The sequence below is a fragment of the Periplaneta americana genome, chromosome 9, assembly GCF_040183065.1.
Source record: "Periplaneta americana isolate PAMFEO1 chromosome 9, P.americana_PAMFEO1_priV1, whole genome shotgun sequence".
In the NCBI taxonomy this organism is placed as follows: domain Eukaryota; kingdom Metazoa; phylum Arthropoda; class Insecta; order Blattodea; family Blattidae; genus Periplaneta; species Periplaneta americana.
Window position 1 is genome coordinate 122,585,509 of NC_091125.1, and position 72,089 is coordinate 122,657,597.

General features: G+C 34.9%; 3 protein-coding genes across 3 annotated transcripts in view; all 3 read left to right on the forward strand.

Annotated features, from left to right (window-relative positions):
- Nucleotides 1-7,005: 7,005 nt before the first annotated feature.
- Nucleotides 7,006-17,123, forward strand: LOC138705690 (trypsin-1-like). Its single transcript, XM_069834270.1, has 7 exons — nucleotides 7,006-7,117; nucleotides 9,568-9,659; nucleotides 10,308-10,396; nucleotides 12,789-12,930; nucleotides 15,300-15,413; nucleotides 16,449-16,592; nucleotides 16,915-17,123. Exons 1-7 carry the CDS (start codon nucleotides 7,045-7,047, stop codon nucleotides 17,056-17,058), a joined length of 798 nt encoding a protein of 265 aa, XP_069690371.1. The 5' UTR covers nucleotides 7,006-7,044; the 3' UTR covers nucleotides 17,059-17,123.
- Nucleotides 17,124-34,953: 17,830 nt separating this feature from the next.
- LOC138706453 (trypsin-1-like) lies at nucleotides 34,954-46,680 on the forward strand. The gene is made up of 7 exons (XM_069835770.1): nucleotides 34,954-35,078; nucleotides 37,160-37,251; nucleotides 38,744-38,832; nucleotides 40,536-40,677; nucleotides 42,576-42,689; nucleotides 43,943-44,086; nucleotides 46,471-46,680. Exons 1-7 carry the CDS (start codon nucleotides 35,006-35,008, stop codon nucleotides 46,612-46,614), a joined length of 798 nt encoding a protein of 265 aa, XP_069691871.1. The 5' UTR covers nucleotides 34,954-35,005; the 3' UTR covers nucleotides 46,615-46,680.
- A 12,910-nt stretch (nucleotides 46,681-59,590) lies between these two features.
- Nucleotides 59,591-72,089, forward strand: part of LOC138706452 (trypsin-like) — a 22,881-nt gene continuing 10,382 nt past the window's right edge. Inside the window, exons 1-5 of the mRNA XM_069835769.1 lie at nucleotides 59,591-59,745; nucleotides 61,549-61,634; nucleotides 65,849-65,952; nucleotides 67,942-68,086; nucleotides 69,205-69,309. Coding sequence (XP_069691870.1) covers nucleotides 59,694-59,745; nucleotides 61,549-61,634; nucleotides 65,849-65,952; nucleotides 67,942-68,086; nucleotides 69,205-69,309 — 492 coding nt within the window. The 5' untranslated portion in view covers nucleotides 59,591-59,693. The remainder of the gene's footprint in view (nucleotides 59,746-61,548; nucleotides 61,635-65,848; nucleotides 65,953-67,941; nucleotides 68,087-69,204; nucleotides 69,310-72,089) is intronic.

Here is a 72,089-nt window from a genome sequence, read left to right on the forward strand (position 1 = left end):
ACGATCTTAGTAATCAATTTTCTTTAACAAAACCTATTTACATTTCAATTTATAAAATCATATTTTTGTAAAAGGCAAGGGTCCAAGAGACCTGGTACTTTTAATAAAAACATCTTAAAACTCAAATCCTATTATATATTCATCCATGGTTCGGGCATTCTTCCGACTAGGTAACCTGGTCAGGCTACCAACTACCAACCAGGCTCCGTCTTGCACGTACCCGAAGTCCAATTTATGAAATTCTACAAATATTTTTGAACCAAAGATCAGCTTCAAAGATTCTATTGATGTTACTTAGTACGATTATTTCTCCAATTTTGGTACAATCAATGTTATATCTTTGCTTAAGGATTTATTTTTCCTGATGTTTGCGCTTGTAATTTAAAGCTGATAAGTAATAATGCTGTAAATAAGGTTTAGGTTACTTACAACAGTCGGATTTATCCGCTCTGCTATCTGATCTTTTCGTTATTGAAGCACGTATACTGGATTTTTCCTTGACAATTTCAGGCCTGACGATTAATTTCCTGTTGGAACAAGATCATCGGTAATGAAGCTGTTAAAACACTAATGAATATATACCTAAACATTTCTAAAGAAAACCACTATTGATGAAGTGGAAGTGTCTCTACAACATTACAGCGGAAGAAATGCCCTCGTATCTTATTACTCTACATAGTTCAACATTCGTATGACTTTTAAATTATGATTTTGCAAATTGAAAAAATAGAAACTATTTATACACAAATACAGCTATTTCATGTTAATTTACATAACATTAAATCGAAGCGATCAGTGCAAGAAGGATAGATCTTCTGGTTTTTTACATACGAACATGTTCCTTTTCTGAATTGTATGCTTCAATTACATATTAAGTTAAATGTCCACCGCTGTGGAGTAAGGGTTAGCATGCCTGACCGTGAACGAGCAGGCCCGGGTTCGAATCCTGGTTGGGAGATGTTACCTGGTTGAGGTTTCTTCCGGGGTTTTCCCTTAACCCATTAAGAGCAAATGTTGGGTAACTTTCGGCGCAGGTGGACTGATTTCTCTGGCATTACCACCATCACATTCAGACTCTATATAGTCATAGTATTTGATAAAGCGTCATAAATAACCAATTAAGAAAAGTAAAATGTATGGTTTTTCAATATTTGTTACTTTATTCTCATCGTCCTTTCTTTCTTCCTCCTGCGTTTTCTTCTTTATTCCTTTCTCATATGAATATCTATTTCATGTGAATTTTCGGATCTGTGCATCCGTGCGAGGGTGTGTGTGTATGTGCCTGCCAAACGACGTTCTGTAGATCCAATGTAAACGACGCATAAAATTAACTAATCATTTTATTATGTAACGTACACTGGGAAGTATAACTGAAAAATAATATACCGGTAGTGAAATGCTTCCCAATTGCACAAATGTATATAGTAAAGACAAATTACAAGATGAAGCATTGAAATACGAACCAGAGTGCTATCGTCGAGCACACAGCTTCTTCTCCAACTATGATCATGCAGTCGAGGTCACGTCAGTAAGCCTAGTAGAACAGTTAGCTTATTATAAGTTGAGTATTTATTATACAGGGCATATCAAAAGTCCGTTAACACTTTCAATATTTTATTACACAAAAACTACAAGTGATAGCACTTCAAACACACGTCAGTTTAAAGTCAAACTCTCAAAATTCTGTTTACACATTACAGAGATTCAATGTGTGAACCACGAGTGACTCGAAAGATGTCCAAACGATAATCAAACTCTTCCCATACCCTTTTCAACATATCCTCTGTGACCGTGGCGGCAGCTTCTCGAATTCTGGTTTTTAGTTCTTCTAAATCACGTGGCAAAGGCGGTACAAATACACGGTCCTTTAGATATCCCCATAGAAAAAAGTCACATGCAGTCATATCGGGTGACCTAGGTGGCCATGTCATGAAACATCTGTCCCTTACTCTAGCACACAGAAACCTCACAGAATCATTGAACATGGGTGTTATTCACCAAAGGTGAATGTTTTCTGCGCGTTGTCACAACGAAAACTGTACGGACCTTTCTTCTTCATTGAGGCTACTGTGACTGGACATTCATATCTGGACAAGTTGGAGCAATGGTTGGTGCCTCAACTTAGACAAGATCTCGATGACGATTTCATGTTTCAGCAAGATGGGGCTCCGCCACATTTCCACAATGCAGTTCGTGCTTACCTGAATACGGAGATGTCTGATCGTTGGATAGGACGTGCTGGAGTAAGGGACAGATGTTTCATGACATGGCCACCAAGGTCACCCGATATGAATGCATGTGACTTTTTTCTATGGGGGCACGTAAAGGACCGTGTGTTTGTACCGCCTTTGCCACGTGATTTAGAGGAACTAAAAACCAGAATTCGAGAAGTTGCCGCCACGGTCACAGAGGATATGTTGAAAAGGGTATGGGAAGAGTTTAATTATCGTTTGGACATCTACCGGGTCACTCGTGGTTCACACATTGAAGAATCTCTATAAGGTGTAAACAGAACTTTGAGAGTTTGACTTTAAACTGATGTGTGTTTGAAAGTGCTATCATTAGTAGTTTTTGTGTAATAAAATATTGAAAATGTTACCGGACTTTTGATATACCCTGTATAAATGTAACCTAACGTGTCTACTCTTTCAGGGGCGAGCTAAAGTTTTTCTGTATATATTATATTTTATGTTACAATTATTAGCAAAATAATAAATAAATAAAATAAATTATATTATGGCTATAAGTTTGTTCATATTGAACAATAATTGTATTTTTGATTACACTGAACAACACGACTTTTGCTCCGACTTAAAATAATGTGTCCCTTATGGTTTGATGTGCGCTGAATCCGAAAATGCATCTCTTTTTTCTTATCACATAAGGTTTTTAAGATATACTATGATTTCACTTTTCGATAAGCGCTGCCCCAGGAAACATCTGGAGCGGGTTGGGGGTATAAACCAAAACAAAAGCTAATGGATTTTGTGAGTATATGACTTATTTCCGGTTTTTATGGTTGTTGGCATGTTCTCTTGTACTTCCAATAAATAAACAGATATTGGTCCCTTCTATTAAGTAAATTTCATAACAGTTCAAAGTGAGGTCTATGCAATGAACAAACAAGGGTGTGGTTTTTCAGTATTTAAAGAAAACATTTACCAGTTTGAGTGAAGGCAAATTAAAAGAGGGAATTTCTCCAGTCCACATATTCACAAAGTTATGGCTGACCCATTGTTTGAGGAAAAACTTTCCGTTACAGAAAGAATGATGGCATGGAGAGCTTTCAAAGACGTTTGCTCAAATTTCCTTGGAAATTCTAGGGCAGAGAACTACATAGAACTTGTTGTGGAAACCACGTTAAGTGCATATGACAAAATGGAGTATAATATATCTCTCAAAATGCACTTTTTACATTCTCATTTGGATTTCTTTCCTCCTAACTTTTGGAGCGATATGCGACGAGCATGGGAAAAGATTTCATCAAGAAATATCTGAAATGGAAAGGCGATATAAAGGAAGATCGCCGTCCAGCATGCTTTTAGACTATTGTTGGTTCCTTGTAAAATACAGTCCCAGGTCTAATTATAAACAGAAGTCGTCCAGAAAGTTATTTTAAATGTAAGTTCAAATTCCGAGATTTTTCTCATTATACGCATGAAATATTTTTATTGTTGTTGTGTTTTAAACTATGTAGCATCATTTTTGTAACCAGTACGCATTTTTCAAGTATTATGAGAAATTTTGAATCCCTAGTGTGTTGTAATTTTATCAGTAGCAGTGAAAATTAAAAACAAAAAAAGTTTGTCATAAAAAATTCAATTCATTTTTCCCAGAAAATGGTACGTGATGGGACAATTTGGATTTTAAATTCTGATTTAGGGCACACATATTAGTAATATTCACCTATTTTTATTTCGGAGCAAGACAAAAGGTAAAAATTTGTTGTTCAGTGATTATTAATGTATGTTCACAAAATAGGCCTCCAAATCCAAGTTAGTTTGAAGAACGATTTCCGAGTGTAGTAGTTTCAGATCGTTCAGCAACTCATCCATGCTCTTTATATAATAAATTTGAGGAGACGTGAAATGTTCAGGCTAAGAAATAGATCATGTTTCTGTGCTTTTAATTTCTTGTACTTTCGCAATATATCTTCAAGTTGGAAATAGTATCTGAGGTACTCGTAGTAAGGGCTAGCTTCAAATTGTCGGCAGTCAACAAATGTAGATGGCCATTCTTCAAAAGCTGGCATACTTCTTACTTTATATAGTGTCCCAAAAGTCCGGTCTTATGGAGAAAATCGGATAATTGAAGTAATAATAAATTTGTTGCAAAATGTAGATCAAATATTGAACCATAGATACCAGTTGAGGGCTAGGGATGGAACGTGCAATATGGAAAATAAAGATGAAATTGTGATTTTGCATGTCTCAGTTATCTCTCATTGACAAACATGTGATGAATTTCACCGTCGTCATCTAAACAAAAAGAGACCAGGCAATGATCCATGGATCGAATCTTCGGAGATTTGTTCTGTAGCAGACAGACCACGTACATAGTGCCCCACAAACATTCACTGACGATGACAGTTCCGTTGCGGTACTTGTGGTCATGGTAACAGCAAGTCCATCTATCATTGCGAAAAATTGAACAATTCTGCGTCATAAATTTCACTCTTATAAATCTCAGCTTGCGCTGGGACTGTATGGTGATGATACTGGCCGTGTGAAGAATTTTATAATTTATTGGATTACTACCAATGAAATAAATAGTGTAGGTATCATGGTCATGTGAACCGGCACAACAGGGTGTACTGAGCGCAAGAGAATCCTCACAAACCATAATGTGTTGATGCTAGAGTCGTGCAAAACCGATTACGAAAAATGGAAATGATATATTGTTACTGAACGCCTGGCGCTATAGACAATATGCGAAGCTCTTCCGTCTCCAATGGTCCATTGTTCGGTTTAACGAATGTCCGAGTCTTTCCCGGGTGGACGGCTCTGGGTCATGAAAGATAATATTGAGCCATCCAGGAGTTCCAAGAATCGTTGCAAGGACGCGATTATCATCGTGTACCTTTCGATTGATATTTTCTTCTCTCTCCCCATTGGCTGGCTGGCTGGCTGACTGACTGACTGACTGATTGACTGACTCATTCATTCGTTCAGCAGTTCAGGTATTGCAACAGCACGCATCATGAAGCTACAATAATTATTAGAGCTTGAGAATGCTTTTATTTTTGTTAATAACTTTTTACCGCCTTAAAAATTATTTATTAGTGAAATAATAACACAGCCACTTAGAATAATCAAAAGACAAAGGCTATATTAACAACTACTCTTTCAGAGATAGCCTATGCATTTTAAGTTTAAATTATGAACGTTACAATAGTAAGGGTGTACTCATTTGATTTTCTATTTTGTAAGTAATTCCTCTTTATTTTATTCTTGTATTTGTTACATGTGAGATTTCATCTACGCATTACGCTTATTTCCTTTGTTGTTACGTGTCCATTAGTTGATTCATATATTAGTTATTAGGATAAATGTACCAAAGTGCCCAATCAGTTATAATCCTATTTCAAGCTAACTCTTTTTTAATTAGGAAAAGTAAATGTTCTTCAATTGTTACTTCATTTTTGTAGTTAGAAAATGTCATCAGAGTTACTGTATGGTGAAGTGTGCTTGGCGTTCTGTCCTATATATTTGTACTTCTGTCTAGCCAGCAATACGTCAGGCGCAACCGCTTAAAAGTCGGATATTCGGTTGGATGTTCAACCTCGCCGGCTGTTTTGCGATCGGTCGAATACAAACCGTTTCTAAGCGCTGTTCTGCAGCTCTCTGGTTGATACCCAAGCAGATCCTGCAGTCATTTTAGAGTTATATCTCTTTTGAGTTCATTGAAAAACTGTTAATTATAGAACTGAATAGAACTCTTTCGTTAGGGATAAAAACTTATTTTCAAATTATATATATTTGAAAAAAGAAACTAACGCACAATGTATATCTTTTTTTAAATAAATGTTGCGAAAGCAACGGAAACAGAACAACAGAAGGAAAAAGTATTGTGACAAATCCTATTCACATTTTAAGGAAATCATATTTTTATTATCATGTCAACCTTACTGGTAAGGAAGGCCTTCAAAAGAGTCCAGATATTTTCTTGGTGTTATGGTTAGCTTCTGTGATTAAACACCAAAAGGTCCAGAGCTCGATTCTCAGTTATATATAAATGTTTGAATTATAGCCTATAGGGTCTTGATAGGAGCAAACCCAAAGTCGTAATTATTCTTCTGTAGCTCATATAGGAATTGTTATTGGAGGGTTAATAATTTTGAATTATTCGGCATTTTGTGGATCTCATATTTTAATAATTGCTCATGGTTTATGTTCTTCAGATTTATTTTATTTGGCTAATATTTCTTATGAGCGTTTAGGTAGACTGGGGAACAGCAATAGGTGGCGAACTGAAGTTAAAAATAAAAAAAAAAACAAAACCTTTGACAACTCACAGCACAAACCATGCAGCGTTCCTATTCCGTCAGGTAGTTACGCAATTGACCATTAGGCGACAGGTACTTGACTCGGTTCTGGCCCATGTCTTGCTATAGCGCCATGAAGTTTCATATTTTCGTGAATAGGCCTATATAAACATCACTCACAGACGAATCATAAGTACATTTTATGTACAGTAACATACAAATTTACTGATCTGCGAGATATGTGTCCATATGATAACACATCCTCCGTAAAGACAGAAACAGTGACGAAATAAAATTTCCCACACCTCATGACAATATCAAGTTTAACATCAAGAGAAGTTGTAATTCTTGATACACGCTGTAAACTTCTTCACATATAAAAATTTCCCACTCTGTGATTACGCAGGGATTTTCCAGATTGTGAACTTATTGCAAAATCCATCCCATGTTCCCAAATTTAATTTATAAAAATATACTTTTATCTTCAAGGTTAAATACGTAACTTGTAATGATATAAGGAAGGACCACTAATTATTTACTATAAAAGCAAGCTGAACTTTATGTCTCCATCAGTTAACCTCAATATGAAGTTCACCATTGCAGTTCTGCCTATGCTAGTGCTTGGATGCCTTGGTAAGTTTCCTTAAAGTACTCTAAAATCACATATATTTACTTCATTGACAGCATTTGCTGTAAGAATATTTCTTCTATCTTTCTTTCGTACAACCTTTCACAAAAAAAAATTGTTGAATCAATATTACCACCACCATAAATTTATACATTCATTCTTAATGTTATTTTCTGACCCATGTTTGCTTCATTGGATTTAGAGACATCTGTTGCAACTTGATTATTTTAACATAAAATAGTTATTTTGTCCTCCTGTATTCTGTAATTGATAGCATACTTTCTTCTTCCTTCTTCCGAAATTTATCATCAGATCATGGATGGATAAAAGCTATAACCGAAGCTAACTTTGGGCAAAGTACTGTATAATTTCATCAATTGTATCTCTTTAACAATCGGGAAAATGGTCTTAAAACGTTTATGTTTTAAGAAAGAGCGAAGTGTCATCATAATTAATACAGAGTATAAACTGGCATTTCTGGATGTTTATAGCAACAATAGCGCAGTAAGTGAATTCAATGAAATTCCACACAAGAAAATGTCATCAATAGCCTATTAAAATGTGTAATCCATTACACGCTACCACATGGGTCCAACTTAACAGTGCTTCAAAGCGTATGATATTCTCGTTGTAGTAAGTAAAGACAGGTGTGATCAATTGTCACTCAGTCAGCGTCTTATTAAAGTTCATGCAATGCTGAAACATAAGAACATTAAGAACTGCTATTTCAGCGAATTCCAGTGTTCGCTTGTTGGTAGAGCGTTCCTTCCGATGATTTCGCAACGTGTTTTAATATTCCTAAAATATTTCCTAACATCATCAGAGACCATAGTATACCAACATATATAAAAGTGATATTGGATATGGATTTAGGGGAGAGTCGGGTAGTATCGGACATCGCGTAATATCGGACAGTGAGTTTCTTTCATCTACCACACGATGATAGTACCTGATTGATATGGTTACGTTTCTGTGATGTCGCATAGAGAAACGTAACCATGTCATTAAGATACTACCATATGGAGGTAGATGAAAGAAACGCACTGTCCGATACTACCGACTCTCCCCTATACTGTAGTTATGTTCCGAGGTACAATATTTCATTTATTTCTTCGACATCTATGCAGCTCTTGATAGCTTTAAAGTAAGGTTGCAAATGGAGTATAGGTTTTTGTTGTATATGTTTGTCTTTCATTTTTCTCTTAGAAACAGGGTGTCAAAGTTCTTCTTCACAATTCACTTATAAAGTTTGTACTTTGGAAATTATATTTCGAACCTTGCATTTCAAGTGAAATATTTTACAATTCAACAAGAAGAAAACCGTAATACATATACTAGTGCAACAAAATTAATATTGGATAATCAATATATTAGATTACGGATTTTTTAAAAATGTATACACATGCATTTTTGGAATCAGTGTACAACAACAATTATAACATGCATCCCTTAGAGTCTCAACAATTTTTCATCTTCCAAATCAAAACAGACACCTAATTGCTTTATTCATTAAGTAGTTGGATTCTAACATTTTAAATATATAACAGTAAGACAATTTAAAGGGTAAAGGTTTCCCTTTTATAGGTCATATACGAGTAGTCTCTGAGACTAGATGGAGTTTAGGACTACTACATTTTCTAGGCAATTGACATTAGTACCAATAGGCATGTTAGTCCTACGTGCATTCTACCTTTATCCCCAATGGACATACACCTGGTAGAGCCCGAGCGCAAATTCGTGGCACCTGCGCAAAAGAGGAATCAATTGGCATCCACTTACATGAACTCGCCCAAGAGTCTTGCTGAAGGGGTGTTTCAACAGTACGCTCTATGAGAAAGCAGCAGCTCGCACACACAGAACTTCCCCCACTCCGAAACCTCAGAAAGAAGGTCGCGCATGTTGGTGCCACGAGTTTGCGATCAGGCTCTACTCATTTCTGTTAGAGGCTGAGTAAATTCCAATGCCACAGTACGGAAGGAGGTTTAAATGAACGAAATAAAACCATGATCAGATCGGTAACCGAACACGCATCCTTCCGGCATGGAAGGTAACTTCTGTCTACAACAGTACCCGTTGCAAAGAACAACACACATTCAATTAAAATAAGCACAATTACTCATGCGATTATCTAGTTTCGGTAGTGGGCATCATGGAACAGATTTTGGGAACCAAATGTATAGGTCTAAAAAGGAATTAGCTATGTCATTGTCAAAGAAAAACGAAGTACTTTGAGGAAAGCGGACAGAAGTTTGATTTCTCAAATGTATGATATATCTTACAAGATTTATCATAGATAGAACTCCGCTCCTTTAGGAGAAACATCGTTAAATCACTGAAACACATTCTAATGTGCCTCATTATTGTTTTCCTTGAATTATAATTAATAGGAATTCATTTTTTTAAAAAGCTTGAACCTACAAATGAATCTATATTAAGTGGATGTTTATCTTTTCAGGGGCACAAGTCAGTTACCAAGGAGTGGATGTTGCTCGTAATATCAGGATTGTGAATGGCGAAGAAGCTGAAGATGGAGAGTTCCCATTCCAGGTCAGAAACCAATTAGCCTACCAGTTTAACTTATTTCGAATATGGCAATCCGAAATGCCTTTCAACATAACAAACGTCTGTATAAGCAGACAATATTAAAATCAATACATCTAAAAAGAAACGCTTATTATTAACCACATCACCCTCAAAAAGTGAAAAATATTACCTTCGTCAGGAATAAAATAGATCAAATTAGAATATCAGCAAAGTTTTATTTGCTAAGTATCGCTTTCCACATTTCAAATCAAAGAATTGACTCCAACTGTCCATTTATAAATTCTTGAAAGTGGTAATGAAATACTACGTCTAATCTTACATATCAAAGACAAAGATAAAAGAGTTGCAAACAAAATGTCTAGTAAGAATAGAAATATTAATCTATAGCAAAATTATTGGACAAGTTTTACATCTGACAACGAAGTTTAATTTAGGTAAGTGATCTTGATTACATACAATGCAACAGAGTTGATACGAAGTAATACTGCAATATAATAAAACAACATAAATAAAATAGTCATTTCATTCATTCGGAACATATTTTCTAGACACTCTTTGATATAATAAAAATGTATTAAATCACGATGAAATCAAATTACTTATAAGACGGTGTGCTTATTGTTTATTCAATTTGATTGTTTATGCCTACAGGTATCTCTTCAGAACGGCGGAAGTCATTTCTGTGGAGCTACAGTCTTGAACACCGAATGGATCCTCACAGCTGCTCATTGCATTTATGAGTAAGAACCTCTCATTTCGCATAAGAAAACCACTACCGGTATTCAATTAAATAGAATATTACAAAAACAAATACTATTAGCATTAGAAATTTCATTACATTTCATTCCTAGCGTCACATCATAATCGTGATACACGTTCACAGCACAATCTGTTGCTATCAATACCACGTCATCAGACATCTCTGTACTCACGTTCATTCTCAATAGCCATGGCCCGCTCATGGAATTCGCTGCCGCTGGAAATCAGGGGTAGTCTTAGTCCTCAGTTGTTTAAAATTAGGTTATTTAGAAATATTTTAAATGCACAGAACGATTTTTTAGGTATAATTTTTATTATTACTATTATTATTATTATTATTATTATTATTATTATTATTATTATTATTATTATTGTTATTATTATTACTATTTTACAGTCATTATTTTATTTTTCCATTAACACTAATATCTAGGTAATTGTCACTGTCTCAATATAACATGTGCTGTGCTGATCATACTAATTCTACTATGCCTTTAGTTGTGAGATTATATTCATATGTATTAATTCTTTTTTTTTAAGTTAATATTTGTATACTAGAATGTATTTTCCTGTTTGTGATTATGTATTCAGTCTCTTTTTTATTATATATATTTTTTATTATTGTTATTTAAAGTTAATACTGATTGTGTATGTGTATTCAATCTCTCTTTTTTACTTAATTATGTTTATTATTATTTTTAAGTTAATATTTGTATACCGGTATGTATTTTTCCGTATGTGATTTGATCCTGGTTGAGTGGAAGAGAAGGCCTGATTGCCTTAACTCTGCCACGGAAAATAAAATTATTATTATTATTATTATTATTATTATTATTATTATTATTATTATTATTATTATTGGGCGGCCGAGTAGCTCAGTTGGCCTGATGGCCTTAACTCTGCCACGGAAAATAAAATTATTATTATTATTATTATTATTATTATTATTATTATTATTATCATCATTATTATTATTATTATTATTATTATTATTATTATTATTATTATTATTATTATTATTATTATTATTGGGCGGCCGAGTAGCTCAGTTGGTAGAGCAGCTGGCTACGGACTGGAAGGTCCGGGGTTCGATCCCAGGTGGTGACAGGATTTTTTCTCGTTGCCAAACTTTCAGAACGGCACCCAGGTTCACTCACCCTTCTATAAAATTGAGTGCCGGGTCTTTCCCGGGGGTAAAAGGCGGTCAGAGCGTGGTGCTAGTGCCAAGGTCATGGAAAGCATGGGGCTCTACCTCCATGCCCCCCAAGTGCCTTCATGGCATGTTACGGGGATACCTTTACCTTTTTATTATTATTATTATTATTATTATTATTATTATTATTATTATTATTATTATGTTACAATAGTAAGAATTTGCATCAAAACTAATTGTGTCAAAGATACTTTTACTTTTAAAATAACTATATTCTCACTTTTTATGATCCACTGAAACCATTGAAAATTTCTATTATATTGGTACATTCCGGGATTTGAATCCGGGAGCTCCTGAAAGATATCTAGTATTAACAAATGAGCTACCTAGGTGAATTAATAACTAAAAATATAGCTATTTTCCGTTACGAATTTTCTAAATCGCAATTTATTTCGCCTCTGTAGTCAAAGTAAGACTGTGTGGTAAGTGATGCAATATTATGAATTATCGTCTCTTGTTGTTAACACATTTGTTTCGCGTTAAGTGAACTTTGAAAAAGTATATAAAATACTCTGATCAATCTTAAATATTGATTTTTAATACAACTGGGTTATAAATTAGTTCTCGAATATACGTATTTATAATTGATATTAATAGTAATATTAATAATGGTTTTATTTAACTAGGGATAGTTCAGGGCATTGGGTCATCTCTAATGCTCACAAGAGTAAAAAATTAATACAAAGAACCATTTTACGTACACTTGCAAAAAAATAACTACTAGTACATATATCTGCTTGAATCATACGCTTATAAAAATTAAATGTCTTAGTATTTGAGGTCATAAAGAACGCATGTGTGTCCAATTCACATAACGAAATTCATCTACCTATTACATTGCAATTACACAATTTAATTTAATCAAGTCTTCTAATTTATAGTTCAAAGAAATGAAATACAAAATTTATCAAATAACTCAATAGTTACAACAAGGCTGAAATACGTAATATGTCAGTCATTATTGTGACATTAATTTCTTGTTTAGTTACATGAATATTCAACAAAAGGATTCTGATAATAATTGTTACAAGACGACAGAAAATTGAAATCACAATCACACTACATTTTATCTATATTACATATCGTCACAAATAGTGTGCATTTATACGAGTCTAAATAAAATTATTTGCTTATTGACGTATGTTTTCATTTTATTGTAGTTATGACATCAACCAATACACAGTTCGAGCTGGGTCAAACAATTACAATACTGGCGGAACTGTGCACAAAGTCGTCCAGTGGGAGTACCATGCTCAATACCAGAATTACGCCTATTGGAACAACGATGTGGCAGTGGTCAAGGTGGTTAATTGCAAATGTTACATATTAGATTTAAAATTCTTCCTTAGTAATATAATTTAGTAACCAACTGGATTGTTCCGAAACGCGAACAACATATACTAAGAAATTACGTGTAAACTTCAGCAAGGGTCAACGGGTTTTCGTCACTAACTTTTCGTCAACGTAATCATTTGTCACAATTTGTTTGTCACAGAGCTTTTCTTCACCTAAGTACGATAAGTCAGAACACCAGATACATCACAAACATATCTATTTTTCGCCGTTTAAAGTTTCGATATGCCTATCAGCAATAATTTCCAGTTCATCCAGAAAAAATAAATGTTTTGCGATATTACAAAAATAAAAAACCTGTGGAAACGTTTTGCTATACTATAAACATATAGATTATTAAAACGTTTTCTGATACTATGAATATAAAAACCATGGAAATGGTTTCAATGCTATAAAAATGAAAACCATGAAAATATTTTGCATTACAAGAAAATAAAACCCACGAAAACGTTCCGCGATACTATAAAAATAAAAACCATGGAAATGTTTTGCGATACTACCAAAATAAAAAAAAAAATTGAAATTTTCTGAAAAACAATTAAAATAAAAACCATGGAAATCTTTGGCAATCCTATAAAAATATCAACCATGCAAATGTTTTGCGATGCTATAAAAGAAAAAACCATTGAAATATTTTGCGAAACTATAAAAATAAGAACGACGGAAATGCTTTCTGATATTACAAAAATAAAAACCATGGAAATGCTTTGCAATATCATAAAAATAAAAACCATGGAAACGTTTTGCGATACAATAAAAAAAAAACAATACAAATGTTTTGCGATATTATGAAACCACAGAAACGTTACGAACGAGTATCGTATGACATACAATCCTGAGACAAACGTATATTATGAAACCATAAGTTCTGTGACGAAAATGTTATGTGCGACGACTCACATGTATGGCGAGTAAATTATGACGAATTTACACACCTGTTTTGCGGAGTGTTTATGCCTCATCTGCCTCACCTGAGATCTTGTGATAAATTCTTTCTAAAGAATTTTTCAACACAAGGGTAGAGTAATCAACGCTTACTGGCATAGGTCTGCCTACTAGATATATTCTCCTGAAACAGTTGTCAAACGGTACAATGGAAGAAGCGCAGAACATGCGACGCGATTTTTTAAAAAGGCACGGTAAAGAGCATACTATAACCTTTCTCATTTCTTATCGTTCTTGGAAAATCTATAGGAACGAATCTCTAGAGTTGTGTTTTAACCTAGATCATATATGTAACATATTGCTCTTCTCTATGTTAAAATCGGCAGCACTTTGAAGAGAACAACCACCAGGATCGGCACCCGTCCGCCGTAAACGAACACGAGATGGCAGTACAGTCGCTAATGCAATTCAAACGGGAGTTATGACGTGACTCCTTATGTAACAACTAGATGGCAGCATAGTAAACCTGACAAAAGTTGTTCCGTCAAAGCCTATAAGACCGAGCAATCTGGGTACATATGGTCTAGGGTTTTAAGCATGCCTAGATGTTTTAAAGTAGCAGTCCCACCACTGGAATCACTCTGTCTTCAAAATATAGTTGTTTATGGTTACAACAATACGTAACAATAGGTACACAGAAGTTCGCAGTGAACATAATTACTCAGAATAACTTTACATTACGGAAATGCCGCAAGTTACAAAATAAAATAATGCAACCTCATATGCACAAATATTTTAGTCACAAAATGCGAATCAGATTTGCAAGGAAATGTGTAGAGTAAAGAGAATGAAATGCTTTATTGGGTATAACATAAGATGATACGTTAAGTTAGAGAACTCAATTCTATAAACATTTAGACAATAATAACGGTACGGTGATACTAAAGAAAATGGGAAATAAAGGAAGAAATGAAGGAAATAATATATAAAAGATAGTTGAAGAAAATACAAAGAAAAATAGAATGCAACAAAGAGAAAAAGAAAAATCATGAGGTTAAAACTGATAGAAGCAAACAAGAAAGAAAGAAATGTACACGACAATAAATGAGAAATATAGAATGAAATATGAAATAAATGTAGGAATTAATAAATTTACAACTAGTGCAGTTCCAATATATATATATCGATGGATTTCACTTTTATTATCCAGCTTAAGAACAAAATTATTTACTGAAGATAAAGGTTAAGGTAAAATGTATGATCCAATACTGAGCAAATTTTAAGACATGGTGATTCGCTGTAAAGATTAATAATACGGTTTCAAAAAAATATATCATTTTCCTTAGCACCCAGATGTTTTATTGGCAATGTCTCTTGTTTGAAAAGATGACCAGAACCTATGTTGAAATTCGTAATTAAAATCATTTTTACAGGTTAGTCCACCTCTCACATACAGTGCCAAAGTGCAACCAACTGTGCTGCCTGCAGACGGTGCTGAACCAGCGGGTGGAGCTACAAGTACTGCCATTGGATGGGGAAATGCTTGCGTAAGTACCCTATATTAACTATTCGTTGATAGTGTTTGTAATTTTCCTTATTGAAATATTGACGATATTCCAATGTCATTAATAAACGAAATTATTCTGTGGAAACTTTCTACACAGCTGCGTTACCACTGTAAATTTCATAAGATATTTCTAGGACCGAACCCTTCAGGTCTGTATCGTGTAGATATTCTCACTTACAGCATTTCCGTATGTGAACGGAAGGCCATTGTCCATTCCTTTCGTCATAGAGTGAGCTGTTTGTTTGATAGCAGTCTATTGGCCTTAATCTCCATTAAACACTTTCGGTAAAATGTGCAATGCGTTCCCTTGGCAGTATTGTCTGATGGTAATTCTTACACAAAACGTATAATTTTCGTCTTGTGGTGATGGAATTCAACAAACTACTTTGACTTTCACTTTCTTCTGCTTGGTAGATTTGTTCAACATTTCACTGGCTAGGCGTCTTTCTAATCATTAGTGACTTACTATCCCACAAAAACATTTCAACTGACATAGCTACAACTAGGCCAAAACAATTACGGTCTTACTAATAAATCTTTGTAATTTTTATAAGACAATTATGCAGAGTTAGGACAGAAAATGGTACTAATAAACCATGCATAAGCGCTGGATTTATAAGCAATGTGTAACTATATATGGGAAATGCTTTGCTGTAGTTATATACACGAAATCACCTGTTTGAGAGTTGTATACAAAGAAAAAATGGCCGCCAAACTAACAACTGTCCGTATAGATTGTCATTAAATAAAGAGCATAAAATAATTAAAATAATATTGCAGCAGCTGTACTCTTTGATCAAAATATAGCGTGGTAATCGATCATGCCCAGTTGTACTGTCGATACTTAGCGCTGCACATTAGAGCACACTACCGGATGAAATAAAGAATCTCAGTTATTCTATTACTTTTCGTAATAAAATATTGAACAGTACATATTTATCGTGTTCTAGGAAGATACTTTTAAACACCAACTTATTCCAAATAACTTAATTACTTATTTAATGTAATCTTTCAGTATCAATGTCCTGGAATTCCTGACTTGCAAAAGGTCAGCCTCGTAGTATATTCACTTCAAGACTGTTTGTCCTACTATGGAGAAGGTCCCACTAATGACATGGTCTGCTCTGGAAAGCCAGAAAACCAACAAGGAATCTGTCAGGTAAGTGAACATATAATAATTCAGTTTTTAATATACAACTCGTTAACAATCTCTGTTATGGTCGACTAAGGCCCTCTGACCAGCTAAGTAAAATCGATTACTTAGTTAAAATGGTTGGCAATGGAAACAAACAAACACACATACACACACATACAAACACGCATACATACACCCATACATACGTACAATGACAAAGATTTCCACAAATCTCTGAATTCTGCGTTTACGCCTGTGTTTACATAACAGTACAGACAATGTCAAATTTTTCAGATTCCCAGCAAAAAACATTAATCATTTTAATGATCTTTTCGTATTTTTCCAGGGTGATTCTGGAGGTGCTCTCATAGTCGACGGTGTCCAGATCGGTATCACGTCTTGGTCAGGACTTCCTTGTGCTTCAGCTCCAGGCGTTTGGACAAAGATTTCTCATTATAGAGACTGGATCAGGCAGAGAAGTGGTGTGTAATATGGAAAGCATGTACTGCGATATACTGTTACATAAGCTATAATAAATGCAATTCAAATGATTAATTTGAAGTATACTTATTCAATATTACAGCACACAACCTCACAAAAACCCAATTATCCAATTGTTTCCAGTTTCCAGATCGATTTAATTTCGGATTGACTGAAAAAACCAGTTGTACAACTTATGTTTCTTAGGCTACTGAAAGAATGCCACATAGGAACGAAAACCAAATCAGAAAATAAAATAAATAACCATAGCATCAATGATGATCTCCAGATATCGATCAAATTCCAGAAGAATTAATACAAGAGGGTGGAAGCGTATTATCTAGCGAAATTTATAATCTTGCACTTGCTATTTGGGAAAAGGAAATTGTGACAGAACAATGCGTCCGCTGGCGATCAAATCCTCGTAACTCCAAAATTGAAAATTTTACAGGAGAAAGAAATAATGTTACTGTGACTGTGTTTTTGAAACAAAATCGATGTGGTTTTGAATATAGCAACCGAAATGTGATACATTAAATGTACGATAGCAGTATATACTGCAAATTATATACATTTGTGTGTGGTGGAGTTACGGGTTTTTGTTACTGGTTAGGACTTTGGATTTACGTGGTTTCTACTAAATGAACACACTTCTTTCGTATATTTTATGTTCTTTTAAGTGATCTCAATAGTTGTTCACAACTACATGGATGCCAAATTAGTAAGTGACTACACTTAAGTGGAATACAGGCATGTTTGTATATTTTATGACAAATTTAACGTCGATAAAAATGAATACAAACTTTACAGATAACCATTATACAAACTGTTAAAAAAAATTGACATAAACGATGTAAAGACAACTTTAATTTTTAATTTCTCAATTTTATAAATATTTCTGTTGTTCGTTGTGTTGGGATTTATACAAAATTTTATACTTTCCACTAAACTGGAAGAAAATGTCTGCTGAGGTTTTGTAGGAAGTCGTAGAATACATTGAAATCATGGGGCATAATTTTATTTATTTACTGCAAGTAGGTGAGAATTTGTATAAAGCTGTGGTACAGACATATTTTCTCTGTTCTTTGGCATCCTTTTAGAAATAATGCTCCATGCACAATTCAAATTAAATTTATATTCAATAATTATTCCCGAATTGTCGGCGACAGTTGGGTCTCCTGGTTTTGAAATAAGTCCAATGGAACTTCGAAACTTTACTACATACTTTGAAGAAGTCATGGTGAAGATATTACATTATGTATGGCTAATTTTTTGTCTGGCAGTTTTGCATGCTTCAACATACACTGCAGGTGTAAATTTAGCTGTTGCTTAATTTTCTTTCTATTGTAGAGTGAACAGAATCACACTTCATTTGATTGTAACCTATCTCAAGAAACTCCTGAACAATTCTCATGGTTAAGGCTATTAAATCATTTGCCAAAATACTATTTCTGTTTTGGTAAGTACATTCATCACTATACAAAATTACTTCATCTTCAGGTACTTTTTTGTAAATAAAACTCACTATTATACTGGTAAATTAATTAGAATTTAGTCTATCTTCAACCTCATGCCATCGATAACAAAATACATCTTTTCATTGTGAATCAAACAGTGTAAAGTTATGCAGTTTCAGTTTCGTCTTAATGGTACAGAGCTGAGTCATGGAGAGATACGCACAGAAGTACAGCCTGCAAGTCAATAGTCAGTACTTTTTTAATGTCTTTTTTGTCTGCTTCCTTAGACTTTCTTGCTTCATATTTTCTAAGAATATGATAGTAATATTTTTCATCATCAACATTTCCTGCATCACGAGAGCAGCACAAATGACAGTGTTTTTTTATGTGAAAATAGACTTAAATTTTGTTCCTCAAACACATACATAAATATATTTATTGAAGTCTGTGATTTTTTTCTGTATAGAATGTCTCGTCTCATGTTCTTTGTAGAGGGCAGCTTTACTCTGCCAATTTGGTTCAAAATATAGCCTATTTTTCTGGAAGTAGTTTGGCAATGACAGAACTCCAATTTTGGCAGCTCAGATAAAGTTGAGAAGTATTCATTCTTAAGTTATTACCTTTTTTTTTCTTTTACTATTAACAGCTTCTTTGGTTTGATGGTAGATTTAGAATTAGCTTAGGTCCCATTTCTTACAGAGCATTCCTCTATGGAAAATATGTTAAGAAACATGATCTTGCAGACTTTTTGTATTTTACTGTCAATGAAAAATAATTGTGCATAGTATAAAATCGATTTGATTATTTTGAATTTCCCCTTCGACGCTGAAGTGGAATACAATCTACAAGCCCTATTACAAACACCTTTTTTTCTCCCATGGCAGATTAGTCCAAAAATTATCGAAAATTGTCTTTTGTTGATTTTCTGAAATTATTTTACAAATCCTACTTTTTGCATTACAAGAATATTTCTTTCTACTTCATATCTCCATTTTCTGCCTCATCTTCCTTCCATGTGATTTAGTTCTTTCATTCGTTGTTTCTTGTTGACTGTCAGTTTCCATTAGCCGTATCCTGATTTCTTATATAAGTATTAAGTTCTGCCACTTTATTGCTAATAGTAAATGAAAAAAAAAATATTGTTTCATTACCATTTCAACAAACCATAACAAAATAATGTATACCAATGCAGCAACAATTAATTTCAAGTGTCACTCACTTGTCTCTCCATTTGCGTTTCCTGATTCACTTTCGTTCTAAAAGCTATTATTTTTGACATATAGTGTTCATCACAACTACTGTCAGTGGATTCCTCTTCACTGCTGTAAGTCATATCAGCCTTAGTATTACTACTGAGTTTAACGGAGATATTAGATATTGTGATACCTTTAACAGGATTTTTTGCAATATCTCCACAGAGTGCAGACTAATTGCTAAAGTGTTGTGATCTGTAACACCGAAGTTTACAGAGGAACCATAATAATGGTGTTTAATATTTATCTTGTTCTAAATAAAAATAATGTAATTAAAGCATTTAACTATTTACTTATTCATTCATTCATTTATTATTTAATTATGTATTTATTTATTCATCTCTTAGGCCTAATAAAAGCGCCATTTCAGTTCCCTTTATTACATCACATTAAAATAATCCTACTAACCTGAAATGACTTCGAAATTCTGCGTATTATTTCCATATAGTGCAGGAACAATTTCTGAACTGTTGTATTCTGTAACACCGAAGTTAACAGCAGATTATTCTCATACTGATCATTTGACATAGCATATTTTTAACGTAGCATCAGTCACAATGCCTCTTATGTCAGTTTCAGTCTGCCAATAATCAATCAGCATGGGTATTTAAAACCTCGTAATATCCCACCCAATGGAGTTCCGAGCTTTTGAGTCTGAGATTAAAAGCAGTGGAAACCTCGTGATTCCAGTCTGCTGGAGATCCGAGGTTTTGAGTCTGAGATTAAAGGCTAAGGAGATACGAGGTCTTTGTAATTGGTCAGTAGATGGCTTCTGTAAGATTTGGAGTCACAATTCTTTAATAGAACATGGGAAATATTATTTGTTGCCAGGTAATGGCAAAAAACCGATTTTACTTGTAAATGGTGTTACGAGGTTTTGATCGCCGACCGACGAATGGAAGGAGTCCATAATCGTACCTATCTTTAAGAAGGGGGACAAGACTAACTGTAGTAACTTTCGAGGAATATCACTTTTGTTGACGTCGTACAAAATTTTGTCCAATATTCTTTTGAGAAGATTAAATCCATATGTAGATGAAATTATTGGGGATCATCAGTGTGGTCTTAGGCGTAATAGATCAACTATTGATCAGATATTTTTTATTCGACAGATAATGGAGAAAAAATGGGAGTATAAGGGTACAGTGCATCAGTTATTCATAGATTTCAAAAAGGCATATCACTCGGTTAAGAGAGAAGTTTTATATGATATTCTTATTGAATTTGATATTTCCAAGAAACTAGTTCGATTAATTAAAATGTGTCTCAGTGAAACGTACAGCAGAGTCCGTATAGGTCAGTTTCTGTCAGATGCGTTCTAATTTACTGTGGGCTAAACCAAGGAGATGCACTATCACCTTTACTTTTTAACTTTGCTATAGATTATGCCATTATGAAAGTTCAGGATAACAGAGAGGGTTGGAATTGAACGGGTTACATCAGCTGCTTGTCTATGCGGATGACGTGAATATGTTAGGAGAAAATCCACTAACGATTAGGGAAAATATGGGAATTTTACTTGAAGCAGGTAAAGAGATAGGTTTGGACGTAAATCCCGAAAAGATAAAGTATATGATTACGTCTCGTGACGAGAATATTGTACCAAATGGAAATATAAAAATTGGAAATTTATCCCTTGAAGAGGTGGAAAAATTCAAATACCTGGGAGCAACAAATGTAAATGATGCAAATCAAGCTTTCAGGCAGTGGCGGCTCGTGAACTTGTGGACTGGGGGAGCTGCAGTAGATTTTGGTACATACAAATTTCACTTCTTGATATCATTACTAATAAGTGTAGGACAAAAATAAATGCACTACATATCGAAAAATCAAAACTTCCTGACTTAGTTGGGAGATGTCTGTGGCATCATTTGCCATAATCGCTAAAAAAATTAATACTATCGATTTCAGTCTGAATTTCAGATCGGCAGGCACTCAACATGCAATCTACCAGTTCATTCTGAATTGTTTTAGAACTACCTTTAAACAGTGGCATGTTCCAAATGATTTTTGAGAGGCTCGTTTAGATTACTCACGAACTGTAGCAACCCACGAAATACACAGGGTTCTTCGAATAGTTTTTTCATCATGTTCCCTAAGGGGAGTTCATACTGGCCACAAAATTTGATAAATCAATACTTTTTTAAATAATTTCACGATTTTTTCACACTTCTTGATTACGTTTGAGAATGTTTGTTCTGTTCTCTTCACATAACTGCGCAAAATATTACTTTTGCCTAACATAGCCAATGAAACAACATTTTTCAGGTGAGACTGCGAAGATTCGTGCTTTTCAATTTTTAAGGGCAAATGTCCTAAATCTGTCACACCACTCCTAGTCTAGCAGCATCACCACCGAAGAGGAGCCAAGGAAAACAAAATACTGAATTTTTTTGTCCATATCCACGTAACCACAAATGCTTAGCGTAAATTTAATTGTTATTCTTCCTTACATAAATGCACTATTTCGGCTGGATGAAGCTTGAGTAAGATTTAAGTCGGGTAACGGACGACTCTTTAATTTCATTTCATTACATCAATCTTCTCTGCAAAGGAAAGTTGAGAAAAATAAAATTAATATTCTGTAATTCACACACACTCATGCTTGCACATTTGCACTGGTTAAGTTACGATACTAAGACGTCACACCAAAGCAACACTCAAATATAATGATGGCCAACAATATTCTAAAACTGGAAAAGAAGTATCTTTCATATTTTACGTGCTATGTTAAAAGGATTCTACTCGTGTAATCATTTTGAGTTAAGGCAAATATTAAGTTCTGCTGGAGACTGGATATATACGTAATAATAAGGCAAAAGAGAATATTAATTTCGTTATATTAACTCGATAAGATTCTACAAGAATAAGTATGTCAAGAGAAAATAAAAATGTTGTCATTAAGTTTCAAGCGAATAGAGAATCCATTTGACGCAGCATTACAATAGCGGTGTGGGAGGGGAGGAAAGATCTTCCCTTGTCGCCTGGCTCTGCAAGCCACTGCATCGAAATATGGGTTTTAAACGGCGGCCGTTTCCCTCTGCTTCCCTTCACCTCTCTACCCCTTGACCGAGCAAGACACTCTCTATGAGCTGTCTCACCCTGCAGATCCCAGGACGACTTTGAATGCAGTGTCAATTCCAGTACAGTCGACGCGCAAAAAGATTATGCGTAAGGTAATAGTACATTTTCCCGGCCAGATGAAATATAAAGCAATTTACCAATAAAAGCTGTAAAAATTCTTCTACAAGTTAAAATAAATATTATTTTTATTTTCCTGTTAAATCAGGTGTGCTGCAGGTCCGCAGCGCTTATGGACGAGCCGCCCCTACTTTCAGGTATAACTCCCTGTAAAGTTTATTTGAATAAATTCGAGGGAAAAATTCTTCCGGGCCAAACCGGGGACATTTGGTCGAACGTGCCAAGCTCTACCAACTGAGCTACCCGGGAACTCTACCAGACACCGATCCAATTTTTCCCTCTATATCCACAGACCTCAAAGTGGGCTGACAACCGTCAAGCAACCAACATTGAGTGCACACTAACTCTGTGTGACTTAACAGGAAAAACCGAGTGGTGAATAAATTTTCAGTAATAAGCCTAAATATCATGTGATCATTTGCAACTAAAACTGACTCATAGATTCTGTACATGTGATTGATCTTCTGGCTGATATGTACAGTTGTCAAAAGAAAAAGTGGCCGCTCTCCTGAAACAAAGTTCCCTTCGGGTATCTTCGCTACAATTCGGAGACAGGCGATGTTACATGTTGTTGGACCACGTTGCCTGTTATCTACAGTTATAATTGAAGTATTCTGTGTGTTATTCGATAGCATAATGGTAGCGTTCTGGCCTCTTATTCGTGAGCTCCTGCGTTCGACTACAACCTCGTGCTTTTTATGTTATTTTTTGTTTTGTTTTTGAGAGAGACAAACTATACATAATGGCTCCTTTCTCTTTTACGATTATTTTAGTAATTAACATCAGGTTCATCAATATATTATGCCATGACTTTATCATTATGATACTGTGGCTGCAAATGGAAAGAAAAAAGATTTTATTCTCAATAAAAATATCTTTCGTGGCATAAACAAAACAAATTTACTGGTGTCGGCCTTGAAACATTCAAACAATTAAGTGTTCAAAAAACAAAACAAAAATCCACAATTCAATATTTAGTCTATCTTCCTTTTATCTCGATCATCTTGCAGTCGAGTGGGCATGGAATCGACTAGTCTTTGCAAATAGCGACTGTTCTTAGACACGATATTCCAGGTATTCTGAACATACATAGGCTACATAAGTGTTCTGCCCATGGGCAGGTCTTTCATTGGAAACCCAGCAATCTCCAATCTTTCCTATTTTCTGCCTTCCTCTTAGTCTCCGCGTATGATCACATATCCTAATGTCGTCTATTATTCTTTTCAACCAGAGACCCAACCAATTCCTTTTTCTCTCTCTAATCAGTTTCAGCATCATTCTTTCTTCACTCACTTTTTCAAACACAATTTTATTTCTTATTCTGTCTGTCCACTTCACACGCACCGTTCTTCTCCACATCCACATTTCAAATGCTTCAATTCGTTTCTCTTCATTTCGTCGTAATGTCCATGTTCCTTCCCCAAACAATGCCACACTCCACACAAAGCACTTCACTAGTCTCTTCCTTAGTTCTTTTTCCAGAGGTCCTCAGAAGATCCTTCTTCTTCTATTAAAAGCCTCCTTTGTTTATGTTTGCAGTTTTTCTTGGGAAGGATAGGCCTAAATGCGGTAACATCCCGTTGCTTTCCGCACACCACTATCTCTTTCGCATCTTATTAGATTCCAGGGGGCCCGAGCGTGGAGATGAGGAGAGTGGATTTGACTAATTGGGCCATCCGGACTTCACCGAAAGTCACGGCAAGAGTTAAATATTAGTTCTATCAGGATGTTTGACCCGATCAGAGACCGAGAAATCCCAATTAGCCTTTGCCCCCCGCATCCTGGACTAGCTTCTACGAATCATCAGAAAATCTTGGATTGTGATTGGGCCAATTTTTCCGAAAATGTTTCCACACTTTTGTCCTCGTAGCTCAGCGGACGAACGTCGGAATTTAGATGTCAACGTCTCAGGTTCAATTCCTCATTACTCCTTTTCATTTTATTGTGGTTCAAGATAGTATAATGTAATAATACAAAAAGAAAAACTAATACCAGTATTATGCAACTGGATTTTTCCAAACCTAATATTAAATTTATGTTATTCATATCGCTAAAGAACGATAACTCAATATAAATTATAACTTGAATATTATTTATACAGTATCACTAAAGAACGATAACAGAATATAAATGATAAATATCGGTTTGTTTAATTAATATAAGATATTATATAATACATATTTAATTATCTAAATAAAATAACCTATTTTACTAAGAAAAATGGTTATTTGTGTTATAATAATTACTTACATAAAATACAGATTATTTATATTGCGAAAGAACAATAACAATATAAATAACTTGAATATTATTTTATAATGCTAATGAAGGAAAACAGAATATAAATGATAACTTGAACATTATTTATATCGCTAAAGAACGATAACAATATAAAAAACGTGAATATTATTCATATCGGAATTTCACAGATTTATTACAGATGTATTTAAGAAATTGTAGAAGAATAGTAATTAGTAACAGTGTCCTATTTATTCTTCTTGGAGCCAAATTTGTAACTTTTAAAAGTGAGGTTACAATGTTGAAGTGTATGTGTTGTAACGGATGCCTGATTTGTTATGTATGTGAGTCAGTTATGGGATACTTGATGTCGTCGCAATGTCGTAATTATAGTTTGATTGTATTTGTGTGACTGTTGTGTATTAATTTATGATGTATGGTACGGAAAGCTACATATTTGTGTTATAGAAGTGTTACGTATGTGTGTTGTTAATGTTTTTGTATGTTTCAAATCGATACCTGATATTTGTTTTGCAATCGCAATGCGTAATTTACGGATTGTTTATGTTTTGTTTACATCGCATAAGCTAATTTAATTTTATTTTCTATTTCTCTTTATGCTTATCTTTTTTGTGTATAAAACCATAGCCCTAACATACATATGTAAAATAGGGCTAACCCCCATTGGAGATACAATAATAATAATTATTATTATTCATATCGTTATAAAACGATAACAGAATACAAATGATGACTTGAATTTTATTCATATCTCTAAAGAACGATAACAAAATATAAATAACGTGATATCCATAAAGAACGATAACTGAATATAAATGATAATTTGAATATCATTTACATCGCTAAAGAACGATTAGAAAATAAAATGAAAACTTGAAGAAGACCCGAACCCACAACCTTTGAATCATTAAACAAGCACTCTACCGCTGGTCTACGAGACGCAGATATGGAACACTTTCATAGTTCCGGAACTTCTTGTACAAGCACATGCATCGTTCAGCATCGCCGCAACCCGAAGTGGACTTTGAAAATATTCGCTGTTCACGAGTGCGGCCACTTTTTTTTTTTTTTTTTTTCGACAGCTGTACAGTTCCCTAGAGAAAGAATGAGACGTCTCTTGGTGATCCGAAAGTCAAGTTCTATAGCGCAGTTCACACGATAGCGACGTAGCCTAGCTGGAAGATATCTGGCCGTGTACGTGTATTTTCACTCTACTCTTAAGCACACAACAGTGAAAAATATTATCAGTTGTCTCTCTGTTTCTTGCATACGTCTCTGTTTACGTCCATGGTCATTTATTTTATACGAAAATATACAACGTACCGTGTTACATAGAAGTCGCTTGCAAAGGGGTAAAACAATATTAATGTTTAATGACAATTAATGCAAGACCATGACAAAGAAAAGAGGGACCAGTACAAGGACCACGAAATGAACAAAGAAAAGACAATGATAAGAATCACAACATGAACCACAACAAGTATCACGACATTGTCCACAGTAAGTATCACAACATGGATCACGATAAGGACAATGACAAAAAGTTTTAAGAAAAAGACAAGGATCACAATGAGAATGATCACAAGGACTACGATATAAACAAGAAATATCATGGTAATGACATATTAAAAGAAATCGGAGACCTCTATAAGGATCAAGAGGACAAAGAAAAGGATCACAATAAGGATCACAAGGATCACGATAAGGATCACGACATGCACCACGACAAACGTCACAAAAACCACAACATGAACAACGACAAGGACCTCGCTAAGGGACACAACAAAAACCACGATAAGGGTCATGACAAAGACAACAAAGAACCTGATAAGGATTACACTGAAGACAACAAGGATCGTAATAAGGACCACGACAAAGACAAGAACGATCATGATTAAAAAACAAAGAAAACAATGATCGCGACAAAGACATGTATTACGATAAGGGTCGTGACAAAAACAACAAAAACCACTATAAAAAGAACGACAAGTATCAGATAAGGACTATGACATGGACCACGATAAGTAACACAAGCCCCAAGACCACAATAAGAACCGTGACAAAGACAACAAGGATAACGATAAGTACCTATCATAAAGATCAGGATACAGACAAGAGTCGCGATAAGCAGCATGACAAAGACAACAAGAACCACGATAAAGACAACACTGATCACGATAAAAAGCATGACAAAGCAAATCAGGACCAAGGACCACACCAAAGACAAGGACCACACCAAGGAAAGGATCGCGATGCCCCATTTTCATAGACAACATCAAACACAATACAATTACCATGATGAGGTTCAGGGCATAAACCTCTACAAGGTCCACAATAAAGGGCACAGCAATGACCAAGTATATGATAAGGACCGCAATAAAGACAACAAAGACCATGATAAAGAACACGACAAAGAAAACAAGGTTCGTGATAAGGACCACGATAAGGTTCACGACAAAAATAACGAGAACCACGATAAGGATCATGACAAAAGGAACGACCATGATAAGGTCTACGACAAACACAACAATGTCAACGGAAAGAAATTCACATCAATAATCAAGATAAAGCCTCGACATAAACTTCAAGGATGACGACATGGACCACGGCAAGCACCATGGTCCTTATCGTGGTGCTTGTGGTCCTGTCGTGGTCCTTACTGTGATTCTTGACGTGGTCCTTATCGTGATCTTTGTCGTGATCCTTGTCTTTGACCTTTTCATGGTCCTCAGCGTAGGTCTTCTCGTGGTCCTTGTCTTTGTAATGACCTTTAACGTAGACATTATTTTCCTTGTAATGGTCCTTATCGTGGACCTTGTTATCATTGGCATGGTCCTTATTTCGTCATTTGTTTGTCTATGTATTGGTCCTTATCGTGGTCCTGTACTTTGTCGTGGTCTTTGTTGTTTTGTCATGTCCTTATCGTGATCGCTGTCGTGGGTGTAGTCTTTGTGATCTATATATGATGGTCCTTGTCGTTGCTCATATCGTAGTTCTTATCGTGGTCCTTGTATTTTCCATGGTACTTATTGTGGTCCTTGCCGTTTTCGATATTACGGCCCTTATCTTCATCCATGTTGTGGTTCTTTTTGTGGTCCATATCGTAATTCTTATCGTGGGCCTTGTATTTGCCGTGGTACTTGTGGTCCTTGACGATTTCCATGTTATGGCCCTGAACTTCATCCATGTTGTAGTAATTTTTGTGGTCCATATAGTATTTCTTATCGTGGTCCTTATCGTAGTTTTATCGTCGTCGTCTTTTTCGTGGTCGTTATTGTTTGTCGTGGTCCAATATTTGTCATTTCGAAGTAATAAGCCTACTATTTTTCCCAATTGTTAAGTGACTTTTTTATCGCATGGTCGATAATCTAGTCTTCGTCGCAAGGATTCAAAACGCAGTAAGGCATCTTATAGATCATTGAGTTACTCAGGATCTCGTGCTTCGATTGACATAAAAATAATATTTCAGATAATCTGTACTACGTATTCAAATGCCTTCTCGAGGAGGAGGAGAAGTTAGCAGTCTCCCAAATTGTCCGGGCTATAACAAGCTTTGTTAGTGTTTGGAACGGCATTTCCTTGCGGTGAGACCAATAAATTCCTTAACGTTTGTTGTTAAAACATATTACATTTCATTGTAATTGTTACAAAGAAACATCACCCGTTTACCATGATATTGTAAGATCTAAATTATAGTTATTATTAAATAATAACTAAAATAAATAAAATTTTGTTAAAACACATCGCTAAGTCCTGGGGTTAGTAGGCCCAGCTTCGTATTAGGATCAAGATCACAGAAAGTGTACTTAACTGAAAAATGCACACTACCTTGTGTATCAGTGCTCTCATCTCCGATCATGCTGCAGTATCTTGTATCTGGGACTTTCAATATTCTTTTATTCTATCCTCTCATTCTTTCTTTGGGGGACTTCACATTATTATCAGGCAGTACATCTCATTTGGCCATCTGCGTGAGAGGAAGAACATTGTTTGTATACATCTGAAGTCTGATTAGTGAAATATGTTACTAGTCAGCGATGTATACAACATATGGGGGAAAGAAATTGACCATCCTACCCCATTATCCCCTGACTTAGTTTCCTCATGAGTGATGCATTATTGGTGTCACTTATGAAGTTCAAATCTTTCTTCGGCCAGTTGATTAAACAGCAACAACAACATAATAGATACTGAATATTCAACAGAAACTGTCGCATAATTTAATGATAAATTGCTGAACATATACAGAGACAGACAGTGTCGTCGAAGGTAGAACCGTTTTGGCTTCAGGTATGCTAAAAATCTCGAAATGAAATGTTTCAGTATTAAAATATTCTATCTTGTATTTTTATAGTTCATGTACCAGTACTGAGAAAATATGAAAAAGTAGTGACATACTTTTACTGTTTGTAATACGATAATGCATTTGCACAAACCTACGCAACATTTTAAATCATAAAAACATACCGATATCCTCAGTGAAGAATAACATAATTTGTTTCAATTGTTTAATGAAGTACGATTAATTAATACTACCTGTTAAAATCCCATGCATTAAATGTATGTAGCACACTTCTATACAGTGGTTTTATTTATTTGGAAAAATGTACTAGGTTTACACTAGTTATGAGTTACCACACATCTTCAACAAAAATGAAATGAAGTTACTGATATAAATAATTCTAGAACAATGTTTATAAAATATTTTAACTATTATGCTTAGCTACATTTAAAAAATAATTTCCTTGCAGCATAACAGATCTGAAATCTGGAGTAGTACCTTCTTTTCCTGAGATTACAGTACTATCTAACTAACTATCAAATACGATTCTTCGCTGGTGTTATCTTTAACTCTGATAACATTTATACTTATCACAAGGGCAGTGTTCCGTTAGCCTTCCTACGAGTCCTTTATCTAGTCATCATTAATCCAGCTCTCAGATTCGCATTATCTAACCTATTTAAAAGAAAGACGGAAGAAAAAACCAAGGTTAAAAGTCGAAAGCTTCAATTTGTGTTGAAATAACCACTATATAATTCCAAAACTTGTCTGACATTCCCTTTGGGAAATTCAGGATTGTTTCGCATAACAAATACATAACAATCATAATATTATGATAATGCTCAGAATAGTATGGCTCAGTGACACTGATTTTTCAACAAATATGACAGTATTATTTACTGGAACTTTTCTGAGTGTGAATTAAATTGATAAGACAGTAAAGCTGGACATCCTTGATACAAGAATTTGGGATAAAATTTTGATTCGTGTCAAATTTACGGCAAGGAGTAAGTCTCTTTAGGAGTCGTTCTATCACTTTTCCATGCACTGTTAGTTTCCTACCGCTGCTGGTGTTGCTTCTGCTGCTGCTGCTGATGATGATGATGATGATGATGATGATGATGATGATGATGATGATGATGATGATGATGATGATGATGATGATAATGATGATGACGACGATCATGATGATGATCAGAGACCGGAAGTTTAGGCATTATGAATCATTAAAATAGGCAGCCAAAAAGGCATCATACATAGCTAAAATAGGCAGGCAAAAAGGCATTATAAATAGCTAAAATACGCAATAAAATACAATTACAAAAACCTTGCACTAGACCAACAACCTTACACTTTCCACAAAGGGATTTCCGCAGCAAGAAAAGCTTTACATAAGTCGAATGCAAATTGAGCTTTTCTACTCGATGTTGCAGTTACTGTTGGAAGCAAATAAATCTTCTTCGCAGTAGCCTTGGAAAGTGCATTTTTGTGTTTGGTTGTACTGATATGTTGCGATATGAAATATTTCTTTTCGTAGTTCACTGACTGCTCACATATTTTGCATTAAGTACTTTACCGTCAGTACAAAATACATTGGATTCAAAAGTATTAACGTAACTTTGCAATTTGCTGCGTAAAGCAACACTGAATTTCGGCATCTTGCTGCTATAGCTACTGAAAACTGAAAGAAAAATAACGGTTAAAAAATAACGTTAGACCCGCACTCATTGTTGCCTTGTCAAATAAGCACCAGCGATAATTAAAACGCTTAATATTATACATTTTTGCATGCCAGCACTCATTGTTGCAAAGATAATATGAAAAAAATGATATACACTCGCTGAAGTCTTTTTGTTGTAGCGGTTATAGAAATAAATTAAAATAATATACCTGTAGGCAATTTTTAATTATAAATTAATAAATGATAGATAAATAATCAAATAAAGGCAAAAAAGCATTGTAAATTAGGCATTTATATTAAAAAAGACAGTAAAGGGCAACATAAAACTGTGACGTTTCAATCACAAAGGTATAATTCTTACAGATTTACTTTCAAAATGAAGATGGATTTAACACATTTAAAAAGGCATTCTGCCAAAGTCCAGGTCTCTGATGATGATGATGATGATGATGATGATGATGATGATGATGATGATGATGATGATGATGATGATGATGATGATGATGATGATGATGACACGCGACCAACTTCTAAGTACAATTTATATAATCCTAGAAATATTTTTGAGCAAAAATCAGTTTCAGAGCTTCTATTTGATGTTATTAAGTAACGATTATTTCTCAATGTAATATCTTTGCTTAAAGATTTAGTCTTTTTCCTAACGTTTGTTCGTGTAAATTTAAAGCTGATAAGTAATAATGCTGGAAATAAGGATTAGGTTACCTACTATAGTCGGCCTTATTCACTCTGTTATCTGATTCTTTCTTTACTGTAGTACGTATACTGCATGACGTTAGTCAATTTTCTTCAGTTATTGAGTTTCGTGGTTCAGAAATGAAGGGTACACGGGAAAACGAACAATGTCACATTTTCATTAAGGTTGAGATAATGATCTATTTCAGTATATTACTGCAAAATTGATTGGTGTTTCTACTTGAAATGAAGAAAAAATTGATGAATGTATCCGTGTTTTAATTCTCCTTTACCACTTTTGGTAAAAATAACACTAAACCTTGTAGTAATACAGTGAATTAGATAACGACATCACCCTTAAAGGAATTGTGACATTGTTCGTTTTTCCCGTGTACCCTTCAAATGTGTTAGCAATTTTAGGCATGATGATTAATTTCCTGTTGAAACAAAATCATCGGTGATAAAGTTGTTAAAACACTAAACGTTTCTAAAGAATAGAACCGTCATTGATGAAGTGGAAGTCTCTCATCAATATTACAACAGAATAAATGCCCCCGTGTCTTATTACTTTTAAAACAGAAATATATCATGTTTCTGAGCTTTTAATTTCTTATTACTTCAACTTCTTATAAGAGCTTTCGCAATATGTCTTCCAGTTGGAAATAGTATCAAATTGTAGATAGTGGATAAATGTAGATGGCAATTCTTCAACAGCTGTCTTGCTTCTTGCTTTATGCAGATGTCCCAAAAGTCCGGTCCCATAGAGAAAATAGGAAATAATTGAAGTGATGATAATTTATTACAGAATGTAGATGAAATAAATACCAGGGATGGAATGTACGGTATGCATAATAACAATGAAATTGTGATTTTGAATGCCTCAAGTCTCTCTCAACAGCAAACATGTGATGAATTGTGATTCTGCATGCCTTAGCTCTCTCTCAGCAGAAAACATGTGATGAATTTCACCGTCATCATGCAAACAAAAGGAGACCTGGGCAATGATTCGTGGATCGAATCTTCATACACTTTCAGGAGACTTGTTCTGTAGCAGATATCACGTAGAAAGTGCCGCATAAACATACACCGATAATTACAGTTCTGTTGCTGTACTTGATCAAAGTAACAGCAAGTTTCATCCGTCACTGCGAAACATTGAACGGGGACCTGGAGTTTCCAAAACCTATGTGTACCATATTCTGCGTCATAAATTTCATTATTATAAAACTCAACTTGCGCAGGGGGAGAATTTTGTAATTTATTGGGTTATTATGAATGAAATATATAGTATAGTTATCATGGCAATGTGAACCGGCACAACAGGGTGTACTGAACGCAAGAGAATCCCCACATAGCACAAGATGTTGATACCCAAACGGATACCAGAATAACAGGTGATACGCAATACATGTAGAACAGATAGTGGAACCAGCTTCTCTTGAAGGAGGTATCAATGCTGAACAATATCTGTAACTGCTAAAAGATGTGTTGGAATCATACGTTGACGATATGGCAGTAGCAGTAAGTTGCAGATTCTACTTCCAACAAGACGAAGCTCCTGCGCATTTAGGTGTACATGTGCGAGAATGGCTTAATGAGAAAATTTCTGGACGATGGATCGGTCGTAGAGGACATGTGGAATGGCACCCACAGCCCTCTAACCTTATACCCTTGACCTTTTTTTCTGTGGAGCACCTTAAATCTGTTCACATTCAACTGACAATCACAAAGAAAACATTAGTGCTGTATGTCACGCTATTACACCAAAAATGTTACGAAATGTACAATAGTGGCAAAAAAACCGAACCGACCATTGTAGCTGATTTCAGTGTCACAGATTCAAATTTTGCTATTCACAAAACACATACATCTTGTATAATTAATTAATTAATTATAACTCCCAGTGTCGTAACTCGAAAACGGTGATTTGTAAAGATATGCTACTTCTTAGTAAAATGTTGCTGTAAAAATATTTTAATAAATAGGCACCAAAACCTTTCATAATCTATCATTTCATTATTACAATTTTATACCTCCAACTACTAAAAAAATTACGAATGTAATATGTGATTTCCGACTTACGACAGTAAGGTATTTTATAGGGGTGCGATATTATAATAGCCTACATGTGGACCTTGGTGCATTGATATTGATTATGATGGCAGATCTGCAAAACGAAATCTCTTGCTACCTGTATCTTCATTAAAACTGTTTTAAACAATTCCTTGGATCTTTTTCCTAAGATTAATATTTCTCCAACACTAAATTGTTCAAATAAATAATTTTGAAAACATAAATTTATTTTTAAAATGACTTTAAATCATGTTTCCCTTTAAAGAAAATTGTGTTTTTACTGTTATATAAACTTTATTCTTAAGGAAATACTAACGACTTCAAAAGTGTATTGATTTTTTTAATGGCTACCTTGCCTGGTTAAGAACCAAAAATTTCCGGTTCGATTCTCGACTATCGACTATATGCAAGAAATTTTTCAAGTGTATAGGGTCTAGACTAGAGCAAACCCAGCGTTGAAATCGAAAAATTCTCAACACACGATAGGTGTCAAACTTCAGCAAGAAAAAAGAAACAAAAACAATAAACTCGCAACACTAACCGTATAGCAACCCTATCCCGTCTGGTAGTTACGCAGTGACTACTAGATAACAATTGCTTCGTTTGGCCATGTTCTACTTTTCCTGTTGTGACATTGATTTTCATATTCACTTTAAAATCTCGATGTTATTCATAGTTGAACCATTAAATACATTTTGTAGAATACAAAAGTAAAATGTACATTTTATAATCTTCAAGATATCGCTGTACCATTTCATACCTAAACATAGGCCTATAAACAGTGACGAAATCAAATATCCCACAGCCTCCTACAAGTATTACAATATCACGTTTAGCATCAAGAGAAGTTGTAGTACTTGATACTTGTTGTCAACATCTTCAGATCTACAAATTTCCCATCTGTGATTACGGAGGGGATTTCCATGTTATTACCTTGTTGCAAAATTCAAAATTACATTTGTAAATATATACTTTATCTTGAAGGTTAAATGTCTCATTCGTAATGATTATATTAAAAATCAGATTAAATGGTTTACTATAAAAGCGAGTAGAATCTTATGTCTTTATCAGTTAACCTCAATATGAAGCTCACTATTGCAGTTCTGTTTACGCTGGTGCTTGGGTGCCTTGGTAAGTTTCTTACAAGTACCTGTAAAATTACATGTATTTACTTCATTAGAATTCTTCTTCAGTTCTCTCTTCTAAATACTGTTTCATATAAAATTTATTGGACCAATATAACTATCAACAGAAACAGCTTCAATTCAATTTCCCTTTACTAACTTCTCAGGATTTGGCAGTGATAATATTTTCCAAACTCACAATTTTAACAAGGCCCTCTGCGTTTCATGTCTTATTAATTCTGAGCTCTCTTACTTGTTTGAAACTGAATTCAGAGCTTACTCAGAACACGTTTTTATTTCTGTTGTGTCTGTTCACTACTAGACACCTGATTTGTTATGTATCACATCTGACATCAATTTAATTATGCTGTACTATGAATTCGTAAACTTCGCAGTTCTATAATAACTTGTACGACGGTTTGCCATTGCGTTAAATTACCAGCAATGACTATACTCACATTCAATAGGATCATATTATCAAACTATCATATATACCACAATGAAATAAAGTGAGATATTTCACTTTTCTTCCATTTATTTTAATGCTTTACCAGTTTAGTTAATTCTTTGCCAGTTTTTCTCTTTATTGCCGTTTTACCTAATTGCACTTGCTTATTTTATAGAGTATGAAGGATGCGCAGGAAACCTATATACAGTGGCAGCTCGTGATAAAATATTATGTGTGTTCACAATTTTGTGTTCCAAAATCGAAGAGAATTTGAAATCGTACGTTTTTAGCCTAATATGAAATGTCATGATTCCAATGCTTCACTGTCGAAAAAACCGTATATAAATTCAAAACAACATATAATAATAATAATAATAATAATAATAATAATAATAATAATAATAATAATAATGAAACCTAGTCTTTTTATTTCCAATTTTTCCTGGAAAGCTAGTTTACCCAGTTCTTTATTCTTCAAAATTACTTGAACAGAGTTCATTGTTTACGTCTGTTAAAAATTAATACATAAAACAATTTACAAAAGCGTGTGTTCAGTAATATACTGTATTTTGATTCACAACACACTAATACAGTATAGCCTATACCAGTAGTGTAATCCCATTCGCATAGATTGATTACTACAAATACATGCCGGTAAATATTATTCTTAAATAATATACACCACCATACATTTAAATTCATACCACCGTCGCATTCAGCCAGCAAGTCTTTGAAAGCCAAACTATGCTATATGCCGACACTGAAGTATAGTAATTCACAAACTACACTCTCGTAGCAGCACTGTACACACATCCACATAAAGTAAACGTTCCGACAGTAAGATGCTGACACCTGCAGGCTAAAATACAGACTTATTAAATTTTCTCGATATATAGCACGTGAACGATAGGCATCGATACACCTGACATCTGTAGGATAGATTCACTGTTCACTTAATGCTTTGTGCTCTTGACGAGTCATAAGCGGCCAACGAAAGACAATTTTCTCCCGCGCATGCGTGAAATTCCTGTAACCTTCTTGAAAAGAGCACGGCTTGTACGTGAACGGATGTTGCCAAATTTACATAAGAAGTTTATGCAAGATGCGTGAAGTTTAAAATACTCGATCCTGATATTATACATCCCCACTACGCCAATACGGTATTAAATAATAAAACTAGTCGCGCATTAATGGAAACAAGGTGTTCACGTGCTCTTGTGCTCTTATTGACGCACCGCCACTGCCTATATAGTTAATTAATTTCAAGTGATTTAAGATTCAAGAGTTTATTAAAAACAAAACTACACTTGATTTATTCAAATTAGAGAACGTTTTTATAACGCGTTACAAAATTTCTAAAGTATTACATAAAATGATTTGTGATCAAAGTATACCAACAGAGATCAGCCAAGTACCATGAGAAAAGAGGGCCGAAAGTTCTTTTTCACAATACACATCTCATAAGATTTATCACGAAACGAATTACGCTCAATGGGAGAAAACCCCCAATTGACTCAACACCAACTGTGCGTCAATATGTTTACCTACTTATAATTGTTAGAAATTCAGTGTTAAACACTTTGAACCTAAAACTTATAAAAATTTCGGAATTACTCTATTCAGATAATTTATCTTCTTAGGAGCACAACTTAGCATCCAAGGAGTGGACGTGGCTCGCAATGTGAGGATTGTGAATGGTGAAGAAGCTGAAGATGGGGAGTTTCCATTCCAGGTAATAAACTAATAAATACTTTTAATAATTTATTGAAAATATAGCTGTTCCAAAAGCCTTTTAAGTTACCAAATGTCTGTATCGGCAGATATTAATGAAAGAAATAAAAATCAAACACGTTGAAAGGAAATCCGTAACATGCTTGAAGACTGAAAAAAAAATAGTTTATCATTGGATAAAAAGTATAATAATCAGCATATATTATTAAAATAAATACAAATTAAACACGTTGAAAGGAACATGCTTGAAGACTGAAAAAAACTAGTTTATCATTGGATAAAAATTGTAATAATCAGTATAATTATATTCGCTAATAAAATGTACTGTACAAATTAGAGCACTAACTCTAAATTTCTATCCTTAAACTCTTAAGGGTAATCATGGATTACTACATATTTCAAATCGTCAGCATCAGAGACAAACATAACAGAATTCCGAAGAAAATATCCAGTAAGAACATAAGTGTTAATGATGCCAATCTTTCAATGGGGTTATCAGTAAGTCCATAGAAGGAACGCGCGTGCCATCTTGTGGCAGAATCAGATGTAGAACATATAATATTTTTACACGTTACCTATCACTTCTGCAACAAAAAAAAAATGCTTCGTGGCATATTTTGTATATACGAGTAAGAGCTGCTTTCCTGCAAATTACTTCTTGAAGCATACCTACTTCTCATTGTGATATCTTAATCTTCTTCATTAAAAGTGATTTTAGTGTTAATGTGTTTATTGTAGGCCTGAATTCCATCTGATTTTTTCTCACAACACAAGATTCTTCTCGTAAGAGAGTCATATGAGGCACATTTAGTACTGCAAGAACAACAGCTTTACTTAATGTTTTATAGCCACTATCATTACTGAAAACTGTAATTCTGACCCTATTTGCGTCTATTCTAGATCCCTTTTAATGTGTTCAGAAAAGGTATCGCATTGGTAAGGTAAGTCGGAAATTCCTCCTGAAGTCTGTTACGTTCATCTTTCATTAACAAAATTTGCGAGTTTTTTAATAAAATATTGAGATATTAAATGTCTAACATTTTTCGACGTAAAATATACTCGTATACAACTTCTGTATGCTTGAGAATTTCAGCGTTAACTGTAAATTTCTTCACAGATTGTTTTGTCTGTACTCGGAAGAAATATTTTTCCGTGATACCTTTGCTTTTCCGTAATACTTTTTCGTTAAGTCGTAATGTCGTAATATTGAGGGGAAATAATTACGGAAAATCCTTAACAGTTAGCACTTGTAAAATGTTAATCTATAATAAAATCATCGGGCAAAATTTTCCAATATTTTAATGTGTGAGAACGAATATGAGAAGTAGTTGATAAATGTGTGACCTGGATACAACATAAAAAATCAAAGAAAATTGTAATTTCTTTCATTCGAAGTGCACTTTTTATGCAAGTTTTGCTCTAATGGAAACAATATAGAAAAATAACCGCAACTTTCTGACTTTGAACCTCAATTTGATTGTTTATGCCTACAGGTGTCCCTTCAGAACGGAGGAAGTCATTTCTGTGGAGCTACAGTCTTGAACACCGAATGGCTTCTCACGGCTGCTCATTGCATTTATGAGTAAGAACCTCTCTCTTCAGTATTTAAAAAATATGGTCTGATTTGAATGGAGCGAAATATTAGAATATTTCAAAAAGAAATATTACAAATTTAATACAAGATACTTTTCTTAAATATATCTGATTAATATCAAAACTGATTGTGTCAAAAATCTTTCACCTTTTGAAATAACTGCTTTTTGGGTTATCTACGAACGATAAAATCCCTATTAGATTGGCAGATCTTGGGATTTGAAGCAGGGGCCTCTCGAAAGCAAGTGTAGTGTTTTGCCACTAAAGCACCTCGCTCATTGAATTATTGAATCAATATAAAGCTATTTTTCGTTGCGAATAATCTAAGATACAGCTACTTTTGGTTGTGAAAAATCTAAGTCCCAAAATCTATCTGGCCTCTCCAGATCAATATGGTAAGATAATAGTACATTATGCAACGAGCTTATAATGATAGTAATTAAGACGCGAGGATGTTTATGAAACGAGCGCAAGCGAGTTTCATAATTTTCATACGAGCGTCTTAATTACCATTATAGGCAAGTTTCATAAGACATTTTATGCTCGACCATATTTATAACTTGAAATTATTCGTAAGTATTCATGTTATTCTTATGTGACTGGTGAGCGAACTGACCTTGTGCAATCTCGTAAATTGTGAGATGTGCGCAGACGCGAAAGTATTGATTTTTTCCGAGGAACAAATGTCATTGACCTTGATATAATCTAGAGAGTAAAATGAACATTAATCTTGATATAACATTGAAATTGATTCAGACATTGAAAAATGAGATGACAAATTGAATTTATTTGAATATTATTTACAATTAACGCTAATTATTATAGTAACAGAACATAACCTTCTGCGACAGTATTGGATTTCCAGCCTGCGTGACGTTTTGCTAGTTGTCTTTCGATTGCATATCCGAGAATAATCGAAAACCTGAACTTTAATGAATAGGTGTACTTTAATGACATGCATTAAAGTACTGCTACCAGGTGTATAATTACTTCATTTCGGCATGGTCGAGCATAAAGTAACATTCAGAATGACTCAATGTTAAGAATTACCACCCTTTGCCTTAAACACGTTGTCACACGAGATTAAACTCTAAAGCAGTATCTAATATACTTCAAATATAATTTGACATTTAATTCATTATAAATAATATAAATTCTTCTAAATAAATTTTTCTAATATAAATTATTCTTCTAATCGGAGATTATGAGGAAGGCAGAAAATAGGGAAAACTGGATAATGCTGAGTTTGCAGTCAAGGACCTTCCCTTAGTCCAAAAGCTATGAATAAATTAATCGTATAATTGTTTCACGTGAATTTGTGGAAAACAAAATATCTGCATAGGCCTCTATCTGCTTGAACAGTACGATGTATAAAAGGCAAAAATGTTTTTAGGAAGACTTCTAATTAATAGTTCAAGAAAATGAACTCTAAAATAGGTACATTAAAGAAACTCAATTGTTATCATAAGAATAAAGTGTATAAAATATATTAGTCATCATTTCACATTGATTTTTGTTGAGTGGCATGAGCATACAACAAAAAGAATCTATTAATAGAAGTTATAGAAAGACATCTTACGTTTAATGAAACTCATAATCTCACTAAGTTCTATCCATATATTATGCAGTCAGAAAATATTAGCTTTTACTAACACAATGTTCTTTCTGACGTATATTTTCATTTTATTACAGCTATGACATCAACCAATACACAGTTCGAGCTGGAACAAACAATTATAATACTGGGGGAACTGTGCACAAAGTCGTGCAGTGGGAGTACCATGCACAGTATCAGAATTACGCCTACTGGAACAACGATGTGGCTGTAGTCAAGGTACTTTGAGTGCAAATATTATTTACATATATTTCAGATTTTAAATCTTTCCGAATAATACAGTATCATTCACAACAGACTGAATTGTTTCGAAAAAAAATAGAATATTTATATAAGGGAGTACGTATCAGCCTCATGACATCATTTTTACACTTGCTCTGCCGATTGTCTACACTTCGCTTGTGGAGCTCATTTCTTCAGCTTTTCTTATAAATTTTGTCTGGAGGATATTTCGATATGAAGATAGCTTATTCATCGCTTTCTGAAAAACTGTGTCTTTAAGATAAATCTAATACATAGATGGTATATTAATTTATATTTCCAACCTCTTTCTCTTCTCTTCTTCTTGCATAATACTGGTACTTTTCTTAATGAAGAAAATTTTTTGTACTCAATTTATAATTAAAATGAAGTCGCAAACAGTGAACACTGATTTTCGTCTTCATATTTCCGATTAAAATTCCACATTGTATAGTAGCTCAATGCCTCACAAATCTAATTCGCAAATCTTTGATCACATTGCAATTCTTATTGCAATTAGGCCTATACAAACTTTCATTTCTATGAAAAAAGCACAAATAGTGTTACGTCTTCACACAAGCTCACGATTTTGTACCAAGATCTCTCTTTTATTCATTGTGCATTTTGTTGCACTACATTTTATAATTCTGATTATAGATTTAATTAGGGCCTAGTCACAAAATTATATCATGTATCCAAGATACTTGATGTAGATCACTTTTTCTCATATCTTATTTCCAGTAGTTTTCTTCTATAAAGAAATTTTTCCACATAAATCTATCCTTGAATTTTTGCTAATATATTACACTTCACTGAAGAAAATTTTAATAATAAATTGACAGATATCTATAAATAATTATAAAAAATATTAAGGGTGATGAAGTGAAAACTCTGTGTATAATATTTCTTGTACACATGGCAAATCTGAACGAACGATTCTCTAGGAATCCAGCCATGACAGTAGAACCATACTGCAGAAAATCTTGCACCTTAAGCATGCCCAGAGAATTTAAAATGGCATTCCCATCACTGGAAATACTCTGTCTTCAGACTACAAGTTAATATGGTTAAAATAATATGCAAAAATAACTTAGAAGTTTGCGTTGAGGATAATTTACACAGATTAAACATTACAACATTACACAAATCTTGCAAGATACAAAACAAATACAACAATTTATTTGGACATACAATAACATGGTATGCACAAACCTTTTCATCATCAATTGCGTATTAGAGTTCAAAGAATATATGAACAGTAGTGAAAGGTTGAAATAGACGATAAATTTAAACATTACATTCATTGAATATTCAGACAATATAAGAGGCAATATAACCCCGGTACTAAAGAAACTTTGAAAGAAGAGGGGAAGGAAAGGAAAACTAAAATAAAGAACAAAGAGAGCTGAAGACAAAAAAGAGAATACGATTGCAACAAAGAGAATAAGGATAAAAAGGAGAAAAGATAAATTAAGGGGATAAACAAAAAAGAAAAGATTATGTATGAAAATAAAGGAAAACTAAGGATAGAAATATGAAATAAATAAAAACATAAAGAATTAATAAAGATTGAACTAGTACGCTTCCAATTTTAAAACATATTTTTAACTTGTATTATTCATTTCATCAATAAAATGACAAAATTATTTAATGAAGATAAAGTTTAAGATGAAAGGTAAGAGAAAAATGCTATGTAAAATTTGAGACGTACATGGTGAATATATATATATATATATATAAAATTGTGAAAATTAATAATACAGTCTCAAAAAATAACACATTTTCCTCAGTACATGTGTGCTTTATTACCTATGTCCCGTGGGCAGAATGATGAGAAAACAACAGAGTGCAATTCGTAATGATGATAATCCTTACAGGTGAGTCCACCTCTCACATACAGTGCCAAAGTGCAACCAACTGTGCTGCCTGAAGACGGTGCTGAACCAGCGGGTGGAGCTACAAGTACTGCCATTGGATGGGGAAATGCTTGCGTAAGTATCATGGCATTAAATATTTTATGGTGTTTGAAATTATTTTATTTTTTAACTATTTAAGATATTTTCATGAAATTAATAAACGAAAGTACTGTATTAGATGCAAGCCTCCTCCAAAATCAAGTTTTCCATCGAAAATCTCACAGCATATTCCGAGGATCGAATCCTTTACCTCTTCCCAGTTCTAATAATTGTTAACAGATAGCGCTGAAAAGATAACCATGTATGAGACTGAGCATTTTGTTTCAAAACAGGCTCCTGGCCATCGTCTTCTTTAGAAATTTAGGTGAAATGTGCACAGCCACGCAGCTAATTGTAAATTTCTTGTTTCTTGTTATTAGAGCACGTTCCGCATCCCTTGCGTTAATCTTATTTTCCAGATCAAGATATCTATCACCCTTGACATCCAGTTCAAATTCTGAAAGTGTTTTGCGAACAAGAATACTTCAAATCCGGTATTCAAACGTTCATATTTTGTAGTGATTTCTGTTTTACCTCGTGATGACACACAATTTCAGTCCCAGCAATGAAATGCTTTTCAACAATCGAGTGATTTTAGTCTCCATAATGCAATTCTTTTCAGTGATAGATTGATGACAGTAACTCTGTCGTCGATTTGCAAAAGGAGACACGTCCAAAATGACAAAGTATTGGGAAATCGTAAAAAAAACCATAGCATACTTAAAAATCATAGATCCTGAATGTATGTATCCAATGTGATCTAACTATAAAAAATAAATATGAATATTTTAATTTGTTAATTTAGTTATAATTGTTGCGATTTTCCAACGCTTTGTCATTTTGGACATGTCCCCTTTAGCAAATCGACGACAGAACTACAGTATTCTAATAGAACTATAACTAGATCACAATTAGATTAAAATTACAAAACCTGAGATGAAATTCACTGGTTACCTAAATCTCAACGTTCAATACATTTCACCAAATAAACATATTAATATAACGGGAAGCATTATCCCAACTTTCACATGACGTCTCATATTATATATTTAAGAAATAGTTGCATCTGTAGTCGATAATTTTTATTCAAAACTTCTCCACATCATATCACACATATTTAGTGAAATCAGTATGCATCAACTTCATTTTCCTAACATTCTTTAAGCAAAATGATTTATATGTTTTTTTTCAATATTTAATGTTTATTTTGTTGTGGGAAGCAAATTGTAAACATTATTCTAAATAACTGTGTACTATTCAACTATTTATGTAATGTCGTATTTCTGCAGTATCAATGTCCTGGAATTCCTGACTTGCAAAAGGTTAGTCTCGTAGTATACTCACTTCAAGATTGTTTGTCCTACTACGGAGAAGGTCCCACCAACGACATGGTCTGCTCTGGAAAGCCAGAAAACGAACAAGGAGTCTGTCAGGTAAGGAAATACATAATTATGTCTAATTATACAACTTCTTCTCCACTTGCTAAAGTTTCCTGTTATAGTCAACTAAGACCCTAAAGGACACGTTCAACAGTCTCGAAGTTCGCACAAAATCGTTTCTGAGTGAGAGACACATAAAAAATGGTATTTATTAAGTCTATCTACCTATGGTAGAATAGTAGAGAATTACATGTAACAATTTATATTTTTTAGGTGAGAAATAACATAAATTTTATAAATGTCATTCAGCGACAAGGTTTTCTGTGTGCAGTAATCTATGACACAGTCTCTCAATTTTGCGTCGCTTTCGAAGAAATCATTACTATAGGTCTCGCAAGCAGGGATTATCGACGATATGAATGCGGACGAAACAATCCGATAAGGAAGAGCGAGCAACTGGAAAGGTCACGGGATAACTTGAATGATATTCAAGAGTACATTCAGAAGAGAAACAACATCGATAGAATCAGTCTTGCATTGTGATAGTTATATTACGGCTATAGTTTCAGTTCCAATGAATACGTATCTTGTTTGAAGTTCGTTTATTTTATTATGTAGTAATGGAGCGTTCCCCTCGCAGAGTATCATTATTTTATTCGTAGACATAATGTTGAGCGTTTAATTCGCTTCGAATTTCTCTCTTCATTTCCACAGGCGATTTCCCCATCTATTCATCTTCTTGGAAGAGGCAGTACTTACATCGGCCCGTATCTCTCGCTCCCTCGGCGTGCCTACATACACACGTCAAAACAGACAGTAACGTCACCAGTGTTGTCCGGTAATCGTTCCTTGCGCGAGCTATAATTGTAATCAGTCGGTTCTCTGATTTAATGACAATTTATTATGGTAACCATTCGGTCGGCGGCCGGGTAGCTCAGTTGGTAGAGCAGCTGGCTACGGACTGGAAGGTCCGGGGTTCGATCCCAGGCGGTGACAGGATTTTTTCTCGTTGGCAAACTTTCAGAATGGCCCCGAGGTTCACTCAGCCTCCTATAAAATTTCCCTCATTCAATTTTCCTCATTCTAGTGTCGAGGTCATGGAAAGCATGGGGCTCTACCTGCATGCCTCTCAAATGCCTTCATGGCATGTTACGGGGATACCTTTACCTTTTTAACCATTCGGTCACCAGTAACAAAATTTAATCAAAGTGCATACACATTTACAAAAAAAAGTGAATAGAGTCCAATGTTTATTAATTGAGGAGCGTGTTGCCCAGAACATTCAACAAAGAAGAATCTCAACATATTTATGTCCAAAGCTTAACTGTCACAAAGATAACAGAACGAAAATACTTAGGACTTCTTACGGGTCCAAAACTTATACAGTATGTCTACATATCGTGTGTGTCCGTGAAATATCAACAATCTACACACGACAGGACATTGCTGATATGAAAAGTTCACTGTCATTGCTTCTGAATGAATCTAATGATTGAAGAATAAACGTAGTATGTACATATTAAGCGTATTTTGCATATAATTTTAAAAATCGTTATTCTGACACTCGAATCATTGATTCAGTTACGTAATCACACTATGTAAGAACACAGAATTGTACCCCTCTAAAGCACGAAATTATGAAACACTAATTAGTTTACGAAGAGATCATACTGCTTAAATCCCCTGCATAGGTAGTATGCATTTAATAACATTCATCACTTTATATGATATTTATTGTATGTATTTAGAAATACTCCTGACTAACTTTTAAATAATAATAAACATATTACTTATACTCTCTTATAAATCATAATGTGTTTCTGAGCGCTTACTTAATGGAAAATCTCACAATTTGAAAATTATTGTACGACTAAACATCAACGTATAATCAAATCATAAACATAACATTTAATTTCTAACTTCAAAATTAAAACACTCTTTATATATACATATACACAGTGGACACACAATATCTCCGAGCCTGAAAACCGTCACTATAACGATTTAGATTTGTAGAAGCGGACTTGCGGAAGGAAGGGACGGGTGTAGAGATATTATCGGTATGGAAACAAATCCATCATACTTCTGAAATTAAAAACATCCGCTCACTATCACTGTCAGACTCATTTATTTCACTGGAATTAAGAACCAACATAGAGAGCGGTGAGTAATCGATGTTTTCAGTTTTAACATACACGCATAAAAACCTGCACTACAGAATCACTTGTTTCTCCTTATCTCGCCCGCCTTTTTCTGTGGCGTGGGACAGGCTCAAAGATATCTTGCGTCCATTGTGCATTCATATAGACAGGCAATGACAAATATTCTCACAAATCCCAGAACTCAGCGTCAACGCATGTTTAATGCATGTAAGAAGTCTACAGGATTGCTAGTAGAAAATAATTAAATTTTTAAATGATATTCTCGCATCTTTTCAGGGTGATTCAGGCGGCGCTCTTATAGTCGACGGTGTCCAGATCGGTATAACTTCGTGGACATCAATGCCTTGTGCATCAGTCCCAGCAGTTTGGACAAAGATTTCTCATTACAGAGACTGGATCAGAGAGAGAAGTGGTGTATAATATGGAAAGCACTGTACACGCTGTGATATTAGGAAATATTATATTTAATAAATACAATTTAAAATATTTATTGTAACTACATTTATTCAATATTATAGCACATAACCTGAAACGAACCTAAATCTCCCACTGAAGGTCTTGGCGCAAGAGGGAGACACTTGCCTCTCCTGATATATGTGGTAAAATGGAATTACTCTCCTCTTACAACAGACCCTTCAATTGTTTCCAGTTTCCAGAATGGTCCATTTATTCAGTAGGCCTATATAAAACACAATTGTCCACACCTGTGGAGTAATGGGTAGCGCGTCTGGCCACGAAACCAGGTGGCCCGGGTTCCATTCCTGGTCGGGAAAAGTTACCTGGTTGAAATTTTTTCCGAGATTTTCCCTCAACCCAATATGAGCAAATGCTGGGTAACTTTCGGCGCTGGACTCCGGACTCATTTCACCGGCATTATCACCTTCACCTCATTCAGACGCTAAATAGCCAAGTTGTTGGTAAAGAGTCGTAAAATAACCTAAGGCCGGGAATACAAGGCAGTAACGCGGCATTGCATTGCATGCGCGCAGTAAATTGTGCACTCTCGAGCAAGTGGCGCGCACGGGACAAACCATCTGAGCAAGGCGCGCAAGCCGCGAACACGACTTTAGTTCCATTGTATCTGCCACCCACAACGGACGTCAATGAACAAGGAGGAAGCTTTGTTAACTGCTGCTGGTGCTTTAGCAGTAATAGCTCTGAACAAGAAGAAACGTAGACCTCGACGATGGTGGCATACGGAGCTGTATAGAAAACGGATAGGAGTAATTTATTGGGGGCAATAAAATTTCAAGAAGTCAGCGGCCAGTATTTTAAATAAGCCAAAGAAAATGATTTTGAAATAAAACATAGGAATGCAAAATATATACAACAAATACTACAAAAATTGTTATTCAATTCATTAAAAATAATAAGAAAAAACAGAAGACATTAAACGTGCTGGTTTTGACTATCGGAGTAGCCTATGTGATTAACATTCTGGGGACAAAGTTTTGACTGGATGATGTTGGGGAGAGCCAAGAGAGTTTGATTCAAATCCGAAAGTGACAGGGTGTAGTGTAGTAAGAATGGGATTGGAGATTTTGTCATTAAAGTCGGCTTGAGAAGACTTGAGTCGGAGGACGTTGCGGTGGTTCGGGAGCTGAAGCATAGTAAGTTGAGGGAGTAATTAAATAGGTTGTCTAGGGTAACTCGTTTGGGAGTAAGACATCAAATGAAGGTGCAAATGAATGAAAACGTTCTTCACCATATAAGTTGGCATTTCAAAGAATGAAGTAAATAATTCATTAACCTTCTTAGATATAAAAATAATAAAACACAAAACCAAATTGGTGACAGGAGATTCGTTTACAAGCCTTCAATACCTTTTGCGAATTTCAAAACAGATTATCGGAGAAATAATTCCAGAAGTTTGCCCAGCAATTGTCAGCGCATTAAAGAAAAATATCACGATGAGTTAAATCATAGTACCAACGTAATGTGCTTCTTTAATGGGAATATTTTAATTGCAACACAAATAATGAGACATTGAGAGAATTGCAGTTAAAAAATTCGAAATATCACACAAAGAAAAATTAATAATATTTCGAAGTCTCATTGTAATAAAGAAACACATACAATGAAACTACAAACATTTTATTTTTCGAGTAATCAAAATTGGATTGCCAAATAAAAAGAAATTATGGTTTATTTAACGACGCTCGCAAACTGCAGAGGTCATATCAGCATCGCCGGTGTACCGGAATTCTGTCCCGCAGGAATTCTTTTACATGCCAGTAAATCTAGTGACATGAGTCTGTCGCATTTAAACACACTTAAATGTCATCGACCTGGGCCGGGATCGAACCCGCAACCTTGAGCATAGAAGGTCAGCGCTATACCAACTATGCTACTCAGGCCGACTTTGCCAAATGATGTTTTTAATTTAAGTGTAGTGAAAACGAGTATTTTCGTTTTGCTTTCACCTGAACGTCATTGCTGAATTCCTTTCTTAGTAGTCGCATGATATGCTATTATTTTCGATAAAAGAAAGTACAAAATTATTTGACTTCACACAGTGATCTTTAACCTCCCAGAAACCATAGGCGTGGTTCAGGCGGTAGCGCGTTTGCCTGCTGATCCGGAATTGCGCTCAAGCATGGGTTCGATTCCCGCTTGGGCTGATTACTAATTGTGTTTTTCTGAGGTTTTCCTCAATCGTAAGACGAATGTCAAGTAATCTATGGCGAATCCTCGGCCTCATCTCGTCAATTGCCAATTCGCTATCACAAATTTCATCGACGCTAAATAGAACCTAACCTAGTAGTTGAATGAACGTCGCAAAATAACTAATTAAAAACATTAACGTCCCAGCAGCGGCTTGCATAATTCCAACAGCGTCTGTCAGTAATTCTGTACTATCATCCTGCTTTTTCGCTCGTTTTGGAGCCCTGTCCCATCTTGCGTATTCACTGGCACGTTCCGTTGTTTTTATTATAATAGTCAATATCACCAGGTTTCCACCAGGGCATAATTTACAGTCTACTTCAGACCACTCGATGCTTGGGGTGTGCGCGCTTCACGAGACAAACGGCAACGAACCCGTCCACACTGCGGCAACGAATCCCTTTGTGTTCGCGAGAAAAACCGACAAGAAACGGATCGCTGAGCGGCATTTGAGGTGTGCGCGTTCTGGCCGCAACGCGTGCTTGAAATCGCGTACAAACGAGCGAACGAGGCCTCGAATTCTGTTCGACCCTTGTTGCATTACTGCCGCAGCGCGCCCGTGTATTCCCGGCCTAATAAAAAGAAATAAATAAAACACAATTTAATTTCATATTGGAGGAAAGACCAGCTGCCCAATAAATGATATTTCTCAGATCACTGAAATAAATAACACATAGGAAGAAAATCCCAAATCAGAAAACAGAAACATCGCAACTGTTTCGCCTTCAAAAATTGTGGTCAGTCCATCTTCGTCGTTTGTTCAAACAACTAAGCCCAGTTGTTTGGAATAGCCAGACATAACGACTAGCAACTTCTGCTGTCATATCTATTTGCCTGATGATGGAATCTGTATGTAATTTAGAAACGTTGGAAATATTTCCAAGACAGGTGAAATACACAAAAGCCTATTTGTGAACACATCCACTGTGAAAGTCTAAAAAGCTGTAGGTGTTGTTTGATTGCTTACAGAAATATGACTGAGTACTATTTATAGAAATTATTTTGATATTTAAATTATAGGCTATCTAAAACGGTGGTAAAGTTGAATAGGTCTATATCTAATATAAGAATTCTAGATTAAATTTAAATTTGTATTAAATTTGTGGTGAGGAATAAGTCTGCACGTCGCGTCGTTCTGTTGACTTTTTCCATGCACTGCTCGTAATTTTTGCTCCTAATACCAATAATGAGAACAAGCATTACTATCCGTCCATTGTAAATTGACCGGTGTTGATTCCACAAACTAGCAGAATGCTTCATCTTATCTCCCTCCGCGAATGCCTTGATCCCCTCAATGCCCCACGTTCCGTCCTAGATCATATATGTATCAGATTGCTCATCCTTATGTTAAAATCGGTAGCACTTTGAAGAGAATAACCTCCAGGATCGCCACTCGTCCGCCGTAAACGAACACGAGATGGTAGTACAGTCGCCAATGCAATTGAAATGGGAGTTATGACGTGACTCCTTATGTAACAACTAGAGTGCAGCATAGTAAACCTGACAAAAGTTGTTACCGTCAAAGCCTATAAGGCCGAGCAATCTGGGTATATATGATCTAGGGTTCCGTAATGGCCTTGTCTTGTATACAACGACAGTGGCGACATCAGCGCTCAGCGGTCATGTAACATTGAACGCGTAGTAGGCCGACCTCCATGTGCCCTTTGACTTTCACCTGTTTAAAAGCTGAGAGGCCTGAAGCTTAAATCACAATATATAGTGAGGATCACGTAAGAGCAGTTCCTAAAAGGATAATTTGGCTGTCTCTTCAGTGTTGCCAACTAATACCAGATATCACCAAAGAGGGTAAAATCACAATGTGACATGTACAATAATAATGATAATAATAATAATAATAATAATAATAATAATAATAATAATAATAATAATAATATACTATTAACAATAACGATGTCTTACTTATTTACTACATCTCATCTTTATGTTGGAAGGTGTTTTCTAAATGCTTCATAATTTGTGAAAGAGTAGGCCTATATTTTCCACCTGGACCTCTCGCACATTATTTTGGAAATTAGTAGATTAACTTGATCTAATATTAAAATGTATTTTGTCTGACAACATGAAATTCATTGCTTTGACTATACAGTTGACAATTCAAGAGACCTATCCTAAAAATGTATTTTGTTTCATCACGCGAAATGATTACGAAAACCGAATGCCACATTAAAATGTATGTTTAAATATACTTACTTACTCCTAATAATTTTGCTATTTTAGTTATAATTGCTGTCTCCTTGCGCATGTTCTATCGCTCACCCAAGTGCATGTATCACACCACATGTTATATTTATTTACACTTATCTGACTATAATCTTGAATTGTAACCACAACACACAAAATAACTATTATGTATGAATATAATTCTGATATTAATTAATTATTAGTATGTTCCAATATCACTAGCTTCCAGTAATCAGCTCAGAAATCTAGAACAATTTCAATTTTCATAATTTCCACTACCGACAACAGCTGTTCTTGCTATCAACATAACAGTTAGAAAATCACTACCAGTTGTAGTATTTCTCAGTATCGAAATTCGAAACGAAGTTGGCAAAACAAAATTCAACCTTCAAACTAGAAAATCACAATAATCCACTAGCATATGTAGTAATGGGGGAAAATGGTTAGGTTTCACCCTTAGGGTATTAAGTAAGCTGATCCGGACTATAGGTGGTGACGATGATGGTGAGTCAGAAATGTACAAGGTGCCTGACTCAACCATTCATAAATTGTTTTAGACATTACGCAAAACACGAGAAGGGGTAGACACATTTCGTCGTTGAAATCTCTAACTCACAGCGTTTGTATTTAGTTTTCATAATGGTTGAAAAGAGATAAAATAAATAATAGAATAAACGGGTTGATTGATGAATATATTGAGTCATACGATGCGCTTGAGTAAAAAAACATTAATTTCTAATACACGGATCTCTCGAGGTAGTTAATGACTGTCAGCTAGAGTAATGGGTTCTATGAATATTTCGACTGCCTGTCTAGACACAGGCGTAGCTCACCCGGCAGAGTTAGTGATCCCAGGCAGCATAGGTCCAAATCCCACTTGAGCTGATTACTATAGGCATCCTACAAGGAAAACTCAACTCGGACTCCTCGCAGCGCGCATGCTATACCCCTCTTACCCCCCTTCAGTAGGAGTGAGAGCATGCTGGGAACGGAAGCATATGTCATCTGCGCGAGACAGTCACGCCCGCTGATTTCTTCGCATTAAGTTATCCTTGTCGGATGCCTATAAGTTGAATTTCTTCCGAGATTTCCCATAATTGTAAAGCAAATTTCACATAATGCCATAACGAATCCCCGGACTTACCTCGCCAAACACAAAATATCTCTCTCTCTCTCTCTCTCTCTCTCTCTCTCTCTCTCTCTCATCAATCCATCCACGCTTGACAACCTTGACAGCAGGATAAAAAGTGTGGCTATCTCATTGATCCAGAGGAATCACATCTCTCGCGTTGTGATTTATTAGTTCGAATCGACGATCATAGATGTCAAAATAAGCAGTAGCTTAGGTTACAGTGCAGTGGCGACATCTTTGGTCTATGTTTATAGTTACCACCGTAACAATCACATCCTACGTATGGGCAGTGACGGCGCTAGGGGTGGACGAGAGAGGTCGCCCAACCAAAAATTCTCTTGCCCATCCTTTCGCCACTCTAAAAGAACAGATTTTAATGCATTCCATTTTAATTAATTCTGTGCAAAATATTAACAGTAGCCTACTGTTTATTATTTCCCAAACTATGCATTTAATAATGATTCAACAAATTCATGTTTGTGCTTTGATACTGCATACAATTAATAGCAGAATAGCTTGGTATAGATCAGCGGTGACCAAAACTCGAGCTGCAGTGATTACATGCGACAGACAGCCTATGAAGTAAGGAGATGGCGGAAAGTTAATCGGCATGAAAACTACACCAGTGGTGGTTCCTGTACTAATATCTTGATCAATCCCGGGGATAAAAATCTCAAACTTTGCTGTATCAGTAATGTGACTGTTGTCATCAAGAACCAGTGAATAATATACTATTTTTCTTGCTTCTTTTTTAACCTTCCTCTTAAATATAATCAGGAATTTTATAAATTCTTCTCTCGATACTTGGTCGAGAAATTTATAGCTTTTCAAAATTAAAACTTCTTATGGACAAGTTATTTAAGCTTATTTTAATCATTATTCTTTCGAGAAATTCTGTTCTATTAAAAGGCTTTAGAGCACGAGATATTTCAAACCCCATTAGGTAGCTGACTTCCTTACATTTATTTATCTCATCTTTCTCTTCCTGGCTATGATTTAAGACATGTTAATTCCTGGCGTTTAACAGTTCGTTGGCACATAATATTGAATCAATTTCTCTACAATATTATTATCAAATGAATAACTAATATATAGTTACCCTGATCTAAAAATTAAGAAGATTAAAATTGAGATAAAACCTAATAATTTTATCCTTCTAGGGAGAAGATATAAAAATATCAATATTCATGCACGTACAGAAGAATTATAGAAACACATATACTTAGTGGTCAATAATAATATTAATAATAATAATAATAATACATTATTCAGGGTGGCAATTAATGTTTCTATATACTCCTAATTGAACCGTTGAGCAAAGTAAACATATTACATATTTGTCCAACAGAACAACAAAAACGTTCTCATTCTTTACGAAACCACTTCTTAATGCTTGAGAGACAGAGTTTGTAGAGCGACATGATACTGCCACTGCTTGCCTTCAGTACGTCAATGAAAAACACAGCAATGTACAGGAAACTCCTCGTACCCGTTTTAATGTCTGTGATTACACGATGTAATCACGACACCAGCTTTGGTCACCGCTGGTATACACAGGGACGTCGCTAGGGGAGTGCGAAAGGGTGCGCAAGCACCCCATAAAAAATCGGAGCACCCCTTTCCGCACCCCAAAGGGCAATTTATTAAAACAAATAATAAGCATAAGTTATTTTGAAGAACAAAAACAAACAAACAATTTCTTGGATGTGAAAAAACTACGTCCCTTAGTGTATCGTTATGGATGTGATGAACAATAATAATAATAATAATAATAATAATAATAATAATAATAATAATAATAATAATAATAACAATAATAATAATAATAATAATAATAATAATAATAAACAGATGTATAATATGCTCGCAAGTGCATGAGAGAATATTTTGGATCTTTTATGTACCACATTTTTACAGCTCGCACCCCATTTTTAAATCTCGCACCCCAACCGCACCCCCCTTGCTCTGATCCTGGCGACGTCACTGGGTATAGATCTTATCACACAAGTGTCTACATTTAATTTGACGTTCTGTTATCATCAGCGTTACCAACCTCGAAACTATCTTTCCAGCTACGTTTGTATTAAAATCCAGCTACTTTACTCTAAAACAGCTACTTATAAAATTGTATACTTGTCGTGATTGATTTAGGCCTATAAGTTACAACAGTAATATGGATGTAACATTATTATTATTATTATTATTATTATTATTATTATTATTATTATTATTACTATTATTGCTGTGTTGTAAACACTTTGTATTTTAATGATGACTACAACTGAAGAGAGAAGTAAACAAACAATGAAAGTAAAGTTCTCTTTACAAACGACTACCCGAATTTTCTAAAGAACACGGCTCCATTGATTTAAGCCAGGGGTTCTTAACCTTTTTAATCTCACACCTTCCCTAAAAGTAAACACTTCCTCTCGCTCCGAGTATGGACACCGTTCCGGGATCTTTGATGAAACAAAAAATGGCAATTTAAAATAATTACTGTAACAACATATTACAGTCGAATGATAATGTTATTAGTAGTCAGACCATGAACGAATGTAACTTGTGTACCCACGCCAAATGACTACACCTCCTCTACCTACGGGCATGAAGACTCCGAATTTGCGTGTACAATCAGTAATATCTCGGCATCGAAAACAGCTACAAATCTATGTCATTACTGATTTGTAATCGCGAGTAATGGAATATTAAATGAACATGTCCAATATGCTGAGTAAGCCATAGTGAAAAAGTATTGTCAACTCGAACTAATTTCGGATTCTGTCTTTAATAGAGGGCTGTAGTGAAAACATCTCTCGATCACTCGTCCACGTTGAAATTCTACTACCACTACTGCTACCACCACTACTACCACCAGCACCACAACCACCACCACCGCCGTCGCCGCCGCCGCCATCACCACCACCGCCGCCGGCCGCTACTATCACTACCACTACTACTACAATTACTATTACATACACTCCTACAGGGACATCATTTTATTTTTACTTCAATTTTTATTGTACCTGCGTTTCTAAATGTACTTGATTCCCACCCCTTTCACTAATGTCCTTGCTAACGTCAGTCACACAAACTTACGGCCGCTGTTGCTAGCAGTGAAATAAACAGTACAGAGTACAGTGTGTTTCAAAAATATGTTGCATTTTCTATAGAAGAAAAGGCTTATATTATCGAAGTTTATTTTCACACACGTATGGTGTGTAGCATAACTGAATTTATCTGTGTGGACTGAGCACAAGTGAAGATTAGAGTTACCGAAAGTACGGTACCCTACAATATGGTACGGTACAAAACAGCATTATTTAAATAAGAGTTTTGTTTTACTGTTTGTAGGTATGAAGGACGATGATGGAAACTGGAATTACAATATAACCGAATGTGAACAACAGCTTTTCTTTTTTTTTTTTTCACAATTTCCTGATTATATCATTACGGAATATTTTCGTAGAAATGTCATTAATCTGGTAGATAAATTTAGAGCAACAGAGTGTACAGAAAGGAAGAAAAGTCTAAGATGGCCAACAAAGGTGACAAAAGATGCTGTAGAAGATGCTAGAGAAAGGATGCAGCGAGGTCCTAATAAGTCGGTCAAGAAGTTAGCTGTAGAAATTGGGGTTTCTTACGGAAGAGCTCACAAAATTCTCAGGAATAAATTAGGTTAGTAACATGCTGAATAAAGTAGACATTACATAATGTATATAACCGCCTGAAGACTTGAGTTTGTGAAAAAAAAATTGTTACTATTCTACTGTTTTTTTTTATAAAATATTGTAAAGTAATGACATGAGCAAATGCTGGGTAATTTTCGGTGCTGGACCCCGGACTCATTTCACCGGCATTATCACTTTCATTTCATTCAGACGCTAAATAACCTAGATGCTGATACAGCGTCGTAAAATAACCCAATAAAAAAAAAAGTAATGACCAAACTGAAAATCGTAATACTATATTTCCCTGTAACATAAATGGATACACTACTTTTCTCTCCTCCTATAGCTAGCAAAATGATTTGTTTACATATTGCACTAGCAACTCCAAACTCCTGTAATGGAAGGGGGGTAACAGTCCGAGTATAGCCAAGTTAATGTTAAAAATGTTAGTAAAAATAAAGTGATGTCCCTGTACTTTACTTCTGATTGAGGTTCTGGCTGATACATACATCATTATCATTGAAGGTAGGAATTTATACGACAACATGAGGATATTAGGTTAGTTGTGCTTAGACTGTCGTTACGTCATGAATGACGTGAAGCGTGAGGTATGGCCAGGTTACAACTGAAATGTGTTGTGTATCACAGCAATTGAATGGGATATGTTTCTCGTGCGTACAACGAACACTCTATGCATACCTAACCTTGTAGTCTCTGTGGGTAAATTTCTATCTTTAATTATGAGGCAGTACATCTCACTTGATGATGATTTGTGTGAGAGAAAGAACAATTGTTTGCACCCTATACGTCTGAAGTCTGACTGAAGTATGTTACTAGTCAGCGATGTATGCAATGGAGGGGGAAAGAAACTGGCCACCCTACTCCATTATCTTCTGGCTTAGTTTTCTCATGAGTGATGCCTTATTGGTGTCACTTATAAGGTTCCAAGCAGTCCGTACATACATAAATTCATACATACATACATACATACATACATACATACATACATACATACATACATACATACGTACGTACATACATTACATACATACTACAACTACAACCACCACCACCACCACCACCACTACCATTACCAGCATTATTCGAGGGAGAAGTATAACTAAATACTTCGTTAGACTGCAAAAGAAGTTTAACATGCCGGAAGAACTATGAAATATTGTATAACACATTTGACAGTAGTCAATATGCTTCGTCAAGCTTCTGAGAATGCATTTGTACTTGAGGCAATGAGATAAGATAATAAAATAATCAGGACGTATCATGTACTGTACATATTCCCGAGCACCTGATTCATGTACATTTGAAGCAATTTATAATTTCATTTATAGAATTAGTGTACATAAAAAGAAAGCAAAGGAACTTTAAAACAGGTCCATTCTTGATATAATTAACAAATCAAAGCAAAATTTGAAGTATGTTGAGTGAGTGAGTGAGTGAGTGAGTGAGTGAGTGAGTGAGTGAGTGAGTGAGTGAGTGAGTGAGTGAGTGAACCCATTATGCAGTTCATCAGCAAATATCAACTTCAGTGGAAGGGTCATCTCGAACGAATGAATCGATGCAGAATTCCAAAAGCACTGTTTCATTACCATCCGTATGGCAAAAGATCTCTAGGCCGTCCAAAGAAGAGATGGACTGAAAATTCTAGTTTGAGACCGTAACAGGCCACTTGGCCTAATACTTGTTAGGAAGACGACGACGATAATTAATTATACAAGATGGATGTGTTTTGTGACTAGCAAAATTTGAATCTGTGACTTTAAAAATCAGCTACAAGGGTCGTCCGGTTTTTTTGCCACTACTGTACTTAATTATTCCATTTTATGGGGTTCAAATATTATAAGAAAGACTAAATGTTAATATGTAATACAATGGCAAAACATCCAGCTTTATGGTGCTGGCGTAGAGTAAAACGATTTCGAGTTCGAATTTAGTATTACTGTAATAAGCGTCTTAATTTAAAGCTATGATTCTTCTACAGCCAAACAACATTATCTGCGACAGAACCAAAAATATTACGTTTTAATTTAACAGGGATTATATTGCCACATATTAATCCATTATATATTATATATGTTATATAACAACCAGAAGAGCAGACATTATAGCCATCGATCGCCGGAATCAAAGAAGCCTCATTCTTGACCCCACTGTCCGTTTTGAGAAGGATGATCAACAAGCCAATAACGTTAACGATGGAAAGAAGTCTATTTACAACCCATGTTTTCCTCACTTCAGTGAGAGATACAAAATGAATATTAATACATGGGAAGTGAAAGGACTTTTTTTTGGCGCTAGGGGAACTTCATTTAAGTTAACCAAAACCATTCTCCTTTCTCTTAAATTTTCTAATGAGAACATTAACAAAATTTGTCTAATGGTATTGAGAGATTCATTATCCATTTTACACAATCACTTGTATAATACTATGTAATTTTTTTTTTACTTCATTTCATTACTCTTCAATGTACTAGTATTTTCATCTCATGTTTCTCCGAAATCAAATTGTACTTTATTTTTAAATTTATCATTGTTACGTATTCCCTCCGCAATCGTATTGTATTTTTAATTTAACCTCTGCTTTGTATTCTGGATCCTAGTGATCAGCAGTAGATTTCGGCCAGATGTCCCAAATTGTGGAATTTGTGTTGCGGCACACATTAAAAAAGTATCTTATCTCTATTGCATTCAAATAAATTGCTCTGGATCAAACACATAAGCACTTTTGTTTCCGATTATTTGGTGTAGGGTGCATGCATTCTTTTTTGGTAATCAGGTGAAGATGTATAATATTTGCGATACAAATTCAACAAATAGGCTAACTTGTTTATTTATTTATTTATTTATTTATTTATTTATTTATTTATTTATTTATTTATTTATTTATTTATTTATTTATTTATTTATTCATTCATTCATTCATTTATTTATTTATTTATTTATTTATTTATTTATTTATTTATTTATTTATTTATTTATTTATTTCCTTGCAAATTTTGATAATTTTACTGGCCTGCATTAAATATATTTTTATTATTTTTGTAGTAAATGGAGTGGAAACCTTGGACGGCAAGTTTTGTTCCTGAAAGTCTGACAGGTGTGCACACAAAACTTCAGACAAACTTTTTGAAATTTGCGGGAACAGTAGCGACTTTTCAAAATGATATTTATATTGAAAAAAGTGCCAATAATTCATAGATGTCTTAATCAAATTTGACGCCATATTGCACACAGACTACTTATATGTAGCATGATAACTGGCCAGAGGACAGTAACGTCTGCTTTAATTAACCTTATGTCGTAAGGTTGTATACAAAATTAATCAAGTATTTTCTAAACGCTAGTATTCCGTTCGCCATTTTGATACACACACACACACACTCACACAGATAATCTAAATCTTCATATTCTTCTGGAATTAGTTTGCATACTCGTATCCTTGTGGGATTCAATTACGATAAAGATAAAAATATATTTTTTTCAATAGAAATGTTGATTTTCAATAGTAAAGACGCAATTTGTATTAATCGACATTTAGTCTATTCCTAGTAAACCTGGATACACTACCGCAAGATTACGAGTTAAAGTGACGTACTGTAGGCTATATCTTCCTGGAAGAATATGTATCCCACGTATATGGCACAGCACATGAACTAAAACGTAGCTATCTCAAATAAACATCAGTGCCAGATAAGAGAATGAAGTCGCTTCGACTGTTCTCTGACGTTAGAAAAAGCGTCAGAGGTTTTGCTTCATATAAGTTTAAAATAAAGATCAGTGTACAATACAGTCCATTTGTCTGTCCAAGAGGCATAATGAAGTTTCAAATTATTCTTCTGCTTGCTACAATTGTGTGCAGTTGCCTCGGTAAGTCCACAAATTACGTTTCTTGATAATTAATTATCTGCAGCTTAAGTCACAATGAACAGTGCTATTCCTGATTTGATTCCCCGATCTGGAAGGAAATTTATCTCCATTCCACGGGAATGGGTGTTTGTTCGTTGTATTGTGCTTGTTCTGTGACGTCTCCGCGGTGGCTCTACATCATGCTAACAACAGGATCAGGGAAGATTTCAATGTGAAATCTAAGGGTCGTAATCAAGAACATCACTTCAACTTTATATAAATGATTTGTTATTTTTAGATGCTAACATTACTAAAGATAATATTTATTCCTTTGCAGACTATATCATTATCATATTTACTGTCCACACCTGTGCAGTAACGGTTAGCGCGTCTGGCCGCGAAACCAGGTGGCCCGGGTTCGATTCCCGGCCGGGGCAAGTTACCTGGTTGAGGTTTTTCCTGGGTTTTCCCTCAACTCAATATGAGCAAATGCTGGGTAACTTTCGGGTTGGACCCCGGACTCATCTCACCGGCATTATCACCTTCATCTCATTCAGACGCTAAATAACCTTAGATGTTGATAAAGAGTCGTAAAATAACCTACTAAAAAAATATTTACTGGATGCTGCTGGGAACATGTTTTAAAAAAGGCTAATATTGGCTTAAATTCGATTAACATACGGTTAGATTTTAATCTGCTAGCACTCAACATAGATAAAACAACTTTCATTCCCTTGGTTTTAAACAAAACAGGCCTCCCTGCAGTGGAAAGCAACTATAATTTAAAAATTCACAGCAATAATTGTACAAATACCTATAATAATTGCAATTGTCCTAAACTACGCCCATCAACCCATGTGAAATATTTAGGTATTTTCATCGGCCTCGGTAGCGTAGTCGGTATAGCGCTGGCCTTTTATGCTCGAAGTTGCGGGTTCGATGCCGGCCCAGGTCGAAGGCATTTAAGTGTGTTTAAATGCGACAGGCTCATATCAGTAGATTTACTGGCATGTAAAAGAACTCCCGCGGGACAAAATTCCGGCACACCGGCGACGCTGATAATATAACCTCTGCAGTTGCGAGCGATGTTAATTAAACCATAATTTAAATTTTTCATCGATCAAAACTTAAAATGGAATTTTTATATTAACTACTTATGTCTTAAATTACGTAAAACTCTGTAAAAGTTGCTCAACTACGTCGCTTTATGCCAGTAAAACTATTGAGAACAATATTTTTAGCCCTGGTTCAGTCTATAATACAGTATAGGATGGAGTGGATTATCACAGAGTACCATTCGGCCATTAATATTACTACATAAAATAATTATTATCCAGAGGTTTGAGATGGGCAGGGCATGTAGCACGTATGGGTGAATCCAGAAATGCGTATAGCGTGTTAGTTTGCCCGAGGGAAAAAAGCTTCGGGGAGGCCCAGACGTAGATGGAAGGATAATATTAAAATGGATTTGAGGGAGGTGGGATATGATGCTACGGACTGGTTTAATCTTGCTTAGGATAGAGACCGATGGCGGACTTGAGAGCGGCTGTTCTCTATAAGCTATTTGTAAGTAAGTATATTTAAGGACGCTGTATCAACTATTAGATAATTTCGCATCAATGCAGTTGATGATAGCGACATGACATTGGCGATTTGAAGCCGAAGATTGGCTATATTATTATTCGACATTTGCCTAACAGTTGCTAGAAGCTTTCTTATAAAGCATTTTCTCATCACCAATCTCAAATAATCAAACTAACTGATCAGAGTGATTTATTTTACTTCAGTTTAGAGTTGTAAGTCAATTAATTATTATTGTTACAGGTGCGCACATAGATCTAGCGAAATCTGATGATGTTGACTCACAAATCATTGGAGACATCTTTACTGAAGATGATCTACATGGTGTAGTATGTTTCACTTACTATTACTTGCCTAATAACTTATAATAAAAGCCCACAAATAAAAATCTGTGTTACTATCGTACTCGATAGTAGTATATATGCTTTGCAGGACTTTGTGAATATAATTTTTATGCTGAAAAGTACAAGTTCTTCTCTAAAGTTAGTAAAAAGGAAATTATTTCATGAAAAGTTGTAGAGATAAAGTGCGTCAAATTGGCACCCAAGTAAACATTTTGAAGCATAAGTGTCTATAAAGGACAGAACTGCTAATAAAGCGGTTCTTCGATTTGATCTTCGTTTTATGCTTCGATTTACCAAACTTAAGTTATTTCACTGTCGCAAATGTTTCTTTTTATCCAATAGCAAGCGAGTATCCGACTTTTCATCATTTACCCAAGCGTCTCCATGTAAGAGCGATGCGCCGAAGCTGTAGTGTTTTTCGCAGCCATAGGCGCTACCCTCGTTGCACTTCGCAAGGCGAACTACAGTCCGCATTTCACGAGAAGATCCGAGCAAGGAATGCGAGTTTTTCCCCACTCTTATAACCTATCCCGACACGGAACCGGCCGACCATTGATTGAACCTTGTTTGTCCCAGTCGGCCAATGACACCACTCCTATCCACCTGCTCCTTCAAGAACGCTGAGTTACTGGCTCACTCTCTCCTCTTACCCCGCGAGAACCATGCGCCCCTCTCAGGGATCCTTTCGTGAAATTTGGAAAGTACATAACACTGCATGATGATGACTAATGGAGCAAAGGCGAAGTGGTGGGGAAAATCTACCACCAAACACCGTCTTTGTCCGCCACAAATTCAATTCGGACCCACTAGGATTCGAGCCACAGTTACCAGCGTAGAAAGCCGATGCTCTAGTCCAGGGGTCGTCAGCACAGATCACCCTGGGGCTAGCGTCTCTTACCCGCGGAAAACGCAGTGCACCATGGTGCACTCGTGCTGCTAGCGGGTATGCTCTCTATCTCTTTCTGCTGCACGACGATGCACACGGGACGGCAACGCTTACCCTTTGCACATTTCAGCGAGTGCTGACGACCACTGCTCTAGTCGATCGCTTGTTCTGTCAAATGTCGAGTTTGAAATCTTTCAATTCACTTTTGATAAAAAAATAATTCAAACTGTATACCGGTACCATAATCATAAAGAATATATCAACCACTATGAAGCAGGAATGTAGACCGACCACGATAAAGCTGGAGGAATCAGACACACCTTCAAGATCAAGGAATAGGTCACGAGGACCTAATATCACTATGATAATGAAGAATATAAATGCAAGTTTTTTTTTAATAATTATAGTCAAAAAAATGTAAATTTGAGATATTAAGCATGTGGTGAGCGTATTGTAGCGACCATCTACTGAATTAGTTGGTAGTGGAAAAAAGCACCATAGCCATATGTTGGAAATTTTCAATCATTTCCACAAAACAACCACAGTCCAAAAACTTTTTTTTTTTTTTGAAAACAGACATTGTCTAAGACGATGGTAGATTTTACAAATATCCCATTCATATCATTTTGAAACGTTTATCCATACAATTTTAAACTGTAGTAGATTGGCAATACTGCTTCTTATGTATGCAGCAAAAGCTACTTCAGAGAAAAATACTTTAGCACGTGAATTGTATTATTTATGGAGTCATCTTTACATGCAGAAGCAACACCATGGAAGAAACGTAAGCAACGAAAGGAGAAGAAACAGCATATAATAAAGAAAAATATATCAAAGGAGAGACACACTTCAGCCACGACAGAGTACTTTTTCTTAAAACAACCATTGTCCATAGTTACCTACCTTTACACATGTATTTCTATGAGGCAATTTAAGTTATAGCCTAAATAGGCTCCGTATTTCAGCTACCTATAAACTTGAATTAATTTTCCTGATTCGAAGTATATGTGACGTCACAGCGCAGCTACAGGTACGTTGTTTCGAAGTATATGTGACGTCACAGAGTAGCTACAGGTACGTTGTTTCGAAGTATATGTGACGTCACAGCGCAGGTACAGATACGTTAGTATACAAAATAGTTACGCATCCTCTGTCCTCTTCCTCTAGAAAGTCAAAATCGGGACGCAGTCACAGTGAGTAGTATTATCGATCACTGCTCTTACTAGTCGTATTATTTAAATAACTACATCTTTGTGTCTTATTGAAGGTTCATTGCAGAGGTAAAATGACTTAGGTAAGACGCTCAAGCGTGTAATATTGCAGGGCATAGATGAGAATATTTGAACTAATATTTTCAACAATATTACATATAAATTGTGTAAAATAAACGTAAAAGTGATAAAAAAACAATGCTGTGAAAAACATTGCAATAGCAAAAGGCACAAAAAGTGTGTTGAACGTAATCAAAAAGAACAAGTGCCATCAAGATCTGAAAACTTTGAACATATTAACTCGACGTTTAGCGTGGATTTGTGTAGCCTATCATGATGCTCAGTGCCAACAACCCAATTAATAAATTAAATAATGTACATTTTAGGGAATTTCTGGAAAAGTACAAAAAAATTAGTGGGTTTTTAGTAATGAGCGACATGCAACATCCTAATGAAACACGAAAAAATATCAGACAATAGGAATATCTTGTAATACATCATGCACCAATAACGTCATGTGCTATTGAAGTGACATCCACATATGTTCAAGTTCCGTAACTTACGAATGCACGTTACTATTCACTGCAACGATCACGATGAAAATGAACATCACGACTCAAGCATGTGTTCACTAGTAGACTATAGCTTCAGAATGTCGGAAGTTGACTGTACTCCACGAACACGCAGCGACGACTTGTTTGTTTACATCCTTATCCTTTTCATTATCTGTGTTCAGCGTACTATATACCCAATGTGCCTTTAACTTCCGTCTGTAAGTAGCTGGAATATGGAGCCTAGTTATAAATGTACTACTTCAGTTTCCTAAGTTTCTACAACACCCTAAGAAATGGTATGATGAATTTCGTATTTGATTTATCAACAACATCCATGTCAGATACCTTTTTCTTCCTGAAAATTTATGTTTCTGAACTATGGTTGTTTTTCCAAAAAAACACTTCAACTATAGACTATTTAGAAATATTATCAACTGTTCCAAAATGTAATCAAGTCTAAAGAAGTCTATAAGTTGCTTATAAAGTCGACGCGAATAACGACAATTTAAGGGATCTATCACTGTAAAAATAAAAACCTCGATCAGTTAGTTCTATTGTAAAACTTACAATAAAATTCTTCAACGATTATTTTTTGTCCTGTATTTATGGCACCAAACAGTCAATTCTTTACCATAAATCCCACAAGACACTACGAATATTGAGTTTCAGAAGTGTTAGTTAACTGCGGGGATTTTCTCAACCGGTGTAAAAGCTGAGGAACGTAGATCATGGATAAATATATAATAGGATGCGAAACTGCGGTCAGCACTATCTGGCGGCAGGGGGCTCAAATAAGATGATCAGCGTCAAATGTCGTAGGTGGTGAACATTAGAACTACGTGTTGGGTACATTACCCAGAGTTCTCTATTTACCCGTTCGAGATGTTGATCGAGAAGACAAGATGGCAGACAGAAACTTGCTAATAAGTGAACATAAAGTGATACTACGTGTGTGTATAAACAGTGATGTTTATGGACGTTGTAAAAATTGTGTTGTTGAATGTATTGTAAAGTAATAGTAATATAATAAATTGAACTATCTAAGTAGTTTTTGCAGACTTTTCCATTGCGCTGTACAATAAATACCCAAAGAATAAAATCCCAATTAACTAACTTTTTGCTTTATTTTTTGTCTCTGTCTGGTTATATTTTAATTGGGTAGTGTAAAATAGATCGTCTCTTTTATCTTCCTGTTGGCTCCGGTAAGAATTTTCAGTAGAAGATGCTGTGAAGAATAAAAATGTAAATGTTTTATTTTAAATTGGGTTAGTTTTGAATATCGATGAGGGTGGGAGGGAATACTTTCTGCACAGTTTAACATTTTCGTCACCAGGTGCGCTGCTAAATGCATGGAGTAATTAGTTTTTATTTTCGCTACTTGGTGCACTGCTAGATGTAATAAGTTCGCCTACTCCCAACAGGTGGCAGAAAGATCAATTTCTACATTAGCGCCTCTAGCATGTGTTACGGGAAACTCAGTAAGTTTCGCGTCCTATTATATATTTATCCATGACGTAGATGATGAGGCAGTACAAATTGTGTTTCCAGATATATGTGATGAAGGGCAAGCCGGGGACACCAAACACTACCCAATGTGTGGGTACGCTTATAAATCCAGTCTTTGTTCTCACCACTGCTACATGCATATCTGGGTAAGCTTATATTTTTAAAATCCAAATTCAAAGGAACAGATTAATTTATTTTTGTTGTATTTCCTTTTAATTTTTTTATGTACAGGGTTATTCAACGACAGGAAGGATTAGGATTTTATTTTCAAAGAAACTTCTGTTTCATTTGTTTCACTATTGTTGTTACGGCAAATGAAATAAATAAACAGCAATTCAAGCTATTCTCGAGTGAGTTAATGTGTATTTTCTTGCAAATTCATACCACAACGTAATGATTTTGCCCTGACAAACACAAACTGGCTTTATTCAGTATTAGTGATTGCTCCAGTGCACTGAAAAGATTCAGAACTTTAAATTGATTGAGGTACAGCCTCTGTAATTTGTTGTCATTATGGAATCTTGTAAAATTTTGAAGATATTCCAAGATATTTTCTTCTGAATGCTATTCATTCCGTAGAAGAGAGGCTACTAATGATAGAGAAAAATAATTGCGACCATATCTGAATATATGGTTTACACCTGAATAACCCCATTCTTCTATGAACAGAATTTTATTTTTATTTCTATACAAAGTTAGAGCACTTTCAAATCTTTCTTGGCTTTTGAGTAACCCTATAGTTTAATTTAAGTAGATCTGAGCTAATTATAATAGTATAAGTATACATTATTATAAAGCAATAATGTTTCTACATTCATATTGTTGTGTTTCATTCCTAATTATCGCCTTCTTCTTGCACTAATAAGGTTTAGGTCGCATACTCTGTTACGTTTTCAATGCAGATCATCTTCGAACCATACTTGAATTCCTGTAATATCTTTGACTCTTTCTTATTGATAAGACTGGTCAACAAATTTAAACATTTTGTCTGTTCAAGAAATGATTGATTCATGGATTTTTTCGCCCTGATTTCAATTTTTTTCCACAACCCAAAAATTTAAGAACTCGTGAATTTTTGAAAGTATAATTAAATTATTAATATTGCTTTATTAATATCTGTGCTGATTTAACTTCATGTATATTCAAATATACAGTATATTACGGTTTTATTTTCATAGGCTTCTTCGCGCAGATTTCAAATCCATCTACAAAACGTTTCTCTATTAGCAGGAGTTTTCAATTAACCATGAATTTTACATTTAATTAAGACAAAAATTATATCTATGTAGATTTATCTTTTCGCACACTAAAAGAGTAGGAATACTTCATTTTTATAAACATTTTCCTGCTCATTTAAAATCTGTTCATCAAATTATTATATCGTCCAGGGACTTTTAGCTACCGCAGAGTTATTTCGAGCCTCAGCACTAATATTCTTGATTCAGAGTGAACCTACTTGATGGAGTAAGTACTATAGGAAGCTGTGATGCGTGAGGTACCGATCTAATTACTGACAACAGAGAGAGTATGTTCAGATCTTGAAATTATTCTAGATATACACCGTGCCCGGGCTAGAGGTATCAATAAATAATTGTTCACCACTTATTAACAGAAGGATATTTTATAATAATGTTTGGCATAGGATGCAGAAGCTCTCCAAAATTTTAATTTCATAACAACAATGCTAGAAACCTAAATAAAAAGCAAGAAAATTGAAGATAAGAAAAAAGATAAGATATATCGTTGTGATTTATGTCACGAATTACTAACAGTCAACATTAATCATTCTAATTGAACGTAAAATGTGGACATCACATCAAAAAGGCAAGTGCGTGCTTTGGTTTTCTGAATTCAAATCTATTATCAGAGTTCGACGCCGATTTTGTCTTGAATTCAACATGGATCCACCTACGTATGTTGAAATCAATTTTGCAGTGGAATAAAACTCTTAAAGAGACAGGATCCTTGATTCCACAAACAGGCAAAAATCCCAAGAAAAAAATAACCGAAGAAACTGTCGATGTATACGAACTGCATTCAACTGGAGCCCAAGGATATTTGCCTGTTTGTGGAATCAATTCATACCATTTATTGAAAAATATGAAAATATAATTCTGTCGATTCTGTTTTTGCAGAGGTAAGCCTTCTGATTACAGTGTCATAGCTGAACAACCTTTCTATAACAATGGTCTTCTCCACAAAGTTGTAGAAATAATTCTTCATGATGACTTTGAGGATAACGCTTTGAAATATTGGCCTCACGACATTGGTCTTCTCCGGGTATGTAAACCATCAGTAATGATCAGTAATGGTCCGAACAAATGTAACTTTTCGTTCTGAAAACAAATTTCAAAATGTTACATTTATTCGGATCAAATTTCTTTATATTTAAAGGACAAAACTAAAATTCTTTCGAATATTTATTACCATAATACATTGTTCTCTTAAATTGAGTGTGGATATTGGGAATTAAATCAATGGCTTTCCCAAAACATGCTATGAAATGTTTTATATAAAACTATTTGTATCTCGGAAAGAAATAAAAGACGATGAAAATTGCATTAAACTTTTTTGTTTGAAATATCTCAAAGAATAATCCCCTGAAATTAATGGCATTACTTACGGTTCACTCTGTAGCTACAAGTGTTAAAAGCCGTTAATATATTGGTATCCCTTATAAATTTGAAATACATTGGCATGATATTTACTATAAAAATATGTCCGTAACTTTAGTAATACTCATCTGAATACGAGATACTTTGCACGAAATATAAGCCTTTAGGGTGAATGGTAACCTCTGCATCAAAATGAAACTGGTAATTGATCATGAGGAGAGATTTGAAAAATCTAAAAAAATCTTTTCTCTAACATTCACCGTTTTAGAGGAAATCGTTGTGTTTCTATTAAACATTTGGCAACATCACGGCTGCTGCAATAACTCTAAGCAAGCCCGACCTGCACTCCTTACCTTCCCCTCCCCCTCTGCTGTACTCGGTCGGTAATACGCGACATACGCTGCGTTGCAAGAATTATTTCAACGATTTTCGCTATTGTTCAGTTTAAATTAATGGCTAAACAGTTTAATTTGCAATTAACTGTTCAAGTCATTTTTACCTATCTGCTTGTATAGTAATCAGTCATTTCTCTCGGGTCATTATCGCAATAGAGCATTGCAAACATTGGGAAAAAACTATTTCTTTCCTGCTTAACGGTGCTTCATCGAAGTTTTGTTATATTTAACATATAGAACCACCTCTTAAATTTTGGTTCAGAGGTTACCATCCATCCTGTATAACTTTATAGTAAAATAGTTTTAAAATATACAGTCACTTCAAATTAAGTCATGTTATTCAGTGATTTATTGTATGTCTACATTATTTATGTTAATGTGTCAACAGCTGGATGTACAAGTTAACATAATCAATACAGGTATCTCAGCGCTTCCTAAGAGAGGCCACATACGTCCTAATACTGGCAGCGTGTACGGCTGGGGAGCTAATTGTGTAAGTTATATATCACAGTATCAGCTATCATTAGTAATATATATATATATATATATATATATATATATATATATATATATATATATTCCTTTGTCTCACATGTAAATCCTGTACGACATCTGGTTGAAACTTTCATCGAACGTTTTCACACGGGCAAATAGTAATTTACGAAAATGAGCCGCCAATATAAAGTGAAAGATATAAATACTGGTTTAAAAATATCATACAAAGTTAAATTGTTCTAGTATTTCAGTAACCTTTTCACTTGATGTTTGCGAGGACACATCTTATGTTACATACAGAAAGGTCAATTTAATTAGATCAGTAACTACTGAGTGAACAATTTATCTCCCGTCCGGAAAAAGGCAATTCTGATAATCGGCGAACCGCGCTTTCACTCGCTGGTTACGGGATCAACGCCGTGTGGGCGATCCGGTGACATACATATTAGGAATGTGTGGCCCCCTTTATCCGACTGAATGACTTTTATCCTTGGGGAAATTGTATATTGACTATATAAAAAATTATTCTCAAATAATCCTCAAACCCTGGAAAACTTATAAATACCATCCGAGAAAACATCGTTTCGCATTTCTTAACAAAAGCAATAGCGAGTGATGCATCACTTAATTATAGCTACGTGCAACAGGCCTATTATTATTGTGAAAAGGAATGCTTGAAGTATCATGCACGAAGACGACTATGCTGATTCGGTGGATAAAATACTTCCCTTACTTAACAGTGGGTTGGGAAATTGTTCCGTATGTTTTAATAATTATAAAAAGTCATGAAATGAACATGCACTGCTCATGAATTTATTTAAAATAAATGAACAGCACGAGTGGTATTAGTTTAGACTATTTCACGAATATATTAATATAAATAACATTAATAAGTTAAACAATGGTCTGCCATTGGTTTGCTGTTTGGCAGTAAAGGTTCTGTTACAAAATTCACATGGAATTATCTTAAGGAACTTCACATGCCTTTTGATTATGTAATGTCTATTCTTATAAATATTATCAAGGATTATCTTCAAATATTAGATATCATCATCTCTATTTCAATTAATCCACTTATATTATTTGCCTTTAACAATTAACTTTCTTTTTTCTTTAATATTTCAAATCACATTATACTGATGTATTTAATGAATAATGTATAATCGTTTAAAACATCCATTTTTTTTTCCAAAGCTAGTTCAATATCACCGTACTAAAATGCTTGGGGTTTATTCGTATTCGTATAACGCCATACACCGCCATCTGTAAACAGATTTAATAACCTAGCTCACTATTTTGTCGTTATCCAAGAGTTAAAACAGCACTAGCCACCGGAGTGGCTCAATCGGTTAAGGCGCTTACCTGCCGGTCTGAAGTTGCGTTCGGGCGCGGGTTCGATCCCCGCTTGGGCTGACTACCTGGTTGGGTTTTTCCCGAGGTTTTCCCCAACCGTAATGTGAATGCAAGGTAATCTATGGCGAATCCTCGGCCTCATCTCGCCAAATACCATCTCGCTATCACCAATCTCATCGACGCTAAATAACCTAGTAGTTGATACAGCGTCGTTAAATAACCAACTAAAAAAACAGCACTTCCGCAAGCTGTTTACCATTAAATCATGATATCGAAGGTATTTAGATGCTAAATATTCCGTAGATCCTAACAATGCGATTAATTTGTCACGATATGGGCTTACGAATTGCAGCCGACCTTGAAACCTTAGCAAAAACTCACCTACCTTATATAAAAATTAATACATTATTTTGTATTACGTAGTAATGATACATTTAAATTATGAACATAATATAAAGAAGCTATTGAAACACAACTGCAGGAAAATAAATCATTCATAAATAAGCTACAAACCATTAAAAAGACTTTGCGCTTGTAATTATATTTTCGATATATCTTCTAGATCGGTATATCATGCTTGGATTGTAAGTCACAGCAATTTGAAGCGTGTTATCAATGATTTCACAAAAAAAGAAAACGAAGCCGATTAAGTGCAATAATAATTTACATAGGTACGAAAATATTGCGTTGTTCTACACGGCTCTGTTTGATTTAAAATCGACGGATTCTTATACATCCTTGGTGAATGACCGCTTGAGTGAAAGAGTAGTTACTTAATTTAAATTTTACTGTACCGTATTGATATCTCAGATGTTCGACCAAGTAATTTGCAAAATAATTATGAAAATAATTTTCTTCTTTCAATATGTGTAGAAACGTCTTAAGTCTTGTTTCCTACCTTAGTTAAGCTTCAAGGTGAACACCATTAGCAGCCCTGCAGACATCAAGAAGATAGTCGATTTTCCTCCAAGTTTGCTGAATGATGTTAGACGTAATAGTTGGTTGCTATCGCTTCGATGAAGCAGGTTACGGATTATTTCTCAGTAAACAGCGTACATATCATAAAAATTAGCTTGAATTCCATACACTACACTCACTGAATTTCCTGTTACATAGTTGCCATCTCACCAACCAGCAATCAAATCTGAAAAACAGAATGAACTAATTACAAATTGTCGGGATAATTTTAAAAGTAATTTATTTTATGAAAAATTACTTATTTTCTGAAATATAATTTTTTTTTAATACCACATCATTCATTAGAGACCTGATGAATTCCTACAAAATCACATCAGGTAATAATTTTAGTAGGTGATTTTACGACGCCTTATCAACATCTTAGGTTATTTAGCGTCTGAATGAGATGAAGGTGATAATGCCGGTGAAATGAGTCCGAGGTCCAGCACCGAAAGTTACGCAGCATTT

Excerpts from the sequence above, each read along its gene's own strand:
- LOC138705690 (XM_069834270.1), top strand. The coding sequence starts at position 7,045 with ATGTCTCCATCAGTTAACCTCAATATGAAGTTCACCATTGCAGTTCTG. Across the intron at positions 12,931-15,299 it reads ACGATGTGGCAGTGGTCAAG|GTTAGTCCACCTCTCACATA; the intron begins GTGGTTAATTGC and ends TCATTTTTACAG. Across the intron at positions 15,414-16,448 it reads TTGGATGGGGAAATGCTTGC|TATCAATGTCCTGGAATTCC; the intron begins GTAAGTACCCTA and ends GTAATCTTTCAG.
- LOC138706453 (XM_069835770.1), top strand. The coding sequence starts at position 35,006 with ATGTCTTTATCAGTTAACCTCAATATGAAGCTCACTATTGCAGTTCTG. Across the intron at positions 35,079-37,159 it reads GCTGGTGCTTGGGTGCCTTG|GAGCACAACTTAGCATCCAA; the intron begins GTAAGTTTCTTA and ends TTATCTTCTTAG. Across the intron at positions 40,678-42,575 it reads ACGATGTGGCTGTAGTCAAG|GTGAGTCCACCTCTCACATA; the intron begins GTACTTTGAGTG and ends TAATCCTTACAG.